Raw genomic sequence first — 72,089 nt, forward strand, 5'->3', positions numbered from 1 at the left:
TTATCTTTCATCCATCCACAATGATGTGAAATACCGAAATAACTACATGGAAATCGTACTCAATACAACAGCAAAAGTTTGACAACTTATTTTAAAGTACATGTATAGCCTAATCGTTTTCATAACGTCTGTACACTTTAATTCCCAAAACTTGCCCACTTATGCAATTATAATAATAATAATAATAATAATAAGACCATTATCATGTTGTGGCCATCTCGATTTTGTCCCATTCAAATCAACCAAAAGCGAGGCTGGAAGGGAAAAATAGGCTGGTTCCTTTTTGCACATAAAACGTTATCAGTCAGTACTGTTATTGGATACAGGGAACATGACTGAAATGGTGGCAGCATGATATAGGTCTATAGTATGGCCCCTTCATAACTCGGCAAATGTGACGTGTCTATCTGCTGGGGCTGAACGTTTCAAACAGCAGAGTCGTAATCTATAGTCAATCACAAATCAATCACACGTTGCAGACAGTCTGTTTGGGGGTTTAGGATATAGAAGAAGTAACTCTGCGTGATTGGTGAGCTCTTCCTTTTAGGGGCGATTCGCAAAGTCTAGGTTAGCATCTTCGTAAAGGTATACTGGGGCTCGTTTGGTCGATCGCGGCAGCCAAGGTTTATAGGTGCAGCCTATATGCGCTTGTGACAATTGGCAATAGACCATTATCATGTTGCGGCCATCTTGATTTTTCCCATTCAAATCAACGTAATCAAAGCGAGGCTGGAAGGAAAATAGTCTGGCTCCTTTTTGCACAAAAATATTACCAGTCAGTACCGTTATTGAATACAGGACCTGGGAACATGACTGAAATATGGCAGCAGCATAAAGGTATATCCGGGAAGGATGTGGTGGGCTGGTCGGAAAACCCGAGATCCTAGAAGATATAGGAAGTCTGCGATATAATAGTTTCATGAAGTTGAATTTCTAAATTCGACTCCTGAATGTCTGGTCAACATTCCTGCTTACTATGACCTGTGATGATTTGATTACAACCATGCAAACTAGGGCAGACAGAGTAGCATCTGCTGGCCGCGCACTTTGTCATCGTAATGATGACTGTCATAAGTTACGACGGCAAGCGGCTTAGCGCATCCTTCGGGTATCGAAATATCATCAAAGGAGTTTTCGAAGCAAGTCGTGTATCTCCTCGATTCGTCGTAGTCCCAACTCGCTTCAGTCTGGGAATTAGAGACAGAAAGAAAAAAGGGAAGAAGACTCTAAGCCGACAATGATGCAGGGTGGCGGTTCGGTTTCTCATGCATCTTCTGATTTATAGTCCATATACTAATGCCTTGCTGCCGAAAACACAAACCATAAGCTTTACAAAAGTGGTTTCCTTCCAAAATCATGAAGATAAATTAAGAAGTGTAGCCCTCATTGGCCTTATTCGCGAGTCGGCCATGTTGAATTGAAAGTGAGGTAAAATCTTCATTTTTGGAACTTGCGAAGTGAAATGAAAGCAAGTACATAAATAATTGAAGTCTACTTAAATGAATAATTTAAAATCTGTTATTTAATATTCCCTAATGTTTTAAGACAGATTGTTTAAAAAAAAAATGAAAGTAAAATAAGGCTGCATAAATGGTCTGGCGCCATCCCATTCAACAGATAACAATTTGTGAAATGCATTCAGGGAACACGACAAAAATGCCTAACTCGTGAATAAGGTCCATTGGGATTAAATCTGGGGTCAATAATTAATACTATCGGAAGTCGCGTTTATATCAACCAGTCCAGGCCTTTTGACAAGACGCAAGCGTGACTTTGGAATTCAAAATCGACTGCCGAAAGGTCAGGTGAATGATCGGACTATACACAGTGTAACTGGGTGATATGACGGCACAAAATTGAGACAAAATTCGAGGCTGCTCTTTTAACAAAGACACTCTCAGTCAGGCAGTGGCGTAGCCACCGGGGGGGGGGGGCGACCGCCCCCCCCCCATGAAACCTTGTGGCCCCCCCCCCCCCCCCCACTGAGATTTTGAGTTTCTAAAAAAAATTATCATTGATCTAAATCTAAATAGTTGCGAATGATCCACATGATGACCACTGAGAAACGACCCTTCGACCGGCGACCGCGGACCAGTAAGCTGACAACCGGCGTGACATAGCACATAATGATAATCTAAAATGCGTATTAACACCCACTGCACTGCTCGCTCACACCACGGAACACGTATTTTAGATAGGTGGTCCGTGGGTCACACAGTTTCAGTCAGCGATATCATAAAAGCTAAAATAATAATAATAGACCAATTAAAATTCCCTGAAATCAGTGGCGTAGCCACGGGGGGGGGGGGGGGGCTGGGGGGGCCTGGGGGGCTACAGCCCCCCCCCCATGAAACTTTGTCGCCCCCCCCCCGTCGCGCCCCCCCCCCCCCCCCCACTGAGATTTTGAGTTTCTAAAAAAATTATCCTTGATCTACATGACGCCATGGGCGTCAATCCTGGGTGGACAGGGGGACTGTGGGGGGGGGGGGGGTTGAAGGGTGGGGGACACAATATCAAATGTCCCGCCCCCCCCCCCAGATTTTTGAACTCGTGTCTCATTTACAGGGCCCTATTATGTACTACAATGTATCTTTTGCTTAGAAAATTTTGGTTAAAGTGGTCAGAAATTGCCTCAGATAGCACCATAGAGCATTTAGAATCCAAAATTTTTCGGGGCCCTTAAAGGGCCCCCGAACCCCACGTCTATAGCTCAGAATTCTGGTAGCAAATTCAATGACTCCAACCTCGAAAACAATGTTCCAAAAATTTCGTATGCCTTTAGCTGGGAAAACTTCGAAAATTATGTTTAAATTATTATCTTTTGTGCTAAGATAATTATTGGTTAAAGTGGTAAGAAATTGCCTCAGATCACACCACAGAGTATCGAGAATCCAAAACTTTTTTCGGGGCCCTTAAGCGGGCCCCGAACCCCACGCCTATAGCTCAGAATACCGATAGCTGATTCAATGACTCCAACCTCGAAAACGATGTTCAAATAATTATCTTTTGCTAAGAAAATATTAGTTAAAGCATGGAGGAAAGTGGTAAGAAATTGCTTCAGATCACACCACAGAACATCTAGAATCCATTTTTTTTCGGGGCCCTTAAGCGGGCCCCGAACCCCCACGCCGTAAGGGCTTCGCGCTTCGCGCTTCGCGCTTCGCGCTCGCATCAGTTCTGATCAAGGTATGTCCCCCCCCCACTTTTGAGAAGCGATTGACGCCCCTACATGACGCCCCCCATGAAATGTCCCCCCCCCCTGAAAAATTCCTGGCTACGCCACTGCAGTCAGGTCGTTACAGTTGAGGTTGCACAGGTCTTTTTTTGTGATCCATCCAAATACATCCTGCCACGCAGGCCTGTCTTTTAGCAAAGTCAATGTAAAGGAACCAATCTGCACTTACCCTGAAAAATCTCCAGTCTCTGCTTTGTATCCCTTCTCGAACACCGACCTGGAGTTTGTAAGGGTTCTTCGTGTATTCGAAAACTGCAAATGATAATCGCAGTATGTACATGCGTGAGCTTAACGTTAAACAATAATAATGCACAAGGGCGTTTTGAGAGCTTGTTGGCGGTTTATACATTTAGATCTTTCACGTATTAGCCATAGGCACATTTGACTTCATATTGTTCACACCACAATCGCTTATCCCTTTGAACCTAGGCGTCATTTTGTTACTTACTTGTCAAGCTGGAATATGATCATTCACCAGCTCAATAATTATTTAATCAATTTGATGGCCAATTTAAAATGGCAAAGACACAGCTTTAAACAAAAATGGTTATTGAAATGTGGTCATTCTTAAAGTAAATGGCAATGAAACAGCACGCTTGAACAATTACGGTTAGTAACATCGCCACCGTTGGTCACATCTTGATCACGGCAGTATAGCTTAGGTTAATTTCGTCTCAAAGCCTGTTACCGATCCAACAATTCACAGTATCAAACCCATGGACAGATTTCCTGTTGCCCTATCAGGTCTAATGCATACCATATTTGAGCATCAGTGTTACTTACCTGCTAAGACCTCGTGACTATAGAGGGGCAGAATAAAAAGTGTTGACACAAATCCATAGCGTCGTTGCATTTCATATTGATGAGACTGAATCCCTGATTTGAGGAGAGAAACAAAAGTATATGAGATGTAACTTTCTTCAAGTTATAGACCTATTTCAAGTTAAACTAGGTACCACTCTAGAATAGTTACCAGATTTGCACCAGATTGGTTACTGTTTTTAGCTTCCCAGTTACTCTCCACTTGACTGATCAGCATCAGACATGAAAACAGGATTCGGAGCATTTTGGCGACTGATCAGTAGATAACAAGTCTGGCCATATGAAAACTGAGCACCTAACACCGATGTGTACCGTATAAATGCTGGGCCAGCTTGAATTTTTTATAAAGAATTACTGGCATTAATTATTTGTGATTTAAGGGCTATATCAGCGTAGCTTGTCCGTGAATACCCTGTGTTAATCTGGAAGTTACTTGTACATTCTAATACAATAATTGAAGGGAAATTGCATAATTCACTGCGATAATTATACAGAGTTATGAATTTGTTTCCTAGTCCATTGTACTTTATTGGGTTTTTTTAAAGCAAATTACCATAATCTTATTCAAAAGATTTAGTATTGCAATGATTTAGTGATTCATATCGTGGATAGCTAAACATACATGCCAATAAGAGTCTTTCGGTAAAGAAAACCCAAGGTCAGGAACATATATAAGTTACAGAATTTTAACACTGTTTTAAACTTCTGTCCATGCACGGATCACAAAAAAAGGTAAGTGTTCTTTCAGCAAAACGAAAACAATTCACACACATCCCTATGTGATTTTTTTCGTTTTGCTGATGAAAGAACATTTACCTTTTTGTGATCCTTGGAAATAACCTTAAAACGGTTTTTGTGTTCAACATTCCGTATATAACATGAAAGGTACACATACGTGTTTTGAATGATTCTTGTACTAAACGAAAGCTTATTGATTGGGCTTTGATATCCTACATTTAGAAAGTGCTACATGCAGAACTTAATTAAATAATTGGTCCTGCCATTTGTGTTTCATTTTTAATACTCACACTGTACTTGCACTGCGACAAAACAGTACGCGTGTAGGCACATTATTGTTTATGTCCCATTGGGAAATAGACCGCTCCCTCAGTCAAGCCACGCCCATGATGTTTTGCAGGCCCGGATTATCCAATAGACACAGAGTAGGCACTGTGTCTAGGGCCTACGAAAATATCCGGGGCCTACGAAAAATTCGGGAGCCTACGAAAATACCGCAATGTGCCATAAAATTAATTATAGGCCTATATATACCCGCACCCACGCTTACACAGGCATAGAAGTGGGGTACTTCCTTTGTTCTCGTGTACTAAAATTTTGAAATGTCGCACACTAATTTCAAAATGCTCTTATTTTAACCAGAATTAATTTCCTGGGCTGAAATTCGGACTTAATATCCCTTTTCTAAAACTCTTCCATTAGCGACCAATCAACCCACCTTGGAAATTCCTAGTTTTTGAGTAAAATCCATATATCTATTTCGTGAAAAACTTGTGGGTACCAAAATGGTACCCCGCAAGTCGGTGGGCATTCCTTGTGGGGTACCTTCCATTGTTCCGGTACCCCATATAAGGCAGTGTTTATACGTTCACACACACCCACACCCACAGTTTTAAAAAACGATTTCACCAACTGGCGCGGCGCCGTAAAATGTACATCTCGTAAGCATACATGACCTACGTATACAATGTACGTGTAAAGTCTGTGCTTCTGAAGCACGGTGCCAACCATGGGCGTCGATTGGTGGGGGACGGAGGGGCATGTCGTCGTCTTCAAGCTATTTTCGTCCCCGAATAAAACATTGTAAACTTCATATTTTGATTCTATAGCTCAGAACAGCTGGTTTTAAGTACTCCAAACTCGAAAATGATGATGTTCTTTTGCTAAACAAAAGTTGGTTAAAGTGGTCATAATTGTCTCAGATGTCACCACAGAGTGTCTAGAATCCAAGGGTTTTTCAGGGCTCTTAAGCGGGCCCCAACCCCACGCCGTTTAGGCTTCGCACTCGCATTAGTTCTGATCAAGAGACAGTGCCACCTCCACTTTTGAGAAGCAATTGACGCCCTTGGTGCCAACAGGCTTTTAGAGCTAGGACCCGGGTCCTGGCCTGATTTGTACAGTGCGTTGTACCTTGAATTTGGTGCCGGTGGCTAGAGCGGAGTAGGGCCTACGGAACACTGGTGCCTAGAGCCTACGAAACACCTAATCCGGGCCTGATGTTTTGACCAATCACGGTTCTGATTGCAGCACTCACTAATATAATAATAATATCCTACAGAAGTTTGCCCTACATGCACGCTTGTAAATGGTGTGCTAGTTCACTGACTTTGTCAGTAGGTTTATAAATCATTTTATTAATAATTATTACTCGGTCATATTTTTACGCCAGTGTGGAAATTGAAGACCGGGACATTTCAGACCGGGTAATTTCAAACACTGTAATATAATTTCGGGTAAGTAAATATTCTGAATCCTATAGAGAAAAAAAAACTGAAGTCACAATTTGTGCAGTACAGCTAGGTTATTCCACTGGAAACATGATGGACAATATGCATCTCACACGGAGATCGCGTGTGGGGCTATTGTGAAATGTAATCGGCAACTTTTTTTCTGACATTAGGAAGGGCTGATGCCGCTTCACAGAATCTTGTGTAGGAAGTACGCATGGCATTATGGGTATCTCATCAGCAGCGCTGCATGCTACGTCACAGGTCACGCAAAATCTATCCCATGAGAGCTCGAAGAAATCAGCCCTTCCCAGCGTCCTGTTTGCAGGAGGGGGGGGGGTACGAGCGAAGGCGCCCGACATCTGACAGCGCTTAATTGTATGACAAACTTTAATATGTAGGATATTCTGGTGTAGTATGTTTCTCGGTTCGAGTATATGCCCACCGCTGCACCTCTTGCACTTTGGGTGGCATGGGTGGCTAATTGTGCGATGTGGCCGGCAGCCATAGGCGCCTTTACGTGCCAGCGGCCCGACCACGTTGTAGCATACCAGCATAATTCAGCATACCAGCTGCGAGTAAGGATGATTAGCCTCCCAAATTATTATTATATTAACATAAAACAGTACATTGGAACTGAAGAACAAAGTACCTGGCATTTGAAGATGTTTTACCTTGAATGGCATTTAATTACTCGAAAGCTATTGCTTATTCGACAAATATAATAAAAGACGTTTACATTTGCATATTAATGCAAAAACAAAACCGACTCATAAATTATTGAGTTATTAATAAACAGCATATATACGGTACACATCGGTGCATGGTCCTCAGTTTTCACGTACAATTTGGCCAGAGCTGTTAAACTGATCAGTCGCCAAAATGCTCCGAATCCTGCTTGCATGTCTGATGCTTGTCGTCAGTAGAGTGGAGAGTAACTGGAATGCCGAAGAAAGCGATTCATCAAAAGCAAAAATGGTAACTACAGGGTGAGTCAAAAAAAGCGGAAACCAAACCCCCAAAACTATATTTCATATTTAAAAGAAAAATATGTAGCACCGAAAATAATACTGACTGGAAAGCCAATTTCATAAGCTACTTTTAGATGAAAAATGACTGAAATTGCTCAATCCGTTCAAAGAATATCACCATTTAAACACAATGACCCTTAAACCTTTTTCGTCAAAAAAAGCGATTTCTAGAATCGTCGTCCAAATTGTCTTCAAACATCACCAGCGATAAAACCTCAGTTGAAAAGTAAAAAAATATTACACAGAGTCTTTTTGAAGGCCCGTCTTTTAATAAAGTGGATTTTAAAAATAATATGTTTTGCCTAACAAGGGTCATTAATAAAGATATTGTGTACTACAGTTGTTGACAGTTGTTGAAACAAGTTTTCTTTGTTGTTCCAAATAGTCAGAATACACAATAAATTGCTCCTTTTTTTGGGACGAAACAGGTTTTAGGTTTATTGCGTTTAAATGGTGATATTATTTGAACGGATTAAATAATTTCAGTATTTTTTTCATCTAAAAGTAGCTTATGAAATTGGCTTTTCAGTCATTACTATTTTTGGTGCTTCATTTTTTTTTTTTTTTTAATATGAAACATATTTTGGGGGGTTTGGGTTCCTCTGTTTTTGACTCACCCTGTACATGTATTCTCCTGCCGCATATTGTCTAACGTATAAAGTCCCAACAAAAGAAAGTTACATTCCCTTTCTTTGATTTTCCCACCGCCAATCAGGGATTCAGTCGCATCAATATGACATGCAACGACGCTGAGGATGTGTGTCAACACTGTGTCATAATTCCCCTCTTTGGACAGGAATTCTTAACAGGTACGTAACTCATAGAGACGTTAATCCAGCCTCGGGCAACATAAATCTGTCCGTGTAACGGGTGAGTACAACAAAATGAAACCAAAATGGCAGAACCAATTTTTGAATGAAGTTCAAGTTGCCTGTAGCACATTCAAAATCTAGGATATGAAAACCCAATCAATAAGCTTTCATTTAAAATAAGAATCATTGAAATCACTCGTGTAATTTTTCGAGGTTTTTTTTTTCAAGAGTTTTGAATACAAACACCGTTTAAAAGTTCTGTCCATGGATCACAAAAAAAGGTAACACCGGTGTTCTTTCAGCAAACGAACACAATTTTTACAGGGATGCATGTGAATTGTTTTGGTTTTGCTGGAAGAATGCTTAACTTTTTTGTGATCCGTGGACAGAACTTTAAAACGGTGTTTGTGTTCCGAATTCTGTAACGTGAAAAGTACATGAGATTTTAATTATTCTTGTACTAACAGAAAGTTTATTGATTGGGCTTTCATATCCTAGATTTTAAAAGTGCTACAAGCAAAACTGCATTAAAAAATTGGTCCTGCCATTTGGGTTTCGTTTTTTTTCTAGTCACCCTGTAGAGTGATTTTAAAAAAATCCACTAAAGGTAACAGGCCAGAACAAAGTATGCGCAAAGGTACTAAGCATGAACATGCAGTTGTGCGATAATGAAATAAACAATATTTTAGCTGGATTGAATTTTGTATTTTCGAGCAATTTTAAACATTAATTTCGAACGATTACAGTACAAGCTCTCAATATAACAAATTGATCATTCTTGCAATATTGTCCTCCGAAAGAAAGGAAATAAAATAAAACAAAAAGTTATGTGGCGATGGCCAAGTCTTCAGGAGTCGGACTTCCATATAGAACTCTTCCGGGACTCGGTACACCACACCTCCTTCCCTGTCCATCCATGTACCTCGAAAGTCAGGCACCATAAAGGGGGAAAACGAGGTGGCACCCTAAGCCTTGCTGCCGAGTCAGCAAAAGAACCCCGTACCTATACGCAGATGCCAACCTGGACTTCGCAGACAGTCCCAACTTGTGAGTCAGCTTACCGACCGACCGAGCTAACTGCAGTTGGTAAATGACGACGGGAAATTAACACTCTTAAATGACAGAACCGCGGGCATCGAAAACCAAAAAAATGACACCAAGCAGGTTCGAACCCCTAACCCTGGGTCCGTTGTCTGACAGCTTAACAACTAGGCTGTTTCAGTAAGTACTTTTCTCTTTGCGTATAAAAACATAATCGTTATTTCCGCAGTGGGAGGGTTACTTTGTGTTTCATAGCTGCACGAAAGATGCATCGGCATCGTGCTATATACATGAATGCTGTTACGTAACTCTTTTCTGCAATCATTCTTATGTACAGTTGACTATTCAGTCACTACGAGCAATTAACCTTACCAAGCTCGTTCTTATTCTGTCTCATCAATTATTATTTCGCGTCGCGTGTCTTTTGGCTGGCACTGACATGTCACTATGATTGAGAGAAATTCTAGCAAGTTTCCCCAACCTAATTATATTTATATCAAACTACTAACCCGTTTACAAATTTTTACAAGGGATTTTTGGTAGTCTGATTCTATTTCAGTCCCTTAGCTAGCTTGGGAAACTTCATCTTTTCTTGTACTTACGCTTAGTCTAGGGAATGATGCCATTATAATACAATGTCACATTAACGTCAGTCGGTGGCATGATTAATCGTGACCACGCGGGGGCAATGACGGCCAGTGGCGTATATCTGTGCTTGCGAGTGGTGGGGGGATGGGGGATGACCAAAATCATAACATTCGGGCTATTCACAACGCAATGCGCCACCAAATGTTTGCCATGGAGAGTCAGTTTTTGGAATTACGGTCGACAAAACAAAGCCGATTTGAATGAGTGTCATATAAGGCCAAAAAAGTATCCGGTTTCTGGTATAGAGCTTGCCCAAAAAGTGGTGCGGCGACGCGGCTTTTTTACCTGATTTTTTTTTGCTTCAAATGTCGGTTGATGACTGCAAAATGGTGCCCGACTAAACTTAGTGCAAATGGGAGTCCAGAGAGGCCACATTAAGCTTATTCTCTATCGTAACCCCATCTAAAAACACGTTAAAATTGTGCAGCAGCAGGATTCCAGTCAAACCAGTGAGTTTGGCGGTTTTGAGACATCATCTTTCATTGAAAAAAAAACGTTTTCATTTTGCCGACGCGCATGGCTACGGCGACGTGCGTGCATACCAGAAACTGGAGACCTTTTTTGGCCTTAAGTTACTTAAGCTAAGTGGTTATAAATTCGGGTATAGCGTTCTGCCGCCTTACTAAAAACACCATATTGGTACATAAGAAAAAAAAGGCAAATTTATACTTGAATCATACGCTTACAAAACTACTGACCGGAAAAACTAATAATTTCAAATGTCCCGCGCTGCGAATTTGTCGACCATCTCCCACACCCACAATGCACTAGGAAAAACTAACTTTCCGTGGCAAACTCTTGGTGGCACATGAAACGCCCGAATTGCCCGGCCGTGAGCTTTCGAAAGGGGGGGGGGGCTGGACACCACATTATACTGGGATGCTCGTTATCAATTATGTATACTCGCGCTTACATTTTTGAAAGCTTTTTGTACTTTGTTTCTCCACTTTCCAGTACTATTGAATACATTTTAGTTGCTTGGACGTGCGGAAAATACCTCAAAATCCTCATTGTTTCCTCATCAGGAAAAAAGTGGGGAATGATTCAATAGCCCATCCCCGCGGTCAAAAAGTGTGGGGGTATCACCCCACCCACACCCCGGGAATTACGCCCCTGATGATGGCGCACTGAGCCAATTCAACGAGCCTGCCACTCGCATGGTCTTTTTTTCGTGTCCGGGTTGCCATACGCCTTGACTCAAGTCTATGGTCATAAAAAGGCATTTGAGATGAAACAAAGCAAATCCATGAACCTTTGGCGACTGAACGATCTAAATTGGGATCGCATTGTGTGCTTAACAAGCGAGTATAATTTTTACTAACACCTGTGTTTTCGAGGGATGGTTTTCCATCTCGAGAAGATTCACAATCTTGTTAATGCGCGAACCGGAAAATGTCCCTGTCTCAAAAACTACATAATAAAAATATGTGGCTATAGATATTGGGAGTGGGGGTACAAAGACGGATCCAGAGCGCACTTTTGTTGGGGGGGGGGGGGGCTGTATAATTCAAACAAGCCAGGCCAAACTGGTATTGGTCCTAGCTCTAAAAGCCTGTTGGCTCCAATTCTCGAGGGCGTCTTATGTTTCTCAAAGTGGGGGTGGTACATAAAACATGTGTATCTTGATCGGTACTACACTGCAAAAACTATGGTGTTAAATTTACACCATTAGTATCTATATAGGACCATCTGGTGTTAAATTTTACTGGTGTTGTCACATATAAATACCGAATGGTGTTAAATTAACACTACAGTTTTTGCAGAGTAATTGTGCGAGTGAGAAGCCTAAACGGCGCGGGGTTCGGGGCCCGCTTAAGGGCCCCTGAAAAAAATGGATTCTAGGCGCCCTATGGTGCGATCCGAGGCAATTTCTGACGACTGCATTTTGGCACAAGATCATCATTTAAACATCTTTTTCGAGTTTGGAGTCATTAAATCAGCTGTTCCGAGCTATAGAATCAAATTTAGGTTACATATTTTTATTCAGGGACGCAAATCGTTGGGGAACGATATCAGTCACCCCGTTCCCCACCATTGACGCCCATGGTTGGCACCGTGCTTCTGAACGACAGCCTTTACACGTACATTTTATACGTAGGGCCAACGCATACATGCTGTACAGCGTCAGTTGGTGAAATCGAAAATTCCGAGAGAGACCCTTAAACTTTCTTAAAACTTTTATCTGCGCGTGTGGGTGTGTGTGGGAAGGCCTATATGTTTTATGGCACACTGCGGTATTTTCGTAGGCCGTCCCCAAATTTTTCGTAGGACCCCAAATTTTTCGTAGGCCCTATGCTATGCACAGTGCCTACTGTGCCTGTTAAGTAATCCGGGCCTGGTAACCCGGATATATTGCCACCAACGTTTATAGAAGCCGTATTGCAAGATTTCTGTAAAATAAAACTTTTATCTGCGCGTGTGGGTGTGTGTGGGAAGGCCTATATGTTTTATGGCACACTGCGGTATTTTCGTAGGCCGTCCCCAAATTTTTCGTAGGCCCCCACATTTTTCGTAGGCCCTATGCTATGCACAGTGCCTACTGTGCCTGTTAAGTAATCCGGGCCTGGTAACCCGGATATATTGCCACCAACGTTTATAGAAGCCGTATTGCAAGATTTCTGTAAAATAAAGCCCATGTAAATATTGCGGTTGTTCTTTGCAGTTGTCGAATACACGAAGGACCCTTACCAACTCGAGGTCAGTGTCCAAGAAGGAAGACAATCCAGAGACTGGACCTTTTCTCAAGGTAAGTGCGCATTGGTTCCTTTACACTGGGTTTATTGGGGAATCGATGTGTTAGCAAGTTCGCGGCTACTGGAAGGACCCATTGCTTTGCAAACACAACAGCCTCGTTTTTATTTCAACTGGGCGGTATCCTTATATTACATTTTTTGGATTGCTTTTGGTCTGGTTCCTCCCCCTCAACCTTAATGCCTAGGGCGGCCCTGCCAGTAGCACTTAGACTTCCGACGACACCGCTCTTTGGATTGGGTCGTATAGTCCGACGCCTCATATAGGTCCGACGCCTCATAAGTCCGAAATTTCGGACTTATGAGGCATAAATTCCGCTCATAGGTCCGACGCCTCATAAGTCCGAAATTTCGGACTTGTGAGGCATAAATTCCGCTCATAGGTCCGACGCCTCATAAGTCCGACAATGGACAAACGCTGTTTCGGACTTATGAGGCGTCGGAGCTATGAGGCGTCAGACCTATGAGGCGGAATAAATAAATTGTTTGCCTCATAAGTCCGACGATTCATGAGTCCGAAATTTCGGACTTATGAGGCGTCGGACCTATGAGGCGTTGGACTTAGTATGTATGAGCGGACCCCTTTGCATCCAGGGGACACACAAACCCTTCCAGAATGACAAAGTTGCAATCCTCAGAAGAATTGGAATATGGACTACTTAGAAAATGAAACTGGAATCGCTCTAGGAAAAATCGCGCCCATGCATTATGGGCATACTATTGACATTAATTCGCTGGCTAATTGTTAACCAACTTCTTTCTTTTCTCTGTAATCTCCAGACGACCTAGCTGGAAAGTATCGGTGGTGCGAATCCGCCTACTCCGAAGCCAGTTGGGACTACGACCACTCATGGAGATACACCATTTGCTACGAAAACATCTTTGATGATATCTCCGTACCCGAAGATTGCGCTAAGCCTCTTGCCGTCGTAACGCATGAAAGTCACTATTACGACGACGAAGTACGCGGCCAGCAGATGCTGTTTTGCCTGCCCTAGTTTGCATGGTTGTAATCAATGATTAAGTCATCACAAGTCATAGCAAGCAATTGTGCGGTAGACAAAACATACTGGAGTCGAATTTATTAATTCAACTTGAATTATTGCCGACTTCCGTGGGACCCTTTTTTGTTTTTGGGTTTCCCGGCCCACACAAATTCTACCATTGCCGATTGTCTGTTCACCTAACCCGAAGGCCACAACATAGGCGACACATATTATATATAAGCCTTGGCAAGGGCGGAACCAGGGGGCCCCAAACAAAACATTTTTTTTTAAGTGGCGTCGCATCAAAGGCAGGCACTGCGTACACCACCATCTATTCCTCCTAAAGATTTAGTTAAAGTGGTTAGAAATAGCCTCAGATTGCACCACAGAGCATCTAGAATCCAATTTTTTTTTGGGCCCTTAATAAGCGGGCCCCGAAACCCACGCCGCCTTTTTTGGGAGACACTTTTTGGAAGACCAAAATTTGTTTGGCGCCCCCCCCCCCAAAAAAAATTGTGTTCTGGATCCGCCCTTGAGCGTTGGTTGCTAAGATCAGCAAAAATCAGCCCCGTTTCTAGTATAAGGCCAAAAAAGTCTCCGGTTTCTTGTATGGAGCTTGCCCAAAAAGTGGTGCGGCGATGCGGCTTTTTTTTTTACCTATTTTTTTTTGCTTCTAATGTCGGTTGATGCTGCAAAATGGTGCCCGACTAAACTTAGTGCAAATATATGGGAGTCCAGTCAGTCCACAGAGGCCACATAAAGCTTATTCTCTATCATAACTCCATCTAAAAACACGTTAAAATTGTGCTGCAGCAGGATTCCAGTCAAACCAGTGAGTTTGGCGGTTTTGAGACATCATCTTTTATTGAAAAAAAAAAATCTTTTTGCCGACGCGCATGGCTACGGCGACGCGCGCGCATACCAGAAACCAGAGACTTTTTTTGTTTGGCCTATCGAAGACGTTAACCTGGACTTTGCAGATAGTCGATTCCAAACTGGCCAAACTTATGTTCAACCCTTAAGTTTGATAAAGCATAGCGCTTGTTACAAAGATAATTTGAAAATATTCCAAAAACTTCCGTTTACTAATAACCGAACAGGCTGTCTGCGACTTGTGATTTGACTTGTGATCGGCTTTTGACTGGATTACGACTCTGCTCGTTTGACATATTTGGCCCCATCAGGGTCATATTTGGCGAATTATAAAGGGGCCATACTTTTATTACTATTGCTTAAGTGGGATAGTTTGGGGAATTAAAGTGCAAATTATAGGCTACGTTATGAAACAATAGTGTGATACCAATTTCCGTGCTACATAAGTATGGGAGATTTAACAAACGTTTGGTTTTTTGTCTTTTGTTTCATGTAGTTATTTCGATACTCATTTCCACTTAATGGATAATAGATAATCCGCATATTGGATGGATTCAGAGATGTTCATTACAGCATATACACTGGCGCAGAGGCGGCGGAAAATGGGGGGGGGGTTATGGGGGCATTCCCCCCCCCAGATTTTCCCAGGCCAACAAAAGTGCCCCTCTTACAGTTACAAATGTGCCCCCTCGAAATGAAAACAAAACTGCCCCTCAAACGTACAGGTATGAAAGCATATGATCGCGCTACAAATGCATTTGTTTTCTCTCTTGTAATGCAAAACTTCCCCTCAAAACAGAAGTACCCCTCTCGCATTAACAAGATTGTGCACCTAGCTCTAGATGGAAAACTACCCCTCGAAAGCACAAATACCGCTCTCGAAATAATAAACTTGTGCCCCTCTCGAGAAGGAAAATGTACCATCAAAAACAATAGTGCTCCTCTCGCTATAACTTCTCGAGATGGAAAACTGCCATTCGAAAGCATAGTGCCCCGCTCGCGACATTAAAATTGTGGCCCCTCTCAAGATTGAAAATTGGCCCCTAAAAACAGTACTGCTCTTCACGTGAAGAAAATTGTCACTAAACTGGCCATCAAAAGCAGCAGTGCCCCTCTCGCGAAAAAAAAATGATCTCTTTACATAACTAGGTAAATAAAAACACAAAGGAAAACAACAAAAAATAAACCAGCACATACCGATATATAGAATTAGAGTAGATAAGATACATATTGTGATTAATCATTTATACGTATTGGGTTCTAATTTTAAAGCAACGTCCTTAAGAGAAATGTTACAATTTTTTTCTTCTTTATTGAAGCATAATTACGATGGACGTTTTTCTTTCACATCGTCATTGGTGTTTCCCATCATGTTGCTTGGTTGTATTCTATTTAATATATTTAATTTAATATTTAATTTCAAACTAATTCATCAAATTAAAACGAACTCACCATTTAAAATTAATAAACGTTTATTAATACATACAATTATACTTTGGTGGAGGTCAAACTCGATGTGCACCAAAATGTTAAATAAATATTGGTGTTCTCTAACTCGTCCGTCAGATTATCCATCATTTTGTCATTCTTAAAGTTTTAGTCACATAGAATGTGCCGCTATTTTACATTCACATGTAGTGTGTCTCTCGTTAATGTGGCCCCTGTTGAAGCGAAATGCATTTACCTGAATTGTGCTATACATTAAAATAATTAGGAACGTGAAGAACGTCCTCAAATTACCCGTTGTACTGCATTATCTGACAGAACGGTTAATCATAGAAGAGTTTGTATGACAACCCAATGCATATTGGAGGTAAATTAGCAGCGACTACGGTTTAAATCATGATTGGTGTGTGTGGGGACAGCTTCCTTCGGAAACCGCGCCAAATATGTCCATTTAACATGAGCAGATCTGGAATGTTCTCAAAGGGGTTCAGCTGCCGGTCTGCTTAAGGAAACACTAGTCTAAGAAAATCTAGAAAATACGTATAGTTTTTGTTTGTGGAGCAAACAGGATCGCGCACGGCAGCCTCGGTAATGGGAACCAACATGGCGCACAGCGAGATCGTACCCATGGGGAACGAGGTTGCCACAGACCTTGAGGTTCTAGGGGTGATGCCTGGTCCAGTCCGACCAAATTAATAGCTCGTTGTTGGATCCTATCAAGAAGGGGGGAGCAGTCTGAAGCACTAGCTCAGATATGACTGCATGTATTCCTACTGCAAAATGGTAATAACGTTTACCACTATATAACGTGAAGTTTGTGTGGTGATGAGCTTCGATTTTCACTGAATTCGAAGGCATCACAGCACTTATCAAAAAACACGATCAAGGCGCCTACACCAAGCACGGACAAATAGTTCGAAGTCTGAGAGAAATAACTAGTGAAGTTAACGGGATTTCAACTCTCTTTTCAAGATGTCCAGGGATGTTATTTCACGACTGTCTAGTCAGGACAGGGAGCCTTTATTCAAAAACGGCAGGTGCTGCCTTGGCGAAGGCACGCTGACCAGAGCAGAGAGTTCTACTAATCCGTTTCCATGTGTCCACATCTGGAGGTTTACTGAACTGAAAGATACTGTACATTAAAATTCAATAATTAAAGATCAACTGCATAATCCACTTTGATGATTATGCAGATAAGTGCATAATTACATGAATTTGTTGCCTTACGAGTAGGCCCTGCAGTTAATTTAACACAAATTACCATACTTTTATTCAATACACTTGTTATTGAATAGTTAAGTGATCCATATGGTGTTTCGCTGACCACAGTTCAATAGGCCTGGGACCTAATGACGTCACGCTTTCTTTACATGTGCGCTTTCCTATGCGTCAGACGGTCCCTACTTTGTCTGGCGTCCCGACTTCGCTCCCATAGGAAATAAGCGCATATGCAAACAAAGCCATAACGTCATTAGGACTTGGTCTATTAACCGATAGGTTTAGGTTAAGTCAGAGGTAACTGCTTGATAGTCGAATTCAATACGAAATCGTTTTTTAACATCACAAATACTAAATCTAAACGTCTTTTATTTGTCGAACAAGCAATGACTGTCTTGAGTACCACTTAAATGCATCGTGCAAGGTATAGAGGCATAAATATTCAAATGCCAAAGAGTAATTAGTGTTTATACCTGGAATGCACTTTTGATGTTAAGTTCATGAAGTGCAGCGATTTGAGGTATAACAAAACACAGTATGTCAGAACGTATACTTAAAGTTAGACAAAATGCCGCACGAGAGTAGTTACCATTTTTGCTTTCGATGGATCGCTGTTTTCAGCATTTCAGTTACTCTCCATTCAACTGATAAGCATCGGACATAAAAGCAGATTTCAGGGCATTGTGGCGACTGGTCAGTTTGTAGTATGTCTGGCTATGAAATTGAGCACGAACACCATGTGTACCGTATAGTTAACGCGGTGCCACCTTGATTTTGGTAAGTGGTTTTAGGGCTTTATCGTTGGAATTCCTCGGTTCCCTGTGTCAATCTGGAGGCTACTGGACACTCTAAAGCAATAATTAAAGGTCAATTGCATAATTTCACTACAATAATTATGCAGACTTGTGAATTTCATTTCCATACGGAGTACTGTCAAATTACCTAATTGTATTCAAAGGATTTATCATTGGAATGATTAAAGTGAACCATACTTGAACGAAAGGTTGGTCTTGAAGAGATCACTAATTTCATAGTAAGGTAACGATTGATTTGCAAGCCATATATAATACCAAAGGTTTGACTTTAAAACGCTGAGGGCTCGAAACAAATCACAACTCGCCTCATCCCCCATTTTACATTCAACAATAATAAATCTTCTAATAATTAACTCGAAGAAGTAAGTCCTTTGACAGCATTCACTCTGGGTATATTGAATGTTATATTCCACCGATAGTGTTCTTCCCTCTGAGCAAAGTGTACAAAGGTGCTGAAGTATTATCCGGCAGCGGTTTGGATATAACATGGATATATTGTGCGTTATTCAACCAAAGCAGAGCAATATGTACGCCATACAGTTATACAAGAATCCAAACGGCCGAAAAACTACACCGAAGGCAGCATACCATCATGAAACAGTTATAGTGTAGTGACAGTAATAACTCCACGATATATATGTATTTTAACGATGACTGAATTTTAACGATGACTGAACGCTAACATTATAACATTACGCAAAAGAAAGAAACGGAAGACCAAACTTCCTTTAACAATGAACACTACGTATATAGGCTATCATGCATAATCGTTTAAAAAGCTCGTGAAAAGACTCACAGTAAAATATGATTGGATGTGGCATCGTGCCCAGGTATCAGTTGGGTCCTCTTGTCAGTCTGACCACCGAGAGTGAGGCAATAATGTTCATGTTGACCTTTTGTGTGTTCAAAGGTGGACACTCGCAATTAATTTTCGGATAGTTTGGTAGACACCATGGGTATAAACCGTACAACTGAATCTTTTGAAATTCCGTCTGAATAGGCGTTCAACGGTCATTTGAAAACGTTCCTCGCGCAATATGAATGGATAACAAAACTTGGGGGAATGATAGCAGTACATTTTCTGTGACTGATACTTTAAGAATGACAAAATGGCGCCGACGGGCGAGTATTGAGAACACCAATATTTATTACAAGGTCCATAGGACTTTACAAATTACCTTGTTATAACAGGTACCTTGTATTAACAATATTGGAAAAACAAAGGAAAACAAAGAAAAACAAAGACTTATTACCAGGGTTCGACTGTACACATCGAGTTTGACCTCCGAAGAAGTGTAACTGTATATATTAATAAAAAAAATTAAAGGTCTATTAATTTTTATTGATGAATTAATTACATTTAATGAATTAATTTTAATTTGACAAGTTAATTTTAAATTCACGAATTAATTTAGATTTGATGAATTAATTTTAACTGATGAATTTCAATTTTAAAATTTACAAGAATAGATGCAATATGATGACAAACATATAAATAACGATGATTGTGAAAGAAAGAACTTCATGGTAACTATGCTTCAACAATTAAAGGAAACAAGAATTTGTACCAATTCTTTTGAGGACGTTGCATGAAAAAATAGTATCCAATACGTATATGTTATTAGTATCGTTTCGGTTTGCGGTAACACCATGTGGTAATAACTACTGCTTAGAAGATATTAGTTCTGAAAAGAACTTGTCCTGCTTATTATCAACTTCGCTAAGTAGTTTTTTTGTTCTGATAAGAACAGTCCTGCTGTAAGTTCTAAACGAACTTGTCTTTGGTCTCAACGTTTCGACTAGCCTGCTCTAGTCATCGTCAGATTTCATAGATGGAATAGACTTGACGATGACTAGAGCAGGCTAGTCGAAACGTTGAGACCAAAGACAAGTTCGTTTAGAACTTACAGCAGGACTGTTCTTATCAGAACAAAAAACTACTTAGCGAAGTTGATAATAAGCAGGACAAGTTCTTTTCAGAACTAAATATCTTCTAAGCAGTAGTTATTACCACATGGTGTTACCGCAAACCGAAACGATACCGATGCTCCACCATGCAAAGCCTCAAATCTTATATATGTTATAAGTAACAATATATATCTAAGCTACTCTCATGTAAAATACCGGTGCGTGCTGGTGTATACAGTGTAAGTTGTATACAGAACTTTATATAGAACTATTTTAAAAATAAATGTAGGCCTACTGAAATTAAATGAATAGACTTGTTAATAAGATGGAATTTAATAGATGGAATAGACTTGTGTATCGGTACATACGTCATTATGCTGTAATGAACATCTCTGAACCCATCCAACGTGCTGATTATCTTTCATCCACCCACAATGATGTGAAATACCGAAATAACTACATGGAAATCGTACTAAATACAACAGCAAAAGTTTGACAACTTATTTTAAAGTACATGTATAGCCTAATCGTTTTCATAACGTCTGTACACTTTAATTCCCAAAACTTGCCCACTTATGCAATTATAATAATAATAATAATAATAAGACCATTATCATGTTGTGGCCATCTCGATTTTGTCCCATTCAAATCAACCAAAAGCGAGGCTGGAAGGGGAAAATAGGCTGGTTCCTTTTTGCACATAAAACGTTATCAGTCAGTACTGTTATTGGATACAGGGAACATGACTGAAATGGTGGCAGCATGATAAAGGTCTATAGTATGGCCCCTTCATAACTCGGCAAATGTGACGTGTCTATCTGCTGGGGCTGAACGTTTCAAACAGCAGAGTCGTAATCTATAGTCAATCACAAGTCAATCACACGTTGCAGACAGTCTGTTTGGGGGTTTAGGATATAGAAGAAGTAACTCTGCGTGATTGGTGAGCTCTTCCTTTTAGGGACGATTCGCAAAGTCTAGGTTAGCATCTTCGTAAAGGTATACTGGGGCTTGTTTGGTAGATCGCGGCAGCCAAGGTTTATAGGTGCAGCCTATATGCGCTTGTGACAATTGGCAATAGACCATTATTATGTTGCGGCCATCTTGATTTTTCCCATTCAAATCAACGTAATCAAAGCGAGGCTGGAAGGAAAATAGTCTGGCTCCTTTTTGCACAAAAATATTACCAGTCAGTACCGTTATTGAATACAGGGCCTGGGAACATGACTGAAATATGGCAGCAGCATAAAGGTATATCCGGGAAGGATGTGGTGGGCTGGTTGGAAAACCCGAGATCCTAGAAGATTTAGGAAGTCTGCGATATAATAGTTTCATAAAGTTGAATTCCTAAATTCGACTCATGAATGTTTGGTCAACATTCCTGCTTACTATGACCTGTGATGATTTGATTACAACCATGCAAACTAGGGCAGACAGAGCAGCATCTGCTGACCGCGCACTTTGTCATCGTAATGATGACTGTCATAAGTTACGACGGCAAGCGGCTTAGCGCATCCTTCGGGTATCGAAATATCATCAAAGGAGTTTTCGAAGCAAATCGTGTATCTCCACGATTCGTCGTAGTCCCAACTCGCTTCAGAGTCGACGGATTCGCACCATCGATACTTCCCATCACAGTCGTCTGGGAATTAGAGACAGAAAAAAAAGGGAAGAAGACTCTAAGCCGACAATGATGCAGGGTGGCGGTTCGGTTTCTCATGCATCTTCTGATTTATAGTCCATATACTAATGCCTTGCTGCCGAAAACACAAACCATAAGCTTTACAAAAGTGGTTTCCTTCCAAAATCATGAAGATAAATTAAGAAGTGTAGCCCTCATTGGCCTTATTCGCGAGTCGGCCATGTTGAATTGAAAGTGAGGTAAAATCTTCATTTTTGGAACTTGCGAAGTGAAATGAAAGCAAGTACATAAATAATTGAAGTCTACTTAAATGAATAATTTAAAATCTGTTATTTATATTCCCTAATGTTTTAAGACAGATTGTTTAAAAAAAAAATGAAAGTAAAATAAGGCTGCATAAATGGTCTGGCGCCATCCCATTCAACAGATAACAATTTGTGAAATGCATTCAGGGAACACGACAAAAATGCCTAACTCGTGAATAAGGTCCATTGGTATTAAATCTGGGGTCAATTATTACTATCGGAAGTCGCGTTTATATCAACCAGTCCAGGCCTTTTGACAAGACGCAAGCGTGACTTTGGAATTCAAAATCGACTGCCGAAAGGTCAGGTGAATGATCGGACTATACACAGTGTAACAGGGTGATATGACGGCACAAAATTGAGACAAAATTCGAGGCTGCTCTTTTAACAAAGACACTCTCAGTCAGACAGTGGCGTAGCCACCGGGGGGGGCGTGGGGGGGCGTGGGGGGCGTGGGGGGGGGCGCGACCGCCCCCCCCCATGAAACCTTGTCGCCCCCCCCCCCCCCACTGAGATTTTGAGTTTCTAAAAAAAATTATCATTGATCTAAATCTAAATAGTTGCGAATGATCCACATGATGACCACTGAGAAACGACCCTTCGACCGGCGACCGCGGACCAGTAAGCTGACAACCGGCGTGACATAGCGCATAATGATAATCTAAAATGCGTATTAACACCCACTGCACTGCTCGCTCACACCACGGAACACGTATTTTAGATAGGTGGTCCGTGGGTCACACAGTTTCAGTCAGCGATATCACGCGAATCGGCCACGCACAAACTTTTTCCTCCAATCATAAAAGCTAAAATAATAATATTAGACCAATTAAAATTCCCTTAAATCAGTGGCGTAGCCACGGGGGGGGGGGGGGGGGGGGGGGGGGCCTGGGGGGTGGGACCTGGGGGCCTGGGGGGGCCTGGGGGGCTACAGCCCCCCCCCCCATGAAACCTTGTCGCCCCCCTCGCCCCCCCCCCCCCCCCACTGAGATTTTGAGTTTCTAAAAAAATTATCATTGATCTACATGACGCCATGGGCGTCAATCCTGGGTGGACAGGGGGACTGGTCCCCCCCCCCACTTTTTGAAGGGTGGGGGACACAATATCAAATGTCCCCCCCCCCAGATTTTTGAACTCGTGTCTCATTTACAGGGCCCTATTATGTACTACAATGTATCTTTTGCTTAGAAAATTTTGGTTAAAGTGGTCAGAAATTGCCTCAGATAGCACCACAGAGCATTTAGAATCCAAAATTTTTCGGGGCCCTTAAGAGGGCCCCGAACCCCACGTCTATAGCTCAGAATTCTGGTAGCTGATTCAATGACTCCAACCTCGAAAACAATGTTCCAAAAATTTTGTATGCCTTTAGCTGAGAAAACTCCGAAAATTATGTTTAAATTATTATCTTTTGTGCTAAGATAATTATTGGTTAAAGTGGTAAGAAATTGCCTCAGATCACACCACAGAGCATCGAGAATCCAAAACTTTTTTCGGGGCCCGCTTAAGGGCCCCGAAAAAAAATGGATTCTAGGTTTTCTTTGGTGTGATCTGAAGCAATTTCTTACCACTTTCCTCCATGCTTTAACTAATATTTTCTTAGCAAAAGATAATTATTTGAACATCGTTTTCGAGTTGGAGTCATTGAATCAGCTATCGGTATTCTGAGCTATAGGCGTGGGGTTCGGGGCCCGCTTAAGTTCTGATCAAGGTATGTCCCCCCCCCCACTTTTGAGAAGCGATTGACGCCCCCACATGACGCCCCCCATGAAATGTTCCCCCCCCCCCCCCCCCCCCCCCCCCCCCCCCAGCCCCCCCCCCCAGCGGCCCCCCCCCCCCCCCCTGAAAAATTCCTGGCTACGCCACTGCAGTCAGGTCGTTACAGTTGAGGTTGCACAGGTCTTTTTTGTGATCCATCCAAATACAGCCTGCCACGCAGGCCTGTCTTTTAGCAAAGTCAATGTAAAGGAACCAATCTGCACTTACCCTGGAAAAATCTCCAGTCTCTGCTTTGTATCCCTTCTCGAACACCGACCTGGAGTTTGTAAGGGTTCTTCGTGTATTCGAAAACTGCAAATGATAATCGCAGTATGTACATGCGTGAGCTTAACGTTAAACAATTATGCACAAGGGCGTTTTGAGAGCTTGTTGGCGGTTTATACATTTAGATCTTTCACGTATTAGCCATAGGCACATTTGACTTCATATTGTTCACACCACAATCGCTTATCCCTTTGAACCTAGGCGTCATTTTGTTACTTACTTGTCAAGCTGGAATATGATCATTCACCAGCTCAATAATTATTTAATCAATTTGATGGCCAATTTAAAATGGCAAAGACACAGCTTTAAACAAAAATGGTTATTGAAATGTGGTCATTCTTAAAGTAAATGGCAATGAAACAGCACGCTTGAACAATTACGGTTAGTAACATCGCCACCGTTGGTCACATCTTGATCACGGCAGTATAGCTAGGTAAATTTCGTCTCAAAGCCTGTTACCGATCCAACAATTAACAATATCAAACCCATGGACAGATTTCCTGTTGCCCTATCAGGTCTAATGCATACCATATTTGAGCATCGGTGTTACTTACCTGCTAAGACCTTGTGACTATAGAGGGGCAGAATAAAATAGTGTTGACACAAATCCATAGCGTCGTTGCATGTCATATTGATGAGACTGAATCCCTGATTTGAGGAGAGAAACAAAAGTATATGAGATGTAACTTTCTTCAAGTTATAGACCTATTTCAAGTTAAACTAGGTACCACTCTAGAATAGTTACCAGATTTGCACCAGATGGGTTACTGTTTTTAGCTTCCCAGTTACTCTCCACTCGACTGATAAGCATCAGACATGAAAACAGGATTCGGAGCATTTTGGCGACTGATCAGTAGATAACAAGTCTGGCCATATGAAAACTGAGCACCTAACACCGATGTGTACTGTATAAATGCTGGGCCAGCTTGATTTTTTTATAAAGAATTACTGGCATAAATTATTTGTGATTAAAGGGCTATATCAGCGTAGCTTGTCTGTGAATTCCCTGTGTTAATCTGGAAGTTACTTGTACATTCTAATACAATAATTGAAGGGCAATTGCATAATTCACTGCGATTATTACACAGAGTTATAAATTTGTCTCCACACAAGTCCATTGTACTTTGTGGGGGGGGGGTTTTAAAGCAAATTACCATAATCTTATTCAAAAGATTTAGTATTGCAATGATTTAGTGATTCATATCGTGGATAGCTAAATATACATGCCAATAAGAGTTTTTCGGTAAAGAAAACCCAAATTCAGGAGCATATATAAGTTACAGAATTTTAACACTGTTTTAAACTTCTGTCCATGCACGGATCACAAAAAAAGGTAAGTGTTCTTTCAGCAAAACGAAAACAATTCACACACATCCCTATGTGATTTTTTTCGTTTTGCTGATGAAAGAACATTTACCTTTTTGTGATCCTTGGAAATAACCTTAAAACGGTTTTTGTGTTCAATATTCCGTATATAACATGAAAGGTACACATACGTGTTTTGAATGATTCTTGTACTAAACGAAAGCTTATTGATTGGGCTTTGATATCCTACATTTAGAAAGTGCTACATGCAGAACTTAATTAAATAATTGGTCCTGCCATTTGTGTTTCATTTTTTATACTCACACTGTACTTGCACTGCGACAAAACAGTACGCGTGTAGGCACATTATTGTTTATGTCCCATTGGGAAATAGACCGCTCCCTCAGTCAAGCCACGCCCATGATGTTTTGCAGGCCCGGATTATCCAATAGACACAGAGTAGGCACTGTGTCTAGGGCCTACGAAAATATCCGGGGCCTACGAAAAATTCGGGAGCCTACGAAAATACCGCAATGTGCCATAAAATTAATTATAGGCCTATATATACCCGCACCCACGCTTACACAGGCATAGAAGTGGGGTACTTCCTTTGTTCTCGTGTACTAAAATTTTGAAATGTCGCACACTAATTTCAAAATGCTCTTATTTTAACAGAATTAATTTCCTGGGCTGAAATTCGGACTTAATATCCCTTTTCTAAAACTCTTCCATTAGCGACCAATCAACCCACCTTGGAAATTCCTAGTTTTTGAGTAAAATCCATATATCTATTTCGTGAAAAACTTGTGGGTACCAAAATGGTACCCCGCAAGTCGGTGGGCATTCCTTGTGGGGTACCTTCCATTGTTCCGGTACCCCATATAAGGCAGTGTTTATACGTTCACACACACCCACACCCACAGTTTTAAAAAACGATTTCACCAACTGGCGCGGCGCCGTAAAATGTACATCACGTAAGCATACATGACCTACGTATACAATGTACGTGTAAAGTCTGTGCTTCTGAAGCACGGTGCCAACCATGGGCGTCGATTGGTGGGGGACGGAGGGGCATGTCGTCGTCTTCAAGCTATTTTCGTCCCCGAATAAAACATTGTAAACTTCATATTTTGATTCTATAGCTCAGAACAGCTGGTTTTAAGTACTCCAAACTCGAAAATGATGATGTTCTTTTGCTAAACAAAAGTTGGTTAAAGTGGTCATAATTGTCTCAGATGTCACCACAGAGTGTCTAGAATCCAATGGTTTTTCAGGGCCCTTAAGCGGGCCCCAACCCCACGCCGTTTAGGCTTCGCACTCGCATTAGTTCTGATCAAGAGACAGTGCCACCTCCACTTTTGAGAAGCAATTGACGCCCTTGGTGCCAACAGGCTTTTAGAGCTAGGACCCGGGTCCTGGCCTGATTTGTACAGTGCGTTGTACCTTGAATTTGGTGCCGGTGGCTAGAGCGGAGTAGGGCCTACGGAACACTGGTGCCTAGGGCCTACGAAACACCTAATCCGGGCCTGATGTTTTGACCAATCACGGTTCTGATTGCAGCACTCACTAATATAATAATAATATCCTACAGAAGTTTGCCCTACATGCACGCTTGTAAATGGTGTGCTAGTTCACTGACTTTGTCAGTAGGTTTATAAATCATTTATTAATAATTATTACTCGGTCATATTACGCCAGTGTGGAAATTGAAGACCGGGACATTTCAGACCGGGTAATTTCAAACACTGTAATATAATTTCGGGTAAGTAAATATTCTGAATCCTATGGGGAAAAAAAAAACTGAAGTCACAATTTTTGCAGTACAGCTATGTTATTCCACTGGAAACATGATGGACAATATGCATCTCACACGGAGATCGCGTGTGGGGCTATAGTGAAATGTAATCGGCAACTTTTTTCTCTGACATTAGGAAGGGCTGATGCCGCTTCACAGAATCTTGTGTAGGAAGTACGCATGGCATTATGGGTAGCTCATCAGCAGCGCTGCATGCTACGTCACAGGTCACGCAAAATCTATCCCATGAGAGCTCGAAGAAATCAGCCCTTCCCAGCGTCCTGTTTGCAGGAGGGGGGGGGGGTACGAGCGAAGGCGCCCTACATCTGACAGCGCTTAATTGTATGACAAACTTTAATATGTAGGATATTCTGGTGTAGTATGTTTCTCGGTTCGAGTATATGCCCACCGCTGCACCTCTTGCACTTTGGGTGGCATGGGTGGCTTGTGCGATGTGGCCGGCAGCCATAGGCGCCTTTACGTGCCAGCGGCCCGACCACGTTGTAGCATACCAGCATAATTCAGCATACCAGCTGCGAGTAAGGATGATTAGCCTCCCAAATTATTATTATATTAACATAAAACAGTTCATTGGAACTGAAGAACAAAGTACCTGGCATTTGAAGATGTATTACCTTGAATGGCATTTAATTACTCGAAAGCTATTGCTTATTCGACAAATATAATAAAAGACGTTTACATTTGCATATTAATGCAAAAACAACACCGACTCATAAATTATTGAGTTATTAATAAACAGCATTTATACGATACACATCGGTGCATGGTCCTCAGGTTTCACATACAATTTGGCCAGAGCTGTTAAACTGATCAGTCGCGAAAATGCTCCGAATCCTGCTTGCATGTCTGATGCTTGTCGTCAGTAGAGTGGAGAGTAACTGGAATGCCGGAGAAAGCGATTCATCAAAAGCAAAAATGGTAACTACAGGGTGAGTCAAAAAAAGCGGAAACCAAACCCCCAAAACTATATTTCATATTTAAAAAAAAATATGTAGCACCGAAAATAATACTGACTGGAAAGCCAATTTCATAAGCTACTTTTAAAATTGCTCAATCCGTTCAAAGAATATCACCATTTAAACACAATGACCCTTAAACCTCTTTCGTCAAAAAAAGCGATTTCAAGAATCGTCGTCCAAATTGTCTTCAAACATCACCAGCGATAAAACCTCAGTTGAAAAGTAAAAAAATATTACACAGAGTCTTTTTGAAGGCCCGTCTTTTAAAAAAGTGGATTTTAAAAATACTATGTTTTGCCTAACAAGGGTCATTAATAAAGATATTGTGTACTACAGTTGTTGACAGTTGTTGAAACAAGTTTTCTTTGTTGTTCCAAATAGTCAGAATACACAATAAATTGCCCTTTTTTTGGGACGAAACAGGTTTTAGGTTTATTGCGTTTAAATGGTGATATTATTTGAACGGATTAAATAGTTTCAGTATTTTTTTCATCTAAAAGTAGCTTATGAAATTGGCTTTTCAGTCATTACTATTTTTGGTGCTGCATTTTTTTTTTTTTAATATGAAACATATTTTGGGGGGTTTGGGTTCCTCTGTTTTTGACTCACCCTGTACATGTATTCTCCTGCCGCATATTGTCTAACGTATAAAGTCCCAACAAAAGAAAGTTACATTCCCTTTCTTTGATTTTCCCACCGCCAATCAGGGATTCAGTCGCATCAATATGACATGCAACGACGCTGAGGATGTGTGTCAACACTGTGTCATAATTCCCCTCTTTGGACAGGAATTCTTAACAGGTACGTAACTCATAGAGACGTTAATCAAGCCTCGGGCAACATAAATCTGTCCGTGTAACGGGTGAGTACAACAAACTGAAACCAAAATGGCAGAACCAATTTTTGTATGAAGTTCAAGTTGCCTGTAGCACATTCAAAATCTAGGATATGAAAACCCAATCAATAAGCTTTCATTTAAAATAAGAATCATTGAAATCACTCGTGTAATTTTTCGAGTTTTTTTTTCAAGAGTTTTGAATACAAACACCGTTTAAAAGTTCTGTCCATGGATCACAAAAAAAAGGTAACACCGGTGTTTTTTCAGCAAACGAACGCAATTTTTATAGGGATGCATGTGAATTGTTTTGGTTTTGCTGGAAGAATGCTTAACTTTTTTGTGATCCGTGGACAGAACTTTAAAACGGTGTTTGTGTTCCGAATTCTGTAACGTGAAAAGTACATGAGATTTTAATTATTCTTGTACTAACAGAAAGTTTATTGATTGGGATTTCATATCCTAGATTTTAAAAGTGCTACAAGCAAAACTGCATTAAAAAATTGGTCCTGCCATTTGGATTTCGTTTTTTTTTCTAGTCACCCTGTTGAGTGATTTAAAAAAAAAATCCACTAAAGGTAACAGGCCAGAACAAGGTATGCGCAAAGGTACTAAGCATGAACATGCAGTTGTGCGATAATGAAATAAAAAATATTTTAGCTGGATTGAATTTTGTATTTTCGAACAATTTTAAACATTATTTTCGAACGATTACAGTACCAGCTCTCAATATAACAAATTAATCATTCTTGCAATATTGTCCTCCGAAAGAAAGGAAATAAAATAAAACAAAAAGTTATGTGGCGATGGCCAAGTCTTCAGGAGTCGGACTTATGACCCTAACCGACTTCCATATAGAACTCTTCCGGCACTCGGTACACCACACCTCCTTCCCTGTCCATCCATGTACCTCGAAAGTCAGGCACCATAAAGGGGGGAAACGAGGTGGCACCCTAAGCCTTGCTGCCGAGTCAGCAAAAGAACCCCGTACCTATACGCAGATGCCAACCTGGACTTCGCAGACAGTCCCAGCTTGTGAGTCAGCTTACCGACCGACCGAGCTAACTGCTGTTGGTAAATGACGACGGGAAATTAACACTCTTAAATGACAGAACCGCGGGCATCGAAAACCAAAAAAAATGACACCAAGCAGGTTCGAACCCCTAACCCTGGGTCCGTTGTCTGACAGCTTAACAACTAGGCTGTTTCAGTAAGTACTTTTCTCTTTGCGTATAAAAACATAATCGTTATTTCCGCAGTGGGAGGGTTACTTTGTGTTTCATAGCTGCACGAAAGATGCATCGGCATCGTGCTATATACATAAATGCTGTTACGTAACTCTTTTCTGCAATCATTCTTATGTACCGAGCAGTTGACTATTCAGTCACTACGAGCAATTAACCTTACCAAGCTCGTTCTTATTCTGTCTCATCAATTATTATTTCGCGTCGCGTGTCTTTCGGCTGGCACTGACATGTCACTATGATTGAGAGAAATTCTAGCAAGTTTACCCAACCTAATTATATTTATATCAAACTACTAACCCGTTTACAAATTTTTACAAGGGATTTTTGGTAGTCTGATTCTATTTCAGTCCCTTAGCTAGCTTGGGAAACTTCATCTTTTCTTGTACTTACGCTTAGTCTAGGGAATGATGCCATTATAATACAATGTCACATTAACGTCAGTCGGTGGCATGATTAATCGTGACCACGCGAGGGCAATGACGGCCAGTGGCGTATATCTGTGCTTGCGAGTGGTGGGGGGATGGGGGATGACCAAAATCATAACATTCGGGCTATTCACAACGCAATGCGCCATCAAATGTTTGCCATGGAGGGTCAGTTTTTGAAATTACGGTCGACAAAACAAAGCCGATTTGAATGAGTGTCATATAAGGCCAAAAAAAGTATCCGGTTTCTGGTATAGAGCTTGCCCAAAAAGTGGTGCGGCGACGCGGCTTTTTTACCTGATTTTTTTTTGCTTCAAATGTCGGTTGATGACTGCAAAATGGTGCCCGACTAAACTTAGTGCAAATGGGAGTCCAGAGAGGCCACATTAAGCTTATTCTCTATCATAACCCCATCTAAAAACACGTTAAAATTGTGCAGCAGCAGGATTCCAGTCAAACCAGTGAGTTTGGCGGTTTTGAGACATCATCTTTCATTGAAAAAAAAACGTTTTCATTTTGCCGACGCGCATGGCTACGGCGACGCGCGTGCATACCAGAAACTGGAGACCTTTTTTTGGCCTTAAGTTACTTAAGCTAAGTGGTTGTAAATTCGGGTATAGCGTTCTGGCCGCCTTACTAAAAACACCATATTGGTACATAGGAAAAAAAAGGCAAATTTATACTTGAATCATACGCTTACGAAACTACTGACCGGAAAAAAACTAATAATTTCAAATGTCCCGCGCTGCGAATTTGTCGACCATCTCCCACACCCACAATGCACTAGGAAAAACTAACTTTCCGTGGCAAACTCTTGGTGGCACATGAAACGCCCGAATTGCCCGGCCGTGGGCTTTCGAAAGGGGGGGAGGGCTGGACACCACAATATACTGGGACGCTCGTTATCAATTATGTATACTCGCGCTTACATTTTTGAAAGCTTTTTGTACTTTGTTTCTCCACTTTCCAGTACTATTGTATACATTTTATTACTTGGACGTTCGGAAAATACCTCAAAATCCTCATTGTTTCCTCATCAGGAGAAAAGTGGGGAATAATTCAATAGCCCATCCCCGCGGTCAAAACGTGAGGGGGTATATATCCCCACCCCACCCCCACCCCGGGAATTACGCCCCTGATGACGGCGCACTGAGCCAATTCAACGGGCCTGCCACTCGCATGGTCTTTTTTTCGTGTCCGGGTTGCCATACGCCTTGACTCAAGTCTATGGTCATAAAAAGAAATTTGAGATGAAACAAAGCAAATCCATGAACCTTTGGCGACTGAACGATCTAAATTGGGATCGCATTGTGTGCTTAACAAGCGAGTATAATTTTTACTAACACCTGTGTTTTCGAGGGATAGCTTTCATCTCGAGAAGGTTCACAATCTTGTTAATGCGCGAACCGGAAAATGTCCCTGTCTCAAAAACCACATAATAAAAATATGTGGCTATAGATTAGGCCTATTGGGAGTGGGGGTACAAGGACGGATCCAGAGCACACTTTTGTTGGGGGGGGGCTGTATAATTCAAACAAGCCAGGCCAAACTGTTATTGGTCCTAGCTCTAAAAGCCTGTTGGCTCCAATTCTCGAGGGCGTCTTATGTTTCTCAAAGTGGGGATGGTACATACATGTGTATCTTGATCAGTACTAATAATTGTGCGAGTGCGAAGCCTAAACGGCGCGGGGTTCGGGGCCCGCTTAAGGGCCCCTGAAAAAACATGGATTCTAGGCGCCCTATGGTGCGATCCGAGGCAATTTCTGACGACTGCATTTTGGCACAAGATCATCATTTAAACATCTTTTTCGAGTTTGGAGTCATTAAATCAGCTGTTCCGAGCTATAGAATCAAATTTAGGTTACATATTTTTATTCAGGGACGCAAATCGTTGGGGAACGACATCAGTCCCCCGTTCCCCTCCGATCGACGCCCATGGTTGGCACCGTGCTTCTGAACGACAGCCTTTACACGTACATTTTATACGTAGGGCCAACGCATACATGCTGTACAGCGTCAGTTGGTGAAATCGAAAATTCCGAGAGAGACCCTTAAACTTTCTTAAAACTTTTATCTGCGCGTGTGGGTGTGTGTGGGAAGGCCTATATGTTTTATGGCACACTGCGGTATTTTCGTAGGCCGTCCCCAAATTTTTCGTAGGCCCCCAAATTTTTCGTAGGCCCTATGCTATGCACAGTGCCTACTGTGCCTGTTAAGTAATCCGGGCCTGGTAACCCGGATATATTGCCACCAACGTTTATAGAAGCCGTATTGCAAGATTTCTGTAAAATAAAACTTTTATCTGCGCGTGTGGGTGTGTGTGGGAAGGCCTATATGTTTTATGGCACACTGCGGTATTTTCGTAGGCCATCCCCAAATTTTTCGTAGGCCCCCAAATTTTTCGTAGGCCCTATGCTATGCACAGTGCCTACTGTGCCTGTTAAGTAATCCGGGCCTGGTAACCCGGATATATTGCCACCAACGTTTATAGAAGCCGTATTGCAAGATTTCTGTAAAATAAAACTTTTATCTGCGCGTGTGGGTGTGTGTGGGAAGGCCTATATGTTTTATGGCACACTGCGGTATTTTCGTAGGCCGTCCCCAAATTTTTCGTAGGCCCCCAAATTTTTCGTAGGCCCTATGCTATGCACAGTGCCTACTGTGCCTGTTAAGTAATCCGGGCCTGGTAACCCGGATATATTGCCACCAACGTTTATAGAAGCCGTATTGCAAGTTTTCTGTAAAATAAAGCCCATGTAAATATTGCGGTTGTTCTTTGCAGTTGTCGAATACACGAAGGACCCTTACCAACTCGAGGTCAGTGTCCAAGAAGGAAGACAATCCAGAGAATGGACCTTTTCTCAAGGTAAGTGCGCATTGGTTCCTTTACACTGGGTTTATTGGGGAATCGATGTGTTAGCAAGTTCGCGGCTACTGGAAGGACCCATTTCTTTGCAAACACAACAGCCTCGTTTTTATTTCAACTGGGCGGTATCCTTATATTACATTTTTTGGATTGCTTTTGGTCTGGTTCCTCCCCCCTCAACCTTAATACCTAGGGCGGCCCTGCCAGTAGCACTTAGACTTCCGACGACACCGCTCTTTGGATTGGGTCGTATAGTCCGACGCCTCATATAGGTCCGACGCCTCATAAGTCCGAAATTTCGGACTTATGAGGCATAAATTCAGCTCATAGGTCCGACGCCTCATAAGTCCGACAATGGACAAACGCTGTTTCGGACTTATGAGGCGTCGGAGCTATGACGCGTCAGACCTATGAGGCGGAATAAATAAATTGTTTGCCTCATAAGTCCGACGATTCATGAGTCCGAAATTTCGGACTTATGAGGCGTCGGACTTATTAGGGGTTGGACTTAGTAGGTATGAGCGGACCCCTTTGCATCCAGGGGACACACAAACCCTTCCAGAATGACAAAGTTGCAATCCTCAGAAGAATTGGAATATGGACTACTTAGAAAATGAAACCGGAATCGCTCTAGGAAAAATCGAGCCCATTATGGGCATACTATTGACATTAATTCGCTGGCTAATTGTTAACCAACTTCTTTCTTTTCTCTGTAATCTCCAGACGACCTAGCTGGAAAGTATCGGTGGTGCGAATCCGCCTACTCCGAAGCCAGTTGGGACTACGACCACTCATGGAGATACACCATTTGCTACGAAAACATCTTTGATGATATCTCCGTACCCGAAGATTGCGCTAAGCCTCTTGCCGTCGTAACGCATGAAAGTCACTATTACGACGACGAAGTACGCGGTCAGCAGATGCTGTTTTGCCTGCCCTAGTTTGCATGGTTGTAATCAATGATTAAGTCATCACAAGTCATAGCAAGCAATTGTGCGGTAGACAAAACATACTGGAGTCGAATTTATTAATTCAACTTGAAATTATTGCCGACTTCCGTGGGACCCTTTTTTGTTTTTGGGTTTCCCGGCCCACACAAATTCTACCATTGCCGATTGTCTGTTCACCTAACCCGAAGGCCACAACATAGGCGACACATATTATATATAAGCCTTGGCAAGGGCGGATCCAGGGGGCCCAAACAAAACAATTTTTTTAAAGTGGCGTCGCATCAAAGGCAGGCACTGCGTACACCACCATCTATTCCTCCTAAAGATTTAGTTTAAGTGGTTAGAAATAGCCTCAGATTGCACCACAGAGCATCTAGAATCCAATTTTTTCTGGGCCCTTAATAAGCGGGCCCCGAAACCCACGCCGCCTTTTTTTCGAGACACTTTTTGGAAGACCAAAATTTGTTTGGCGTCCCCCCCCCCCAAAAAAAAAACAATTGTGTTCTGGATCCGCCCTTGAGCGTTGGTTGCTAAGATCAGCAAAAATCAGCCCCGTTTCCTATAAGGCCAAAAAAGTCTCCGGTTTCTAGTATGGAGCTTGCCCAAAAAGTGGTGCGGCGATGCGGCTTTTTTTTTTACCTATTTTTTTTCTGCTTCTTATGTTGGTTGATGCTGCAAAATGGTGCCCGACTAAACTTAGTGCAAATATATGGGAGTCCAGTCAGTCCACAGAGGCCACATAAAGCTTATTCTCTATTGTGCTGCAGCAGGATTTCAGTCAAACCAGTGAGTTTGGCGGTTTTGAGACATCATCTTTTATTGAAAAAAAACTCTTTTTTCATTTTGCCGACGCGCAAGGCTACGGCGACGCGCGCGCATACCAGAAACCGGAGACTTTTTTTGTGGCCTATCGAAGACGTTAACCTGGACTTTGCAGATAGTCGATTCCAAACTGGCCAAACTTAAGTTCAACCCTTAAGTTTGATAAAGCATAGCGTTTGTTACAAAGATAATTTGAAAATATTCCAAAAACTCACCTGCAATATACCTTTATTAATTTGTTTTCGACTGATAGGCTTTTTTTGTGGGACAACCAGTATGTAGAGCTTACCGATCACGCTAAATTACTGTGGGTCAGATATTATCAAAAACGTCCGTTTACTAATAACCAAACAGGCTGTCTGCGACTTGTGATTTGACTTGTGATCGGCTTGTGACTGGATTACGACTCTGCTCGTTTGACATATTCGGCCCCATCAGGGTCATATTTGGCGAATTATAAAGGGGCCATACTTTTATTACTATTGCTTAAGTGGGATAGTTTGGGGAATTAAAGTGCAAATTATAGGCTACGCTATGAAACAATAATGTGATACCAATTATCGTGCTACATAAGTATGGGAGATTTAACAAACGGGTTTTTTTTTGTCCTTTGTTTCATGTAGTTATTTCGATACTCATTTCCACTTAATGGATAATAGATAATCCGCATATTGGATGGATTCAGAGATGTTCATTACAGCATATACACTGGCGCAGAGGCGGCGGAAGGGGGGGGGGGTTATGGGGGCATTCCCCCCCCCCCCAGATTTTCCCAGGCCAACAAAAGTGCCCCTCTTAGAGTTACAAATGTGCCCCCTCGAAATGAAAACAAAACTGCCCCTCGAACGTACAGGTATGAAAGCATAATGATCGCGCTACAATTGCATTTGTCTTCTCTCTTGTAATGCAAAACTTCCCCTCAAAACAGAAGTACCCCTCTCGCATTAACAAGATTGTGCACCTAGCTCTAGATGGAAAACTACCCCTCGAAAGCACAAATACCGCTCTCGAAATAATGAACTTGTGCCCCTCTCGAGAAGGAAAATGTACCATCAAAAACAATAGTGCTCCTCTCGCTATAACTTCTCGAGATGGAAAACTGCCATTCGAAAGCATAGTGCCCCGCTCGCGACATTAAAATTGTGGCCCCTCTCAAGATTGAAAATTGGCCCCTAAAAACAGTACTGCTCTTCACGTGAAGAAAATTGTCACTAAACTGGCCATCAAAAGCAGCAGTGCCCCTCTCGCGAAAAAAAATGATCTCTTTACATAACTAGGTAAATAAAAACACAAAGGAAAACAACAAAAAATAAACCAGCACATACCGATATATAGAATTAGAGTAGATAAGATACATATTGTGATTAATCATTTATACGTATTGGGTTCTAATTTTAAAGCAACGTCCTTAAGAGAAATGTTACAATTTTTTTCTTCTTTATTGAAGCATAATTACGATGGACGTTTTTCTTTCACATCGTCATTGGTGTTTCCCATCATGTTGCTTGGTTGTATTCTATTTAATATATTAAATTTAATATTTAATTTCAAACTAATTCATCAAATTAAAACGAACTCACCATTTAAAATTAATAAACGTTTATTAATACATACAATTATACTGTGGTGGAGGTCAAACTCGATGTGCACCAAAATGTTAAATAAATATTGGTGTTCTCTAACTCGTCCGTCAGATTATCCATCATTTTGTCATTCTTAAAGTTTTAGTCACATAGAATGTGCCGCTATTTTACATTCACATGTAGTGTGTCTCTCGTTAATGTGGCCCCTGTTGAAGCGAAATGCATTTACCTGAATTGTGCTATACATTAAAATAATTAGGAACGTGAAGAACGTCCTCAAATTACCCGTTGTACTGCATTATCTGACAGAACGGTTAATCATAGAAGAGTTTGTATGACAACCCAATGCATATTGGAGGTAAATTAGCAGCGACTACGGTTTAAATCATGATTGGTGTGTGTGGGGACAGCTTCCTTCGGAAACCGCGCCAAATATGTCCATTTAACATGAGCAGATCTGGAATGTTCTCAAAGGGGTTCAGCTGCCGGTCTGCTTAAGGAAACACTAGTCTAAGAAAATCTAGAAAATATGTATAGTTTTTGTTTGTGGAGCAAACAGGATCGCGCACGGCAGCCTCGGTAATGGGAACCAACATGGCGCACAGCGAGATCGTACACATGGGGAACGAGGTTGCCACAGACCTTGAGGTTCTAGGGGTGATGCCTGGTCCAGTCCGACCAAATTAATAGCTCGTTGTTGGATACTATCAAGAAGGGGGGAGCAGTCTGAAGCACTAGCTCAGATATGACTGCATGTATTCCTACTGCAAAATGGTAATAACGTTTACCACTATATAACGTGAAGTTTGTGTGGTGATGAGCTTCGATTTTCACTGAATTCGAAGGCATCACAGCACTTATCAAAAAACACGATCAAGGCGCCTACACCAAGCACGGACAAATAGTTCGAAGTCTGAGAGAAATAACTAGTGAAGTTAACGGGATTTCAACTCTCTTTTCAAGATGTCCAGGGATGTTATTTCACGACTGTCTAGTCAGGACAGGGAGCCTTTATTCAAAAATGGCAGGTGCTGCCTTGGCGAAGGCACGCTGACCAGAGCAGAGAGTTCTACTAATCCGTTTCCATGTGTCCACATCTGGAGGTTTACTGAACTGAAAGATACTGTACATTAAAATTCAATAATTAAAGATCAACTGCATAATCCACTTTGATGATTATGCAGATAAGTGCATAATTACATGAATTTGTTGCCTTACGAGTAGGCCCTGCAGTTAATTTAACACAAATTACCATACTTTTATTCAATACACTTGTTATTGAATAGTTAAGTGATCCATATGGTGTTTCGCTGACCACAGTTCAATAGGCCTGGGACCTAATGACGTCACGCTTTCTTTACATGTGCGCTTTCCTATGCGTCAGACGGTCCCTACTTTGTCTGGCGTCCCGACTTCGCTCCCATAGGAAATTAAGCGCATATGCAAACAAAGCCATAACGTCATTAGGACTTGGTCTATTAACCGATAGGTTTAGGTTAAGTCAGAGGTAACTGCTTGATAGTCGAATTCAATAAGAGATCGTTTTTTAACATCACAAAAACTAAATCTAGTAAACGTCTTTTATTTGTCGAATAGGCAATGACTGTCTTGAGTACCACTTAAATGCATTGTGCAAGGTATAGAGGCATAAATATTCAAATGCCAAAGAGTAATTAGTGTTTAACCTGGAATGCACTTTTGAGGTTAAGTTCATGAAGTGCAGCGATTTGAGGTATAACAAAACACAGTACGTCAGAACGTATACTTAAAGTTAGACAAAATGCCGCACGAGAGTAGTTACCATTTTTGCTTTCGATGGATCGCTGTTTTCAGCATTCCAGTTACTCTCCATTCGACTGATAAGCATCGGACATAAAGCAGATTTCAGGGCATTGTGGCGACTGGTCAGTTTGCAGTATGTCTGGCTATGAAACTGAGCACGAACACCGATGTGTACCGTATAGTTAACGCGGTTCCACCTTGATTTTAGTAAGTGGTTTTAGGGCTTTATCGTTGGAATTCCTCGGTTTCCCTGTGTCAATCTGGAGGCTACTGGACATTCTAAAGCAATAATGAAAGGTCAATTGCATAATTTCACTACAATAATTATGCAGACTTGTGAATTTCATTTCCATACGGAGTACTGTCAAATTACCCAATTTTATTCAAAGGATTTATCATTGGAATGATCAAAGTGAACCATACTTGAACGAAAGGTTGGTCTTGAAGAGATCACTAATTTCATAGTAAGGTAAAAATTGATTTGCAAGCCATATATAATACCAAAGGTTTGACTTTAAAACGCTGAGGGCTCGAAACAAATCACAACTCGCCTCATCCCCCATTTTACAATCAACAATAATAAATCTTCTAATAATTAACTCGAAGAAGTAAGTCCTTTGACTGCATACACTCTGTGTATTGAATGTTATATTCCACCGATAGTGTTATTCCCTTTGAGCAAAGTGTACAATGGTGCTGAAGTATTATCCGGCAGTGGTTTGGATATAACATGGATATATTGTGCGTTATTCAACCAAAGCAGAGCAATATGTACGCCATACAGTTATACAAGAATCCAAACGGCCGAAAAACTACATCGAAGGCAGCATACCATCATGAAACATTTATAGTGTAGTAACAGTAATAACTCCACGATATATATGTATTTTAACGATGACTGAATTTTAACGATGACTGAACGCTAACATTATAACATTACGCCAAAGAAAGAAACGGAAGACCAAACTTCCTTTAAAAATGAACACTACGTAGTCTATCATGCATAACCGTTTAAAAAGCTCGTGAAAAGACTCACAGTGAAATATGATTGGATGTGGCATCGTGCCCTGGTATCAGTTGGGTCCTCTTGTCAGTCTGACCACCGAGAGTGAGGCAATAATGTTCATGTTGACCTTTTGTGTGTTCAAAGGTGGACACTCGCAATTAATTTTCGGATAGTTTGGTAGACCCCATGGGTATAAACCGTACAACTGAATCTTTTGCAATTCCGTCTGAATAGGCGTTCAACGGTAATTTGAAAACGTTCCTCGGGCAATATGAATGGATAACAAAACTTGGGGGATATGAAAGCAGTACATTTTCTGTGACTGTACTTTAAGAATGACAAAATGGCGCCGACGGGCGAGTATTGAGAACACCAATATTTATTACAAGGTCCATAGGACTTTACAAATTACCTTGTTATAACAGGTACCTTGTATTAACAATATTGGAAAACAAAGGAAAACAAAGAAAAACAAAGACTTATTACCAGGGTTCGACTGTACACATCGAGTTTGACCTCCGACGAAGTGTAATTGTATATATTAATAAAAAAAATTAAAGGTCTATTAATTTTAATTGATGAATTAATTACATTTAATGAATTAATTTTAATTTGACAAGTTAATTTTAAATTCACGAATTAATTTAGATTTGATGAATTAATTTTAACTGATGAATTTCAATTTTAAAATTTACAAGAATAGATGCAATATGATGACAAACATATAAATAACGATATTTGTGAAAGAAAGAACTTCATGGTAACTATGCTTCAACAATTAAAGGAAACAAGAATTTGTACCAATTCTTTTGAGGACGTTGCATGAAAAAATAGTATCCAATAAGTATATGTTATTAGTATCGTTTCGGTTTGCAGTAACACCATGTGGTAATAACTACTGCTTAGAAGATATTTAGTTCTGAAAAGAACTTGTCCTGCTTATTATCAACTTCGCTAAGTAGTTTTTTGTTCTGATAAGAACAGTCCTGCTGTAAGTTCTAAACGAACTTGTCTTTGGTCTCAACGTTTCGACTAGCCTGCTCTAGTCATCGTCAGATTTCATAGATGGAATAGACTTGACGATGACTAGAGCAGGCTAGTCGAAACGTTGAGACCAAAGACAAGTTCGTTTAGAACTTACAGCAGGGCTGTTCTTATCAGAACAAAAAACTACTTAGCGAAGTTGATAATAAGCAGGACAAGTTCTTTTCAGAACTAAATATCTTCTAAGCAGTAGTTATTACCACATGGTGTTACCGCAAACCGAAACGATACCGATACTCCACCATGCAAAGCCTCAAATCTTATATATGTTATAAGTAACAATATATATCTAAGCTACTCTCATGTAAAATACCGGTGCGTGCTGGTGTATACAGTGTAAGTTGTATACAGAACTTTATATAGAACTATTTTAAAAATAAATGTAGGCCTACTGAAATTAAATGAATAGACTTGTTAATAAGATGGAATTTAATAGATGGAATAGACTTGTGTATCGGTACATACGTCATTATGCTGTAATGAACATCTCTGAACCCATCGAACGTGCTGATTATCTTTCATCCACCCACAATGATGTGAAATACCGAAATAACTACATGGAAATCGTACTAAATACAACAGCAAAAGTTTGGCAACTTATTTTAAAGTACATGTATAGCCTAATCGTTTTCATAACGTCTGTACACTTTAATTCCCAAAACTTGCCCACTTATGCAATTATAATAATAATAATAATAATAATAATAGACAATTATCATGTTGTGGCCATCTCGATTTTGTCCCATTCAAATCAACCAAAAGCGAGGCTGGAAGGGAACAATAGGCTGATTCCTTTTTGCACATAAAACGTTATCAGTCAGTACTGTTATTGGATACAGGGAACATGACTGAAATGGTGGCAGCATGATAAAGGTCTATAGTATGGCCCCTTCATAACTCGGCAAATGTGACGTGTCTATCTGATGGGGCTGAACGTTTCAAACAGCAGAGTCGTAATCTATAGTCAATCACAAGTCAATCACACGTTGCAGACAGTCTGTTTGGGGGTTTAGGATATAGAAGAAGTAACTCTGCGTGATTGGTGAGCTCTTCCTTTTAGGGACGATTCGCAAAGTCTAGGTTGGCATCTTCGTACAGGTATACTGGGGCTCGTTTGGTCGATCGCGGCAGCCAAGGTTTATAGGTGCAGCCTATATGCGCTTGTGACAATTGGCAATAGACCATTTTCATGTAGCGGCCATCTTGATTTTTTGCCATTCAAATCAACGTAATCTAAGCGAGGCTGGAAGGAAAATAGTCTGGCTCCTTTTTGCACAAAAATATTACCATTCAGTACCGTTATTGAATACAGGGCCAGGGGACATGACTGAAATTGTGGCGGCAGCATAAAGGTATATCCGGGAAGGATGTGGCGGGCTGGTCGGAAAACCCGAGATCCTAGAAGATATAGGAAGTCTGCGATATAATAGTTTCATAAAGTTGAATTCCTAAATTCGACTCCTGAATGATTGGTCAACATTCCTGCTTACTATGACCCGTGTTGATTTGATTACAACCATGCAAACTAGGGCAGACAGAGCAGCATTTGCTGACCGCGCACTTTGTCATCGTAATGATGACTGTCATAAGTTACGACGGCAAGCGGTTTGGCGCATCCTTCGGGTATGGAAATATCATCAAAGGAGTTTTCGAAGCAAATCGTGTATCTCCACGATTGGTCGTAGTCCCAACTTGCTTCAGAGTCGACGGATTCGCACCATCGATACTTCTCATCACAGTCGTCTGGGAATTAGAGACAGAAAAGAAAAGGGAAGAAGACTCTAAGCCGACAATGATGCAGGGTGGCGGTTCGGTTTCTCATGCATCTTCTGATTTATATAGTCCATATACTAATGCCTTGCTGCCAAAAACGCAAACCATAAGCTTTACAAAAGTGGTTTCCTTCCAAAATCACGAAGATAAATTAAGAAGTGTAGCCCTCATTGGCCTTATTCGCGAGTCGGCCATGTTGAATTGAAAGTGAGGTAAAATCTTCATTTTTGGAACTTGCGAAGTGAAATGAAAGCAAGTACATAAATAATTGAAGTCTACTTAAATGAATAATTTAAAATCTGTTATTTAACATTCCCTAATGTTTTAAGACAGATTGTTAAAAAAAAAATGAAAGTAAAATAAGGCTGCATAAATGGTCTGGCGCCATCCCATTCAACAGATAACAATTTGTGAAATGCATTCAGGGAACACGACAAAAATGACTAACTCGTGAAAAAGGTCCATTGGGATTAAATCTGGGGTCAATAAGTAATACTATCGGAAGTCGCGTTTATATCAACCAGTCCAGGCCTTTTGACAAGACGCAAGCGTGACTTTGGAATTCAAAATCGACTGCCGAAAGGTCAGGTGAATGATCGGACTATACACAGTGTTACATGGTGATATGACTGCACAAAATTGAGACAAAATTCGAGGCTGGTGTTTTTGCAAAGCGAAAGACTCTCCGTCAGGTCGTTACAGTTGAGGTTGCACTGGTCTTTTTTCAAACCCATCCAAATATAGACTGCAACGCAGGCCTGTCATTTAGCAAAGTCAATGTAAAGGAAGCAATCTGCACTTACCCTGGAAAAATCTCCAGTCTCTGCTTTGTATCCCTTCTCGAACACCGACCTGGAGTTTGTAAGGGTCCTTCGTGTATTCGAAAACTGCAAAAAATAATCGCAGTATGTACATGCGTGAGCTTAACGTTAAACAAAGAATTAATGCACAGGTGCTTTTTGAGACGTTTGGTGGCGATTTATACATGTAGATCTTTAACATATTAGCCATAATTTATAATAGGCACATTTCGACGTCATGTTGTTCATACGGGCGTCGCGAGGGGAAGGGGGGGGGCAAGGGGGGGCGCTCCCCCCCTTCCCCCGGAAAAGCAAAAAAAAAAAAAAAAAGGAGGAAAAAAAGGAAAAGAAAGACAGATAAAAAAGAGGCGCGGAGTCATATTGCTGTTTATTTAATGGGTGGAATGTACCTGCCCACCCTCCAAAAATGATCAATTGAGAATATGCTGGAAAAGTACAAGGATTTTGGGGAGGAAAACGTGCTTTGCCCCCTCTAACAAAAATCATGGTGACGCCCATGGTTGTTCAAACCATATTCGCTTTGAACTTAGGCATCATTTTGTTACTAACTTGTCAAGCTGGGATTATGATCATTCACCAGCTCAATAACTATGTAATCAATTTGATGGCCAATTTAAAATGACAAAGACACAGCTTTTAAAAACAGGGTTTTTGAAATGTGGTTATTCTTAAACTAAATGACAATGAAACAGCGCGCTTGTACAACTGTTAGTAACATCACCACCGTTGGTCACATCTTGATCACGGCAGTATAGCTAGGTTAATTTCGTCTCAAAGCCTGTTTACCGATCCAACAATTAACAATATCAAACCCATGGACAGATTTCCTGTTGCCCTATCAGGTCTAATGCATACCATATTTGAGCATCAGTGTTACTTACCTGCTAAGACCTCGTGACTATAGAGGGGCAGAATAAAAGAGTGTTGACACAAATCCATAGCGTCGTTGCATGTCATGTTGATGAGACTGAATCCCTGATTTGAGGAGAGAAACAAAAGTATATGAGATGTAACTTTCTTCAAGTTATAGACCTTTTTCAAGTTAAACTAGGTACCACTCTAGAATAGTTACCAGATTTGCACCAGATTGGTCACTGTCTTCAGCTTCCCAGTTACTCTCCACTCGACTGATAAGCATCAGACATGAAAACAGGATTCGGAGCATTTTGGTGATTGATCAGTATCATATCTGGCCATATGAAAACTGAGCACCTAACACCGATGTGTACCGTATAAATGCTGGGCCAGCTTGAATTTTTTATAAAGAATTACTGGCATTAATTATTTGTGATTTAAGGGCTATATCAGCGTAGCTTGTCCGTGAATACCCTGTGTTAATCTGGAAGTTACTTGTACATTCTAATACAATAATTGAAGGGAAATTGCATAATTCACTGCGATAATTATACAGAGTTATGAATTTGTTTCCTAGTCCATTGTACTTTATTGGGTTTTTTTAAAGCAAATTACCATAATCTTATTCAAAAGATTTAGTATTGCAATGATTTAGTGATTCATATCGTGGATAGCTAAACATACATGCCAATAAGAGTCTTTCGGTAAAGAAAACCCAAGGTCAGGAACATATATAAGTTACAGAATTTTAACACTGTTTTAAACTTCTGTCCATGCACGGATCACAAAAAAAGGTAAGTGTTCTTTCAGCAAAACGAAAACAATTCACACACATCCCTATGTGATTTTTTTCGTTTTGCTGATGAAAGAACATTTACCTTTTTGTGATCCTTGGAAATAACCTTAAAACGGTTTTTGTGTTCAACATTCCGTATATAACATGAAAGGTACACATACGTGTTTTGAATGATTCTTGTACTAAACGAAAGCTTATTGATTGGGCTTTGATATCCTACATTTAGAAAGTGCTACATGCAGAACTTAATTAAATAATTGGTCCTGCCATTTGTGTTTCATTTTTAATACTCACACTGTACTTGCACTGCGACAAAACAGTACGCGTGTAGGCACATTATTGTTTATGTCCCATTGGGAAATAGACCGCTCCCTCAGTCAAGCCACGCCCATGATGTTTTGCAGGCCCGGATTATCCAATAGACACAGAGTAGGCACTGTGTCTAGGGCCTACGAAAATATCCGGGGCCTACGAAAAATTCGGGAGCCTTAGAAAATACCGCAATGTGCCATAAAATTAATTATAGGCCTATATATACCCGCACCCACGCTTACACAGGCATAGAAGTGGGGTACTTCCTTTGTTCTCGTGTACTAAAATTTTGAAATGTCGCACACTAATTTCAAAATGCTCTTATTTTAACCAGAATTAATTTCCTGGGCTGAAATTCGGACTTAATATCCCTTTTCTAAAACTCTTCCATTAGCGACCAATCAACCCACCTTGGAAATTCCTAGTTTTTGAGTAAAATCCATATATCTATTTCGTGAAAAACTTGTGGGTACCAAAATGGTACCCCGCAAGTCGGTGGGCATTCCTTGTGGGGTACCTTCCATTGTTCCGGTACCCTATATAAGGCAGTGTTTATACGTTCACACACACCCACACCCACAGTTTTAAAAAACGATTTCACCAACTGGCGCGGCGCCGTAAAATGTACATCTCGTAAGCATACATGACCTACGTATACAATGTACGTGTAAAGTCTGTGCTTCTGAAGCACGGTGCCAACCATGGGCGTCGATTGGTGGGGGACGGAGGGGCATGTCGTCGTCTTCAAGCTATTTTCGTCCCCGAATAAAACATTGTAAACTTCATATTTTGATTCTATAGCTCAGAACAGCTGGTTTTAAGTACTCCAAACTCGAAAATGATGATGTTCTTTTGCTAAACAAAAGTTGGTTAAAGTGGTCATAATTGTCTCAGATGTCACCACAGAGTGTCTAGAATCCAAGGGTTTTTCAGGGCTCTTAAGCGGGCCCCAACCCCACGCCGTTTAGGCTTCGCACTCGCATTAGTTCTGATCAAGAGACAGTGCCACCTCCACTTTTGAGAAGCAATTGACGCCCTTGGTGCCAACAGGCTTTTAGAGCTAGGACCCGGGTCCTGGCCTGATTTGTACAGTGCGTTGTACCTTGAATTTGGTGCCGGTGGCTAGAGCGGAGTAGGGCCTACGGAACACTGGTGCCTAGAGCCTACGAAACACCTAATCCGGGCCTGATGTTTTGACCAATCACGGTTCTGATTGCAGCACTCACTAATATAATAATAATATCCTACAGAAGTTTGCCCTACATGCACGCTTGTAAATGGTGTGCTAGTTCACTGACTTTGTCAGTAGGTTTATAAATCATTTTATTAATAATTATTACTCGGTCATATTTTTACGCCAGTGTGGAAATTGAAGACCGGGACATTTCAGACCGGGTAATTTCAAACACTGTAATATAATTTCGGGTAAGTAAATATTCTGAATCCTATAGAGAAAAAAAAACTGAAGTCACAATTTGTGCAGTACAGCTAGGTTATTCCACTGGAAACATGATGGACAATATGCATCTCACACGGAGATCGCGTGTGGGGCTATTGTGAAATGTAATCGGCAACTTTTTTTTCTGACATTAGGAAGGGCTGATGCCGCTTCACAGAATCTTGTGTAGGAAGTACGCATGGCATTATGGGTATCTCATCAGCAGCGCTGCATGCTACGTCACAGGTCACGCAAAATCTATCCCATGAGAGCTCGAAGAAATCAGCCCTTCCCAGCGTCCTGTTTGCAGGAGGGGGGGGGGTACGAGCGAAGGCGCCCGACATCTGACAGCGCTTAATTGTATGACAAACTTTAATATGTAGGATATTCTGGTGTAGTATGTTTCTCGGTTCGAGTATATGCCCACCGCTGCACCTCTTGCACTTTGGGTGGCATGGGTGGCTAATTGTGCGATGTGGCCGGCAGCCATAGGCGCATTTACGTGCCAGCGGCCCGACCACGTTGTAGCATACCAGCATAATTCAGCATACCAGCTGCGAGTAAGGATGATTAGCCTCCCAAATTATTATTATATTAACATAAAACAGTACATTGGAACTGAAGAACAAAGTACCTGGCATTTGAAGATGTTTTACCTTGAATGGCATTTAATTACTCGAAAGCTATTGCTTATTCGACAAATATAATAAAAGACGTTTACATTTGCATATTAATGCAAAAACAAAACCGACTCATAAATTATTGAGTTATTAATAAACAGCATATATACGGTACACATCGGTGCATGGTCCTCAGTTTTCACGTACAATTTGGCCAGAGCTGTTAAACTGATCAGTCGCCAAAATGCTCCGAATCCTGCTTGCATGTCTGATGCTTGTCGTCAGTAGAGTGGAGAGTAACTGGAATGCCGAAGAAAGCGATTCATCAAAAGCAAAAATGGTAACTACAGGGTGAGTCAAAAAAAGCGGAAACCAAACCCCCAAAACTATATTTCATATTTAAAAGAAAAATATGTAGCACCGAAAATAATACTGACTGGAAAGCCAATTTCATAAGCTACTTTTAGATGAAAAATGACTGAAATTGCTCAATCCGTTCAAAGAATATCACCATTTAAACACAATGACCCTTAAACCTTTTTCGTCAAAAAAAGCGATTTTTGGAATCGTCGTCCAAATTGTCTTCAAACATCACCAGCGATAAAACCTCAGTTGAAAAGTAAAAAAATATTACACAGAGTCTTTTTGAAGGCCCGTCTTTTAATAAAGTGGATTTTAAAAATAATATGTTTTGCCTAACAAGGGTCATTAATAAAGATATTGTGTACTACAGTTGTTGACAGTTGTTGAAACAAGTTTTCTTTGTTGTTCCAAATAGTCAGAATACACAATAAATTGCTCCTTTTTTTGGGACGAAACAGGTTTTAGGTTTATTGCGTTTAAATGGTGATATTATTTGAACGGATTAAATAATTTCAGTATTTTTTTCATCTAAAAGTAGCTTATGAAATTGGCTTTTCAGTCATTACTATTTTTGGTGCTTCATTTTTTTTTTTTTTTAATATGAAACATATTTTGGGGGGTTTGGGTTCCTCTGTTTTTGACTCACCCTGTACATGTATTCTCCTGCCGCATATTGTCTAACGTATAAAGTCCCAACAAAAGAAAGTTACATTCCCTTTCTTTGATTTTCCCACCGCCAATCAGGGATTCAGTCGCATCAATATGACATGCAACGACGCTGAGGATGTGTGTCAACACTGTGTCATAATTCCCCTCTTTGGACAGGAATTCTTAACAGGTACGTAACTCATAGAGACGTTAATCCAGCCTCGGGCAACATAAATCTGTCCGTGTAACGGGTGAGTACAACAAAATGAAACCAAAATGGCAGAACCAATTTTTGAATGAAGTTCAAGTTGCCTGTAGCACATTCAAAATCTAGGATATGAAAACCCAATCAATAAGCTTTCATTTAAAATAAGAATCATTGAAATCACTCGTGTAATTTTTCGAGGTTTTTTTTTCAAGAGTTTTGAATACAAACACCGTTTAAAAGTTCTGTCCATGGATCACAAAAAAAGGTAACACCGGTGTTCTTTCAGCAAACGAACACAATTTTTACAGGGATGCATGTGAATTGTTTTGGTTTTGCTGGAAGAATGCTTAACTTTTTTGTGATCCGTGGACAGAACTTTAAAACGGTGTTTGTGTTCCGAATTCTGTAACGTGAAAAGTACATGAGATTTTAATTATTCTTGTACTAACAGAAAGTTTATTGATTGGGCTTTCATATCCTAGATTTTAAAAGTGCTACAAGCAAAACTGCATTAAAAAATTGGTCCTGCCATTTGGGTTTCGTTTTTTTTCTAGTCACCCTGTAGAGTGATTTTAAAAAAATGCACTAAAGGTAACAGGCCAGAACAAAGTATGCGCAAAGGTACTAAGCATGAACATGCAGTTGTGCGATAATGAAATAAACAATATTTTAGCTGGATTGAATTTTGTATTTTCGAGCAATTTTAAACATTAATTTCGAACGATTACAGTACAAGCTCTCAATATAACAAATTGATCATTCTTGCAATATTGTCCTCCGAAAGAAAGGAAATAAAATAAAACAAAAAGTTATGTGGCGATGGCCAAGTCTTCAGGAGTCGGACTTCCATATAGAACTCTTCCGGGACTCGGTACACCACACCTCCTTCCCTGTCCATCCATGTACCTCGAAAGTCAGGCACCATAAAGGGGGGAAACGAGGTGGCACCCTAAGCCTTGCTGCCGAGTCAGCAAAAGAACCCCGTACCTATACGCAGATGCCAACCTGGACTTCGCAGACAGTCCCAACTTGTGAGTCAGCTTACCGACCGACCGAGCTAACTGCAGTTGGTAAATGACGACGGGAAATTAACACTCTTAAATGACAGAACCGCGGGCATCGAAAACCAAAAAAATGACACCAAGCAGGTTCGAACCCCTAACCCTGGGTCCGTTGTCTGACAGCTTAACAACTAGGCTGTTTCAGTAAGTACTTTTCTCTTTGCGTATAAAAACATAATCGTTATTTCCGCAGTGGGAGGGTTACTTTGTGTTTCATAGCTGCACGAAAGATGCATCGGCATCGTGCTATATACATGAATGCTGTTACGTAACTCTTTTCTGCAATCATTCTTATGTACCGAGCAGTTGACTATTCAGTCACTACGAGCAATTAACCTTACCAAGCTCGTTCTTATTCTGTCTCATCAATTATTATTTCGCGTCGCGTGTCTTTTGGCTGGCACTGACATGTCACTATGATTGAGAGAAATTCTAGCAAGTTTCCCCAACCTAATTATATTTATATCAAACTACTAACCCGTTTACAAATTTTTACAAGGGATTTTTGGTAGTCTGATTCTATTTCAGTCCCTTAGCTAGCTTGGGAAACTTCATCTTTTCTTGTACTTACGCTTAGTCTAGGGAATGATGCCTTTATAATACAATGTCACATTAACGTCAGTCGGTGGCATGATTAATCGTGACCACGCGAGGGCAATGACGGCCAGTGGCGTATATCTGTGCTTGCGAGTGGTGGGGGGTGGGGGATGACCAAAATCATAACATTCGGGCTATTCACAACGCAATGCGCCACCAAATGTTTGCCATGGAGAGTCAGTTTTTGGAATTACGGTCGACAAAACAAAGCCGATTTGAATGAGTGTCATATAAGGCCAAAAAAGTATCCGGTTTCTGGTATAGAGCTTGCCCAAAAAGTGGTGCGGCGACGCGGCTTTTTTACCTGATTTTTTTTTGCTTCAAATGTCGGTTGATGACTGCAAAATGGTGCCCGACTAAACTTAGTGCAAATGGGAGTCCAGAGAGGCCACATTAAGCTTATTCTCTATCGTAACCCCATCTAAAAACACGTTAAAATTGTGCAGCAGCAGGATTCCAGTCAAACCAGTGAGTTTGGCGGTTTTGAGACATCATCTTTCATTGAAAAAAAAAGTTTTCATTTTGCCGACGCGCATGGCTACGGCGACGTGCGTGCATACCAGAAACTGGAGACCTTTTTTTGGCCTTAAGTTACTTAAGCTAAGTGGTTATAAATTCGGGTATAGCGTTCTGCCGCCTTACTAAAAACACCATATTGGTACATAAGAAAAAAAAGGCAAATTTATACTTGAATCATACGCTTACAAAACTACTGACCGGAAAAACTAATAATTTCAAATGTCCCGCGCTGCGAATTTGTCGACCATCTCCCACACCCACAATGCACTAGGAAAAACTAACTTTCCGTGGCAAACTCTTGGTGGCACATGAAACGCCCGAATTGCCCGGCCGTGAGCTTTCGAAAGGGGGGGGGGGGGGCTGGACACCACATTATACTGGGATGCTCGTTATCAATTATGTATACTCGCGCTTACATTTTTGAAAGCTTTTTGTACTTTGTTTCTCCACTTTCCAGTACTATTGAATACATTTTAGTTGCTTGGACGTGCGGAAAATACCTCAAAATCCTCATTGTTTCCTCATCAGGAAAAAAGTGGGGAATGATTCAATAGCCCATCCCCGCGGTCAAAAAGTGTGGGGGTATCACCCCACCCACACCCCGGGAATTACGCCCCTGATGATGGCGCACTGAGCCAATTCAACGAGCCTGCCACTCGCATGGTCTTTTTTTCGTGTCCGGGTTGCCATACGCCCTTGACTCAAGTCTATGGTCATAAAAAGGCATTTGAGATGAAACAAAGCAAATCCATGAACCTTTGGCGACTGAACGATCTAAATTGGGATCGCATTGTGTGCTTAACAAGCGAGTATAATTTTTACTAACACCTGTGTTTTCGAGGGATGGTTTTCCATCTCGAGAAGATTCACAATCTTGTTAATGCGCGAACCGGAAAATGTCCCTGTCTCAAAAACTACATAATAAAAATATGTGGCTATAGATATTGGGAGTGGGGGTACAAAGACGGATCCAGAGCGCGCTTTTGTTGGGGGGGGGGCTGTATAATTCAAACAAGCCAGGCCAAACTGGTATTGGTCCTAGCTCTAAAAGCCTGTTGGCTCCAATTCTCGAGGGCGTCATATGTTTTTCAAAGTGGGGGTGGTACATAAAACATGTGTATCTTGATCGGTACTACCCTGCAAAAACTATGGTGTTAAATTTACACCATTAGTATCTATATAGGACCATCTGGTGTTAAATTTTACTGGTGTTGTCACATATAAATACCGAATGGTGTTAAATTAACACTACAGTTTTTGCTGAGTAATTGTTCGAGTGAGAAGCCTAAACGGCGCGGGGTTCGGGGCCCGCTTAAGGGCCCCTGAAAAAAATGGATTCTAGGCGCCCTGTGGTGCGATCCGAGGCAATTTCTGACGACTGCATTTTGGCACAAGATCATCATTTAAACATCTTTTTCGAGTTTGGAGTCATTAAATCAGCTGTTCCGAGCTATAGAATCAAATGTAGGTTACATATTTTTATTCAGGGACGCAAATCGTTGGGGAACGATATCAGTCACCCCGTTCCCCACCGATTGACGCCCATGGTTGGCACCGTGCTTCTGAACGACAGCCTTTACACGTACATTTTATACGTAGGGTCAACGCATACATGCTGTACAGCGTCAGTTGGTGAAATCGAAAATTCCGAGAGAGACCCCTAAACTTTCTTAAAACTTTTATCTGCGCGTGTGGGTGTGTGTGGGAAGGCCTATTTGTTTTATGGCACACTGCGGTATTTTCGTAGGCCCTCCCCAAATTTTTCGTAGGCCCCCAAATTTTTCGTAGGCCCTATGCTATGCACAGTGCCTACTGTGCCTGTTAAGTAATCCGGGCCTGGTAACCCGGATATATTGCCACCAACGTTTATAGAAGCCGTATTGCAAGTTTTCTGTAAAATAAAGCCCATGTAAATATTGCGGTTGTTCTTTGCAGTTGTCGAATACACGAAGGACCCTTACCAACTCGAGGTCAGTGTCCAAGAAGGAAGACAATCCAGAGACTGGACCTTTTCTCAAGGTAAGTGCGCATTGGTTCCTTTACACTGGGTTTATTGGGGAATCGATGTGTTAGTAAGTTCGCGGCTACTGGAAGGACCCATTGCTTTGCAAACACAACAGCCTCGTTTTTATTTCAACTGGGCGGTATCCTTATATTACATTTTCTGGATTGCTTTTGGTCTGGTTCCTCCCCCCTCAACCTTAATGCCTAGGGCGGCCCTGCCAGTAGCACTTAGACTTCCGACGACACCGCTCTTTGGATTGGGTCGTATAGTCCGACGCCTCATATAGGTCCGACGCCTCATAAGTCCGAAATTTCGGACTTATGAGGCATAAATTCCGCTCATAGGTCCGACGCCTCATAAGTCCGAAATTTCGGACTTGTGAGGCATAAATTCCGCTCATAGGTCCGACGCCTCATAAGTCCGACTATGGACAAACGCTGTTTCGGACTTATGAGGCGTCGGAGCTATGAGGCGTCAGACCTATGAGGCGGAATAAATAAATTGTTTGCCTCATAAGTCCGACGATTCATGAGTCCGAAATTTCGGACTTATGAGGCGTCGGACTTATGAGGCGTTGGACTTAGTAGGTATGAGCGGACCCCTTTGCATCCAGGGGACACACAAACCCTTCCAGAATGACAAAGTTGCAATCCTCAGAAGAATTGGAATATGGACTACTTAGAAAATGAAACCGGAATCGCTCTAGGAAAAATCGAGCCTATGCATTATGGGCATACTATTGACATTAATTCGCTGGCTAATTGTTAACCAACTTCTTTCTTTTCTCTGTAATCTCCAGACGACCTAGCTGGAAAGTATCGGTGGTGCGAATCCGCCTACTCCGAAGCCAGTTGGGACTACGACCACTCATGGAGATACACCATTTGCTACGAAAACATCTTTGATGATATCTCCGTACCCGAAGATTGCGCTAAGCCTCTTGCCGTCGTAACGCATGAAAGTCACTATTACGACGACGAAGTACGCGGTCAGCAGATGCTGTTTTGCCTGCCCTAGTTTGCATGGTTGTAATCAATGATTAAGTCATCACAAGTCATAGCAAGCAATTGTGCGGTAGACAAAACATACTGGAGTCGAATTTATTAATTCAACTTGAAATTATTGCCGACTTCCGTGGGACTCTTTTTTGTTTTTGGGTTTCCCGGCCCACACAAATTCTACCATTGCCGATTGTCTGTTCACCTAACCCGAAGGCCACAACATAGGCGACACATATTATATATAAGCCTTGGCAAGGGCGGATCCAGGGGGCCCAAACAAAACAATTTTTTTAAAGTGGCGTCGCATCAAAGGCAGGCACTGCGTACACCACCATCTATTCCTCCTAAAGATTTAGTTAAAGTGGTTAGAAATAGCCTCAGATTGCACCACAGAGCATCTAGAATCCAATTTTTTCTGGGCCCTTAATAAGCGGGCCCCGAAACCCACGCCGCCTTTTTTTCGAGACACTTTTTGGAAGACCAAAATTTGTTTGGCGCCCCCCCCCCCAAAAAAATTGTGTTCTGGATCCGCCCTTGAGCGTTGGTTGCTAAGATCAGCAAAAATCAGCCCCGTTCCCTATAAGGCCAAAAAAGTCTCCGGTTTCTTGTATGGAGCTTGCCCAAAAAGTGGTGCGGCGATGCGGCTTTTTTTTTTTTACCTATTTTTTTTCTGCTTCTAATGTCGGTTGATGCTGCAAAATGGTGCCCGACTAAACTTAGTGCAAATATATGGGAGTCCAGTCAGTCCACAGAGGCCACATAAAGCTTATTCTCTATCATAACCCCATCTAAAAAAAACACGTTAAAATTGTGCTGCAGCAGGATTCCAGTCAAACCAGTGAGTTTGGCGGTTTTGAGACATCATCTTTTATTGAAAAAAAAACACTTTTTTTCATTTTGCCGACGCGCATGGCTACGGCGACGCGCGCGCATACCAGAAACCGGAGACTTTTTGTTTTGGCCTATCGAAGACGTTAACCTGGACTTTGCAGATAGTCGATTCCAAACTGGCCAAACTTATTAGTTTAGTCGGAAAAGGGGGGTATCGTGCACCCTCGGAAATCATTTCTAATCAACGTGTCTAGGTCAGAAAAAATGCGTAGAAAACGATTTGCTATGTTAAAAAATTCAAAAAATGTCCCACGTATTGTTTTTATGCAAATTAGTGCCGCCATTACCGAAAAATCTATTTTTAATTATATCTCAGCCAATATTGCAGATAACTGAACGAACCAGGTGTCTAAACCCATGTTTTCAAGGTCAGAGATCACAATAAAACTATTTTGGAAGTGACCACATGTGTCTGTGGCATAGGAATATGCAAATTAGTGCCGCAAATACCGGAACATCATGTTTTTGGCATATCTCGGCCAATATAGCACATAACTACACCAGTAAGGTGTCTAAACCCATGTTTTGATGGTCAAGTATCATTAGAAGACCATTTACGAAGTAACTATGTGTGTCTTTGGCATGAAAATATGTAAAATATTAAGTGTCGGTTTATCAGATATTTGATTTTTAGCCAATATATTGGCCAATATTGCACTTAACTACACAAGTAAGGTGTTTAAACCCATGTTTTGAGGGTCAGGTATCATTAGAAGACCATTTACGAAGTAACTATGTGTGTCTTTGGCATGAAAATATGTAAATTCTAAGTTGCCGGTTTATCAAAAAATTGATTTTTAGCTAATATTATATTCAATTTCAGCCAATAGTACAGTTTATTTTAAATATGATGGCTTAAAATAAACTTTGATCATTATTGCTTATCAAAACCCTTCTGTCAACATTAGCTGCAATATAGGCCGAGATATTGGCTAAAAATCAAATTTCGGATAAATCGACACTTTAGAATTTACATATTTACCTGCCAAGGACACACATAGTTACTTCGTGAATGGTCTTCTAATGATACCTGACCCTCAAAACATGGGTTTAGACACCTTACTTGTGTAGTTATGTGCAATATTGGCCGAGATATTGGCTAAAAATTAAATATCTGATAAACCGACACTTTATAATATACATATTTTCATGCCAAAGACACACATAGTTACTTATTAAAGATCCTCTAATGATACTTGACCCTCAAAACATGGGTTTAGACACCTTACTGGTGTAGTTATGTGCTATATTGGCCGAGATATGCAAAAACATGACTTTCCGGTATTTGCGGCACTAATTTGCATATTCCTATGCCACAGACACATGTGGTCACTTCCAGAATAGTTTTATTGTCATCTCTGACCTTGAAAACATGGGTTTAGACACCTAGTTCGTTCAGTTATCTGCAATATTGGCTGAGATATAATTAAAAATAGATTTTTCGGTAATGGCGGCACTAATTTGCATAAAAACAATACGTGGGACATTTTTTGAATTTTTTAACATAGCAAATCGTTTTCTACGCATTTTTTCTGACCTAGACACGTTGATTAGAAATTGATTTCCGAGGGTGCACGGTACCCCCCTTTTCCGACTGAACTATATGTTCAACCCTTAAGTTCGATGAAGCATAGTGTTTGTTTCAAAGATAATTTAACAATATTCCAAAAACTCACCTGCAATATACCTTTATTAATTTGTTTTCGACTGATAGGCTTTTTTTGTGGGACAACCAGTATGTAGAGCTTACCGATCACGCTAAATTACTGTGGGTCAGATATTATCAAAAACTTCCGTTTACTAATAACCAAACAGGCTGTCTGCGACTTGTGATTTGACTTGTGATCGGCTTGTGACTGGATTACGACTCTGCTCGTTTGACATATTCGGCCCCATCAGGGTCATATTTGGCGAATTATAAAGGGGCCATACTTTTATTACTATTGCTTAAGTGGGATAGTTTGGGGAATTAAAGTGCAAATTATAGGCTACGCTATGAAACAATAATGTGCTACCAATTTTCGTGCTACATAAGTATGGGAGATTTAACAAGCGTTTGGTGTTTTTTTGGTCTTTTGTTTCATGTAGTTATTTCGATACTCATTTCCACTTAATGGATAATAGATAATCCGCATATTGGATGGATTCAGAGATGTTCGTTACAGCATATACCCTGGCGCAGAGGCGGCGGAAAAGGGGGGGGGGGTCATGGGGGCATTTGCCCCCCCCCCCCCCCGATTTTCCCAGGCCAACAAAAGTGCCCCTCTTACGGTAATGTGCCCCCTCGAAATGAAAACAAAACTGCCCCTCAAACGTACAGGTATGAAAGCATAATGATCGCGCTACAAATGCATTTGTCTTCTCTCTTGTAATGCAAAACTTCCCCTCAAACAGAAGTACCCCTCTCGCATTAACAAGATTGTGCACCTAGCTCTAGATGGAAAACTACCCCTCGAAAGCACAAATACCGCTCTCGAAATAATAAACTTGTGCCCCTCTCGAGAAGGAAAATGTACCATCAAAAACAATAGTGCTCCTCTCGCTATAACTTCTCGAGATGGAAAACTGCCATTCGAAAGCATAGTGCCCCGCTCGCGACATTAAAATTGTGGACCCCCTCTCAAGATTGAAAACTGGCCCCTAAAAACAGTACTGCTCTGCACGTGAAGAAAATTGTCACTAAACTGGCCATCAAAAGCAGCAGTGCCCCTCTCGCGAAAAAAAATGATCTCTTTACATAACTAGGTAAATAAAAACACAAAGGAAAACAACAAAAAATAAACCAGCACATACCGATATATAGAATTAGAGTAGATAAGATACATATTGTGATTAATAATTTATACTTATTGGGTACTAATTTTGAAGCAACGTCCTTAAAAGGAATATACATCATTTGCTTTTGCTGTAATTTTCAGAAATGGATGGAATTGGGGGGTTGGAAATATATAGCAAATATAGTTACACTGACTTTTTTTGAGGTTTTGGGTTCGAAAATGCTATAAAAACCAAGAAAAACAATCATTTTCCTGTAGTCTGGTTCCCTGACTCCATATAAGAAGAAACAGGGCAGTTTACGTACATTTGGGAATTGTAAGGTCAGGGAACCAGTCTAGCTGGCTTGTACCCGTTCATAGGTGTGTAATCGATTGCAAACAAGTGCGATGGTCACTTGGGGCCAGTATTTGAAAAAAGCCATTTTTTTTCCGACGCTGGTCGGCCGACCAGCGTTGGAAATTGATACAAAAATACCACTTTTCTTGAAAATGACAGTATATCAGGTGCCATTATTTTACAGGATGCTTTACACTGTCATTCACTAACAGTCCAGCAAGGTATTTCAAAATGATTTGGTAGTTTTATTTTTTTGATGTCTGCAAATGTTGTATTTTCCCTTTAAGAGAAATTTTACAATTTTTTTCTTCTTTATTGAAGCATAATTACGATGGACGTCTTTCTTTCATATCGTCATTGGTGTTTTCCATCATGTTGCTTGATTGTATTCTATTTAATATATTAAATTTAATATTTAATTTCAAACTATTTCATCAAATTAAAACGAACTCACCATTTAAAATTAATAAACGTTTATTAATACATACAATTATACTTTGGTGGAGGTCAAACTCGATGTGCACCAAAATGTTAAATAAATATTGGTGTTCTCTAACTCGTCCGTCAGATTATCCATCATTTTGTCATTCTTAAAGTTTTAGTCGCTATTTTACATTCACATGTAGTGTGTCTCTCGTTAATGTGGCCCCTTGTTAAAGTGAAATGCATTGACCTGAATTGTGCTATACATTAAAATAATTAGGAACGTGAAGAACGTCCTCAAATTACCCGTTGTACTGCATTATCTGACAGAACGGTTAATCATAGAAGAGTTTGTATGACAACCCAATGCATATTGGAGGTAAATTAGCAGCGACTACGGTTTAAATCATGATTGGTGTGTGTGGGGACCGCTTCCTTCGGAAACCGCGCCAAATATTTCCATTTAACATGAGCAGATCTGGAATGTTCTCAAAGGGGTTCAGCTGCCGGTCTGCTTAAGGAAACACTAGTCTAAGAAAATCTAGAAAATATGTATAGTTTTTGTTTGTGGAGCAAACAGGATCGCCGACTTCCGTGGGACCCTTTTTTGTTTCCCGGCCCACACAAATTCTACCATTGCCGATTGTCTGTTCACCTAACCCGAAGGCCACAACATAAGCGACACATATTATTTATAAGCCTTGGCAAGGGCGGATCCAGGGGGCCCAAACAAAACAATTTTTTTAAAGTGGCGTCGCATCAAAGGCAGGCACTGCGTACACCACCATCTATTCCTCCTAAAGATTTAGTTAAAGTGGTTAGAAATAGCCTCAGATTGCACCACAGAGCATCTAGAATCCAATTTTTTCTGGGCCCTTAATAAGCGGGCCCCGAAACCCACGCCGCCTTTTTTTCGAGACACTTTTTGGAAGACCAAAATTTGTTTGGCGCCCCCCCCCCCAAAAAAAATTGTGTTCTGGATCCGCCCTTGAGCGTTGGTTGCTAAGATCAGCAAAAATCAGCCCCGTTCCCTATAAGGCCAAAAAAGTCTCCGGTTTCTTGTATGGAGCTTGCCCAAAAAGTGGTGCGGCGATGCGGCTTTTTTTTTTTACCTTTTTTTTTCTGCTTCTAATGTCGGTTGATGCTGCAAAATGGTGCCCGACTTAACTTAGTGCAAATATATGGGAGTCCAGTCAGTCCACAGAGGCCACATCAAGCTTATTCTCTATTGTGCTGCAGCAGGATTCCAGTCAAACCAGTGAGTTTGGCGGTTTTGAGACATCATCTTTTATTGAAAAAAAAATCTTTTTTCATTTTGCCGACGCGCAAGGCTACGGCGACGCGCGCGCATACAGAAACCGGAGACTTTTTTTTGTGGCCTATCGAAGACGTTAACCTGGACTTTGCAGATAGTCGATTCCAAACTGGCCAAACTTATGTTCAACCCTTAAGTTTGATAAAGCATAGCGTTTGTTACAAAGATAATTTGAAAATATTCCAAAAACTCACCTGCAATATACCTTTATTAATTTGTTTTCGACTGATAGGCTTTTTTTGTGGGGCAACCAGTATGTAGAGCTTACCGATCACGCTAAATTACTGTGGGTCAGATATTATCAAAAACGTCCGTTTACTAATAACCAAACAGGCTGTCTGCGACTTGTGATTTGACTTGTGATCGGCTTGTGACTGGATTACGACTCTGCTCGTTTGACATATTCGGCCCCATCAGGGTCATATTTGGCGAATTATAAAGGGGCCATACTTTTATTACTATTGCTTAAGTGGGATAGTTTGGGGAATTAAAGTGCAAATTATAGGCTACGCTATGAAACAATAATGTGCTACCAATTTTCGTGCTACATAAGTATGGGAGATTTAACAAGCGTTTGGTGTTTTTTTGGTCTTTTGTTTCATGTAGTTATTTCGATACTCATTTCCACTTAATGGATAATAGATAATCCGCATATTGGATGGATTCAGAGATGTTCGTTACAGCATATACCCTGTCGCAGAGGCGGCGGAAAAGGGGGGGGGGGGTCATGGGGGCATTTGCCCCCCCCCCCCAGATTTTCCCAGGCCAACAAAAGTGCCCCTCTTACGGTAATGTGCCCCCTCGAAATGAAAACAAAACTGCCCCTCAAACGTACAGGTATGAAAGCATATGATCGCGCTACAAATGCATTTGTTTCTCTCTTGTAATGCAAAACTTCCCCTCAAAACAGAAGTACCCCTCTCGCATTAGCAAGATTGTGCACCTAGCTCTAGATGGAAAACTACCCCTCGAAAGCACAAATACCGCTCTCGAAATAATAAACTTGTGCCCCTCTCGAGAAGGAAAATGTACCATCAAAAACAATAGTGCTCCTCTCGCTATAACTTCTCGAGATGGAAAACTGCCATTCGAAAGCATAGTGCCCCGCTCGCGACATTAAAATTGTGGACCCCCTCTCAAGATTGAAAACTGGCCCCTAAAAACAGTACTGCTCTGCACGTGAAGAAAATTGTCACTAAACTGGCCATCAAAAGCAGCAGTACCCCTCTCGCGAAAAAAATGATCTCTTTACATAACTAGGTAAATAAAAACACAAAGGAAAACAACAAAAATTAAACCAGCACATACCGATATATAGAATTAGAGTAGATAAGATACATATTGTGATTAATCATTTATACTTATTGGGTACTAATTTTAAAGCAACGTCTTTAAGAGAAATTTTACAATTTTTTTCTTCTTTATTGAAGCATAATTACGATGGACGTCTTTCTTTCATATCGTCATTGGTGTTTCCCATCATGTTGCTTGATTGTATTCTATTTAATATATTAAATTTAATATTTAATTTCAAACTATTTCATCAAATTAAAACGAACTCACCATTTAAAATTAATAAACGTTTATTAATACATACAATTATACTTTGGTGGAGGTCAAACTCGATGTGCACCAAAATGTTAAATAAATATTGGTGTTCTCTAACTCGTCCGTCAGATTATCCATCATTTTGTCATTCTTAAAGTTTTAGTCGCTATTTTACATTCACATGTAGTGTGTCTCTCGTTAATGTGGCCCCTTGTTAAAGCGAAATGCATTTACCTGAATTGTGCTATACATTAAAATAATTAGGAACGTGAAGAACGTCCTCAAATTACCCGTTGTACTGCATTATCTGACAGAACGGTTAATCATAGAAGAGTTTGTATGACAACCCAATGCATATTGGAGGTAAATTAGCAGCGACTACGGTTTAAATCATGATTGGTGTGTGTGGGGACCGCTTCCTTCGGAAACCGCGCCAAATATTTCCATTTAACATGAGCAGATCTGGAATGTTCTCAAAGGGGTTCAGCTGCCGGTCTGCTTAAGGAAACACTAGTCTAAGAAAATCTAGAAAATATGTATAGTTTTTGTTTGTGGAGCAAACAGGATCGCGCACGGCAGCCTCGGTAATGGGAACCAACATGGCGCACAGCGAGATCGTACCCATGGGGAACGAGGTTGCCACAGACCTTGAGGTTCTAGGGGTGATGCCTGGTCCAGTCCAACCAAATTAATAGCTCGTTGTTGGATCCTATCAAGAAGGGGGGAGCAGTCTGAAGCACTAGCTCAGATATGACTGCATGTATTCCTACTGCAAAATGGTAATAACGTTTACCACTATAACGTGAAGTTTGTGTGGTGATGAGCTTCGATTTTCACTGAATTCGAAGGCATCACAGCACTTATCAAAAAACACGATCAAGGCGCCTACACCAAGCACGGACAAATAGTTCGAAGTCTGAGAGAAATAACTAGTGAAGTTAACGGGATTTCAACTCTCTTTTCAAGATGTCCAGGGATGTTATTTCACGACTGTCTAGTCAGGACAGGGAGCCTTTATTCAAAAACGGCAGGTGCTGCCTTGGCGAAGGCACGCTGACCAGAGCAGAGAGTTCTACTAATCCGTTTCCATGTGTCCACATCTGGAGGTTTACTGAACTGAAAGATACTGTACATTAAAATTCAATAATTAAAGATCAACTGCATAATCCACTTTGATGATTATGCAGATAAGTGCATAATTACATGAATTTGTTGCCTTACGAGTAGGCCCTGCAGTTAATTTAACACAAATTACCATACTTTTATTCAATACACTTGTTATTGAATAGTTAAGTGATCCATATGGTGTTTCGCTGACCACAGTTCAATAGGCCTGGGACCTAATGACGTCACGCTTTCTTTACATGTGCGCTTTCCTATGTGTCAGACGGTCCCTACTTTGTCTGGCGTCCCGACTTCGCTCCCATAGGAAATTAAGCGCATATGCAAACAAAGCCATAACGTCATTAGGACTTGGTATATTAACCGATAGGTTTAGGTTAAGTCAGAGGTAACTGCTTGATAGTCGAATTCAATAAGAGATCGTTTTTTAACATCACAAAAACTAAATCTAGTAAACGTCTTTTATTTGTCGAATAGGCAATGACTGTCTTGAGTACCACTTAAATGCATCGTGCAAGGTATAGAGGCATAAATATTCAAATGCCAAAGAGTAATTAGTGTTTAACCTGGAATGCACTTTTGAGGTTAAGTTCATGAAGTGCAGCGATTTGAGGTATAACAAAACACAGTACGTCAGAACGTATACTTAAAGTTAGACAAAATGCCGCACGAGAGTAGTTACCATTTTTGCTTTCGATGGATCGCTGTTTTCAGCATTCCAGTTACTCTCCATTCGACTGATAAGCATCGGACATAAAGCAGATTTCAGGGCATTGTGGCGACTGGTCAGTTTGCAGTATGTCTGGCTATGAAACTGAGCACGAACACCGATGTGTACCGTATAGTTAACGCGGTTCCACCTTGATTTTAGTAAGTGGTTTTAGGGCTTTATCGTTGGAATTCCTCGGTTTCCCTGTGTCAATCTGGAGGCTACTGGACATTCTAAAGCAATAATTAAAGGTCAATTGCATAATTTCACCACAATAATTATGCAGACCTGTGAATTTCATTTCCATACGAGAACTGTCAAATTACCTAATTTTATTCAAAGGATTTATCATTGGAATGATCAAAGTGAACCATACTTGAACGAAAGGTTGGTCTTGAAGAGATCACTAATTTCATAGTAAGGTAACAATTGATTTGCAAGCCATATATAATACCAAAGGTTTGACTTTAAAACGCTGAGGGCTCGAAACAAATCACAACTCGCCTCATCCCCCATTTTACATTCAACAATAATAAATATTCTAATAATTAACTCGAAGAAGTAAGTCCTTTGACTGCATACACTCTGGGTATATTGAATGTTATATTCCACCGACAGTGTTCTTCCCTCTGAGCAAAGTGTACAAAGGTGCTGAAGTATTATCCGGCAGTGGTTTGGATATAACATGGATATATTGTGCGTTATTCAACCAAAGCAGAGCAATATGTACGCCATACAGTTATACAAGAATCCAAACGGCCGAAGGCAGCATATCATCATGAAACAGTTATAGTGTAGTAACAGTAATAACTCCACGATATATATGTATTTTAACGATGACTGAATTTTAACGATGACTGAACGCTAACATTATAACGTTACGCCAAAGAAAGAAACGGAAGACCAAACTTCCTTTAAAAATGAACACTACGTAGGCTATCATGCATAATCGTTAAAAAAACCCGTGAAAAGACTCACAGTTAAATATGATTGGATGTGGCATCGTGCCCTGGTATCAGTTGGGTCCTCTTGTCAGTCTGACCACCGAGAGTGAGGCAATAATGTTCATGTTGACCTTTTGTGTGTTCAAAGGTGGACACTCGCAATTAATTTTCGGATAGTTTGGTAGACCCCATGGGTATAAACCGTACAACTGAATATTTTTGCAATTCCGTCTGAATAGGCGTTCAACGGTAATTTGAAAACGTTCCTCGCGCAATATGAATGGATAACAAAAATTGGGGGATATGATAGCAGTACATTGTCTGTGACTGATACTTTAAGAATGACAAAATGGCGCCGACGGGCGAGTATTGAGAACACCAATATTTATTACAAGGTCCATAGGACTTTACAAATTACCTTGTTATAACAGGTACCTTGTATTAACAATATTGGAAAACAAAGGAAAACAAAGAAAAACAAAGACTTATTACCAGGGTTCGACTGTACACATCGAGTTTGACCTCCGACGAAGTGTAATTGTATATATTAATAAAAAAAAAAATAAAGGTCTATTAATTTTTATTGATGAATTAATTACATTTAATGAATTAATTTTAATTTGACAAGTTAATTTTAAATTCACGAAATAATTTAGATTTGATGAATTAATTTTAACTGATGAATTTCAATTTTAAAATTTACAAGAATAGATGCAATATGATGACAAACATATAAATAACGATGATTGTGAAAGAAAGAACTTCATGGTAACTATGCTTCAACAATTAAAGGAAACAAGAATTTGTACCAATTCTTTTGAGGACGTTGCATGAAAAAATAGTATCCAATACGCATATGTTATTAGTATCGTTTCGGTTTGCGGTAACACCATGTGGTAATAACTACTGCTTAGAAGATATTTAGTTCTGAAAAGAACTTGTCCTGCTTATTATCAACTTCGCTAAGTAGTTTTTTTGTTCTGATAAGAACAGTCCTGCTGTAAGTTCTAGACGAACTTGTCTTTGGTCTCAACGTTTCGACTAGCCTGCTCTAGTCATCGTCAGATTTCATAGATGGAATAGACTTGACGATGACTAGAGCAGGCTAGTCGAAACGTTGAGACCAAAGACAAGTTCGTTTAGAACTTACAGCAGGACTGTTCTTATCAGAACATAAAACTACTTAGCGAAGTTGATAATAAGCAGGACAAGTTCTTTTCAGAACTAAATATCTTCTAAGCAGTAGTTATTACCACATGGTGTTACCGCAAACCGAAACGATACCGATACTCCACCATGCAAAGCCTCAAATCTTATATATGTTATAAGTAACAATATATATCTAAGCTACTCTCATGTAAAATACCGGTGCGTGCTGGTGTATACAGTGTTAGTTGTATACAGAACTTTATATAGAACTATTTTAAAAATAAATGTAGGCCTACTGAAATTAAATGAATAGACTTGTAAATACGATGGAATTTAATAGATGGAATAGACTTGTGTATCGGTGCATACGTCATTATGCTGTAATGAACATCTCTGAACCCATCCAACGTGCTGATTATCTTTCATCCATCCACAATGATGTGAAATACCGAAATAACTACATGGAAATCGTACTCAATACAACAGCAAAAGTTTGACAACTTATTTTAAAGTACATGTATAGCCTAATCGTTTTCATAACGTCTGTACACTTTAATTCCCAAAACTTGCCCACTTATGCAATTATAATAATAATAATAATAATAATAATAAGACCATTATCATGTTGTGGCCATCTCGATTTTGTCCCATTCAAATCAACCAAAAGCGAGGCTGGAAGGGAAAAATAGGCTGGTTCCTTTTTGCACATAAAACGTTATCAGTCAGTACTGTTATTGGATACAGGGAACATGACTGAAATGGTGGCAGCATGATATAGGTCTATAGTATGGCCCCTTCATAACTCGGCAAATGTGACGTGTCTATCTGCTGGGGCTGAACGTTTCAAACAGCAGAGTCGTAATCTATAGTCAATCACAAATCAATCACACGTTGCAGACAGTCTGTTTGGGGGTTTAGGATATAGAAGAAGTAACTCTGCGTGATTGGTGAGCTCTTCCTTTTAGGGGCGATTCGCAAAGTCTAGGTTAGCATCTTCGTAAAGGTATACTGGGGCTCGTTTGGTCGATCGCGGCAGCCAAGGTTTATAGGTGCAGCCTATATGCGCTTGTGACAATTGGCAATAGACCATTATCATGTTGCGGCCATCTTGATTTTTCCCATTCAAATCAACGTAATCAAAGCGAGGCTGGAAGGAAAATAGTCTGGCTCCTTTTTGCACAAAAATATTACCAGTCAGTACCGTTATTGAATACAGGACCTGGGAACATGACTGAAATATGGCAGCAGCATAAAGGTATATCCGGGAAGGATGTGGTGGGCTGGTCGGAAAACCCGAGATCCTAGAAGATATAGGAAGTCTGCGATATAATAGTTTCATGAAGTTGAATTTCTAAATTCGACTCCTGAATGTCTGGTCAACATTCCTGCTTACTATGACCTGTGATGATTTGATTACAACCATGCAAACTAGGGCAGACAGAGTAGCATCTGCTGGCCGCGCACTTTGTCATCGTAATGATGACTGTCATAAGTTACGACGGCAAGCGGCTTAGCGCATCCTTCGGGTATCGAAATATCATCAAAGGAGTTTTCGAAGCAAGTCGTGTATCTCCTCGATTCGTCGTAGTCCCAACTCGCTTCAGAGTCGACGGATTCGCACCATCGATACTTCCCATCACAGTCGTCTGGGAATTAGAGACAGAAAGAAAAAAGGGAAGAAGACTCTAAGCCGACAATGATGCAGGGTGGCGGTTCGGTTTCTCATGCATCTTCTGATTTATAGTCCATATACTAATGCCTTGCTGCCGAAAACACAAACCATAAGCTTTACAAAAGTGGTTTCCTTCCAAAATCATGAAGATAAATTAAGAAGTGTAGCCCTCATTGGCCTTATTCGCGAGTCGGCCATGTTGAATTGAAAGTGAGGTAAAATCTTCATTTTTGGAACTTGCGAAGTGAAATGAAAGCAAGTACATAAATAATTGAAGTCTACTTAAATGAATAATTTAAAATCTGTTATTTAATATTCCCTAATGTTTTAAGACAGATTGTTTAAAAAAAAAATGAAAGTAAAATAAGGCTGCATAAATGGTCTGGCGCCATCCCATTCAACAGATAACAATTTGTGAAATGCATTCAGGGAACACGACAAAAATGCCTAACTCGTGAATAAGGTCCATTGGGATTAAATCTGGGGTCAATAATTAATACTATCGGAAGTCGCGTTTATATCAACCAGTCCAGGCCTTTTGACAAGACGCAAGCGTGACTTTGGAATTCAAAATCGACTGCCGAAAGGTCAGGTGAATGATCGGACTATACACAGTGTAACTGGGTGATATGACGGCACAAAATTGAGACAAAATTCGAGGCTGCTCTTTTAACAAAGACACTCTCAGTCAGGCAGTGGCGTAGCCACCGGGGGGGGGGGGGGCGACCGCCCCCCCCCCCATGAAACCTTGTGGCCCCCCCCCCCCCCCCCCCCCCACTGAGATTTTGAGTTTCTAAAAAAAATTATCATTGATCTAAATCTAAATAGTTGCGAATGATCCACATGATGACCACTGAGAAACGACCCTTCGACCGGCGACCGCGGACCAGTAAGCTGACAACCGGCGTGACATAGCACATAATGATAATCTAAAATGCGTATTAACACCCACTGCACTGCTCGCTCACACCACGGAACACGTATTTTAGATAGGTGGTCCGTGGGTCACACAGTTTCAGTCAGCGATATCATAAAAGCTAAAATAATAATAATAGACCAATTAAAATTCCCTGAAATCAGTGGCGTAGCCACGGGGGGGGGGGGGGGGGGGGGGCTGGGGGGGGGGGCCTGGGGGGCTACAGCCCCCCCCCATGAAACTTTGTCGCCCCCCCCCCCCGTCGCGCCCCCCCCCCCCCCCCACTGAGATTTTGAGTTTCTAAAAAAATTATCCTTGATCTACATGACGCCATGGGCGTCAATCCTGGGTGGACAGGGGGACTGTGGGGGGGGGGGGGGGGGGTTGAAGGGTGGGGGACACAATATCAAATGTCCGCCCCCCCCCAGATTTTTGAACTCGTGTCTCATTTACAGGGCCCTATTATGTACTACAATGTATCTTTTGCTTAGAAAATTTTGGTTAAAGTGGTCAGAAATTGCCTCAGATAGCACCATAGAGCATTTAGAATCCAAAATTTCGGGGCCCTTAAAGGGCCCCCGAACCCCACGTCTATAGCTCAGAATTCTGGTAGCAAATTTTCAATGACTCCAACCTCGAAAACAATGTTCCAAAAATTTCGTATGCGTTTAGCTGGGAAAACTTCGAAAATTATGTTTAAATTATTATCTTTTGTGCTAAGATAATTATTGGTTAAAGTGGTAAGAAATTGCCTCAGATCACACCACAGAGTATCGAGAATCCAAAACTTTTTTCGGGGCCCTTAAGCGGGCCCCGAACCCCACGCCTATAGCTCAGAATACCGATAGCTGATTCAATGACTCCAACCTCGAAAACGATGTTCAAATAATTATCTTTTGCTAAGAAAATATTAGTTAAAGCATGGAGGAAAGTGGTAAGAAATTGCTTCAGATCACACCACAGAACATCTAGAATCCATTTTTTTTCGGGGCCCTTAAGCGGGCCCCGAACCCCCACGCCGTAAGGCTTCGCGCTTCGCGCTTCGCGCTTCGCGCTTCGCGCTTCGCATCAGTTCTGATCAAGGTATGTCCCCCCCCCCACTTTTGAGAAGCGATTGACGCCCTACATGACGCCCCCCCATGAAAGTTCCCCCCCCCCCCTGAAAAATTCCTGGCTACGCCACTGCAGTCAGGTCGTTACAGTTGAGGTTGCACAGGTCTTTTTTTGTGATCCATCCAAATACATCCTGCCACGCAGGCCTGTCTTTTAGCAAAGTCAATGTAAAGGAACCAATCTGCACTTACCCTGAAAAAATCTCCAGTCTCTGCTTTGTATCCCTTCTCGAACACCGACCTGGAGTTTGTAAGGGTTCTTCGTGTATTCGAAAGCTGCAAATGATAATCGCAGTATGTACATGCGTGAGCTTAACGTTAAACAATAATAATGCACAAGGGCGTTTTGAGAGCTTGTTGGCGGTTTATACATTTAGATCTTTCACGTATTAGCCATAGGCACATTTGACTTCATATTGTTCACACCACAATCGCTTATCCCTTTGAACCTAGGCGTCATTTTGTTACTTACTTGTCAAGCTGGAATATGATCATTCACCAGCTCAATAATTATTTAATCAATTTGATGGCCAATTTAAAATGGCAAAGACACAGCTTTAAACAAAAATGGTTATTGAAATGTGGTCATTCTTAAAGTAAATGGCAATGAAACAGCACGCTTGAACAATTACGGTTAGTAACATCGCCACCGTTGGTCACATCTTGATCACGGCAGTATAGCTTAGGTTAATTTCGTCTCAAAGCCTGTTACCGATCCAACAATTCACAGTATCAAACCCATGGACAGATTTCCCGTTGCCCTATCAGGTCTAATGCATACCATATTTGAGCATCAGTGTTACTTACCTGCTAAGGCCTTGTGACTATAGAGGGGCAGATTAAAATAGTGTTGACACAAATCCATAGCGTCGTTGCACGTCATGTTGATGAGACTGAATCCCTGATTTGAGGAGAGAAACAAAAGTATATGAGATGTAACTTTCTTCAAGTTATAGACCTATTTCAAGTTAAACTAGGTACCACTCTAGAATAGTTACCAGATTTGCACCAGATTGGTTACTGTTTTTAGCTTCCCAGTTACTCTCCACTTGACTGATAAGCATCAGACATGAAAACAGGATTCGGAGCATTTTGGCGACTGATCAGTAGATAACAAGTCTGGCCATATGAAAACTGAGCACCTAACACCGATGTGTACCGTATAAATGCTGGGCCAGCTTGAATTTTTTATAAAGAATTACTGGCATTAATTATTTGTGATTTAAGGGCTATATCAGCGTAGCTTGTCCGTGAATACCCTGTGTTAATCTGGAAGTTACTTGTACATTCTAATACAATAATTGAAGGGAAATTGCATAATTCACTGCGATAATTATACAGAGTTATGAATTTGTTTCCTAGTCCATTGTACTTTGTTGTTTTTTTTTAAGCAAATTACCATAATCTTATTCAAAGATTTAGTATTGCAATGATTTAGTGATTCATATCGCGGATAGCTAAATATACATGCCAATAAGAGTTTTTCGGTAAAGAAAACCCAAGTCAGGAGCATAATAAGTTACAGAATTTTAACACTGTTTTAAACTTCTGTCCATGCACGGATCACAAAAAAAGGTAAGTGTTCTTTCAGCAAAACGAAAACAATTCACACACATCCCTATGTGATTTTTTTTCGTTTGCTGATGAAAGAACATTTACCTTTTTGTGATCCTTGGAAATAACCTTAAAACGGTTTTTGTGTTCAACATTCCGTATATAACATGAAAGGTACACATACGTGTTTTGAATGATTCTTGTACTAAACGAAAGCTTATTGATTGGGCTTTGATATCCTACATTTTGAAAGTGCTACATGCAGAACTTAATTAAATAATTGGTCCTGCCATTTGTGTTTCCTTTTTTATACTCACACTGTACTTGCACTGCGACAAAACAGTACGCGTGTAGGCACATTATTGTTTATGTCCCATTGGGAAATAGACCGCTCCCTCAGTCAAGCCACGCCCATGATGTTTTGCAGGCCCGGATTATCCAATAGGAACAGAGTAGGCACTGTGTCTAGGGCCTACGAAAATATCCGGGGCCTACGAAAAATTCGGGGCCTACGAAAATACCGCAATGTGCCATAAAATTAATTACAGGCCTATATATACCCGCACCCACGCTTACACAGGCATGGAAGTGGGGTACTTCCTTTGTTCTCGTGTACTAAAATTTTGAAATGTCGCACACTAATTTCAAAATGCTCTTATTTTAACCAGAATTAATTTCCTGGGCTGAAATTCGGACTTAATATCCCTTTTCTAAAACTCTTCCATTAGCGACCAATCAACCCACCTTGGAAATTCCTAGTTTTTGAGTAAAATCCATATATCTATTTCGTGAAAAACTTGTGGGTACCAAAATGGTACCCCGCAAGTCGGTAGGCATTCCTTTTGGGGTACCTTCCATTGTTCCGGTACCCATATAAGGCAGTGTTTATACGTTCACACACACCCACACCCACAGTTTTAAAAAACGATTTCACCAACTGGCGCGGCGCCGTAAAATGTACATCACGTAAGCATACGTGACCTACGTATACAATGTACGTGTAAAGTATGTGCTTCTGAAGCACGGTGCCAACCATGGGCGTCGATCGGTGGGGGACGGGGGGGGGGGGCATGTCGTCGTCTTCAAGCTATTTTCGTCCCCGAATAAAACATTGTAAACTTCATATTTTGATTCTATAGCTCAGAACAGCTGGTTTAAGTACTCCAAACTCGAAAATGATGATGTTCTTTTGCTAAACAAAAGTTGGTTAAAGTGGTCATAATTGTCTCAGATGTCACCACAGAGTGTCTAGAATCCAATGGTTTTTCAGGGCCTTAAGCGGGCCCCAACCCCACGCCGTTTAGGCTTCGCACTCGCATTAGTTCTGATCAAGATACAGTGCACCACCTCCACTTTTGAGAAGCAATTGACGCCCTTGGTGCCAACAGGCTTTTAGAGCTAGGACCCGGGTCCTGGCCTGATTTGTACAGTGCTTTGTACCTTGAATTTGGTGCCGGTGGCTAGAGCGGAGTAGGGCCTACGGAACACTGGTGCCTAGGGCCTACGAAACACCTAATCCGGGCCTGATGTTTTGACCAATCACGGTTCTGATTGCAGCACTCACTAATATAATAATAATATCCTACAGAAGTTTGCCCTACATGCACGCTTGTAAATGGTGTGCTAGTTCACTGACTTTGTCAGTAGGTTTATAAATCATTTTATTATAATTATTACTCGGTCATATTTTTACGCCAGTGTGGAAATTGAAGACCGGGACATTTCAGACCGGGTAATTTCAAACACTGTAATATAATTTCGGGTAAATAAATATTCTGAATCCTATAGGGAAAAAAAACTGAAGTCACAATTTTTGCAGTACAGCTAGGTTATTCCACTGGAAACATGATGGGCAATATGCATCTCACACGGAGATCGCGTGTGGGGCTATAGTGAAATGTAATCGGCAACTTTTTTTCTGACATTAGG

The 72,089-nt window shown here is 40.9% G+C and overlaps 4 protein-coding genes across 4 annotated transcripts; 3 read left to right on the forward strand and 1 right to left on the reverse strand.

Annotated features, from left to right (window-relative positions):
- The first annotated feature begins 7,339 nt into the window (after nt 1-7,339).
- Nucleotides 7,340-13,897, forward strand: LOC119722588. The gene is made up of 4 exons (XM_038192769.1): nt 7,340-7,500; nt 8,269-8,362; nt 12,717-12,800; nt 13,585-13,897. The coding sequence occupies exons 1-4, from the start codon at nt 7,405-7,407 to the stop codon at nt 13,800-13,802; spliced, it is 492 nt and encodes a 163-aa protein (XP_038048697.1). The 5' UTR covers nt 7,340-7,404; the 3' UTR covers nt 13,803-13,897.
- Nucleotides 13,898-21,422: 7,525 nt separating this feature from the next.
- On the reverse strand, nt 21,423-24,893 carry LOC119723269. Its single transcript, XM_038193834.1, has 4 exons — nt 24,780-24,893; nt 24,589-24,682; nt 23,978-24,061; nt 21,423-21,689 (listed from the first exon to the last, which is right to left on the reverse strand). The coding sequence occupies exons 1-4, from the start codon at nt 24,870-24,872 to the stop codon at nt 21,472-21,474; spliced, it is 489 nt and encodes a 162-aa protein (XP_038049762.1). The 5' UTR covers nt 24,873-24,893; the 3' UTR covers nt 21,423-21,471.
- Nucleotides 24,894-27,911: 3,018 nt separating this feature from the next.
- On the forward strand, nt 27,912-35,064 carry LOC119722589. The gene is made up of 4 exons (XM_038192770.1): nt 27,912-28,073; nt 28,822-28,915; nt 33,404-33,487; nt 34,211-35,064. Exons 1-4 carry the CDS (start codon nt 27,978-27,980, stop codon nt 34,426-34,428), a joined length of 492 nt encoding a protein of 163 aa, XP_038048698.1. The 5' UTR covers nt 27,912-27,977; the 3' UTR covers nt 34,429-35,064.
- A 12,404-nt stretch (nt 35,065-47,468) lies between these two features.
- LOC119722590 lies at nt 47,469-54,160 on the forward strand. The gene is made up of 4 exons (XM_038192772.1): nt 47,469-47,629; nt 48,397-48,490; nt 52,621-52,704; nt 53,490-54,160. The coding sequence occupies exons 1-4, from the start codon at nt 47,534-47,536 to the stop codon at nt 53,705-53,707; spliced, it is 492 nt and encodes a 163-aa protein (XP_038048700.1). The 5' UTR covers nt 47,469-47,533; the 3' UTR covers nt 53,708-54,160.
- The last annotated feature ends 17,929 nt before the right edge of the window (nt 54,161-72,089 follow it).

This window comes from Patiria miniata, unplaced genomic scaffold (assembly GCF_015706575.1).
Source record: "Patiria miniata isolate m_02_andy unplaced genomic scaffold, ASM1570657v1 HiC_scaffold_16, whole genome shotgun sequence".
In the NCBI taxonomy this organism is placed as follows: Eukaryota; Metazoa; Echinodermata; class Asteroidea; order Valvatida; family Asterinidae; genus Patiria; species Patiria miniata.

Coding starts and splice junctions, on each gene's coding strand:
- LOC119722590 (XM_038192772.1), top strand. CDS start 47,534: ATGCTCCGAATCCTGCTTGCATGTCTGATGCTTGTCGTCAGTAGAGTG. Junction 48,491..52,620: donor TGGACAGGAATTCTTAACAG/GTACGTAACTCA, acceptor TGTTCTTTGCAG/TTGTCGAATACACGAAGGAC. Junction 52,705..53,489: donor AGACTGGACCTTTTCTCAAG/GTAAGTGCGCAT, acceptor TGTAATCTCCAG/ACGACCTAGCTGGAAAGTAT.
- LOC119722588 (XM_038192769.1), top strand. CDS start 7,405: ATGCTCCGAATCCTGCTTGCATGTCTGATGCTTGTCGTCAGTAGAGTG. Junction 7,501..8,268: donor ATTCATCAAAAGCAAAAATG/GTAACTACAGGG, acceptor ACCGCCAATCAG/GGATTCAGTCGCATCAATAT. Junction 12,801..13,584: donor AGACTGGACCTTTTCTCAAG/GTAAGTGCGCAT, acceptor TGTAATCTCCAG/ACGACCTAGCTGGAAAGTAT.
- LOC119723269 (XM_038193834.1), bottom strand. CDS start 24,872: ATGCTCCGAATCCTGTTTTCATGTCTGATGCTTATCAGTCGAGTGGAG. Junction 24,683..24,779: donor ACCCATCTGGTGCAAATCTG/GTAACTATTCTA, acceptor TCCTCAAATCAG/GGATTCAGTCTCATCAATAT. Junction 21,690..23,977: donor AGACTGGAGATTTTTCCAGG/GTAAGTGCAGAT, acceptor TCTAATTCCCAG/ACGACTGTGATGGGAAGTAT.
- LOC119722589 (XM_038192770.1), top strand. CDS start 27,978: ATGCTCCGAATCCTGCTTGCATGTCTGATGCTTGTCGTCAGTAGAGTG. Junction 28,074..28,821: donor ATTCATCAAAAGCAAAAATG/GTAACTACAGGG, acceptor ACCGCCAATCAG/GGATTCAGTCGCATCAATAT. Junction 28,916..33,403: donor TGGACAGGAATTCTTAACAG/GTACGTAACTCA, acceptor TGTTCTTTGCAG/TTGTCGAATACACGAAGGAC.